Source organism: Argiope bruennichi, chromosome 4 (assembly GCF_947563725.1).
Source record: "Argiope bruennichi chromosome 4, qqArgBrue1.1, whole genome shotgun sequence".
In the NCBI taxonomy this organism is placed as follows: domain Eukaryota; kingdom Metazoa; phylum Arthropoda; class Arachnida; order Araneae; family Araneidae; genus Argiope; species Argiope bruennichi.
The window spans coordinates 123,446,412-123,501,101 of record NC_079154.1 but is presented as its reverse complement, the minus strand read 5'-3'; the positions used below and the strand labels follow the sequence as shown (position 1 = coordinate 123,501,101).

At 30.0% G+C, this 54,690-nt stretch overlaps 1 protein-coding gene across 1 annotated transcript; it reads left to right on the top strand.

The window, feature by feature from the left end:
* The first annotated feature begins 18,558 nt into the window (after positions 1-18,558).
* On the top strand, positions 18,559-54,250 carry LOC129967139 (protein ABHD11-like). The gene is made up of 6 exons (XM_056081827.1): positions 18,559-18,716; positions 30,617-30,767; positions 34,676-34,849; positions 39,655-39,846; positions 47,940-48,136; positions 53,984-54,250. Exons 1-6 carry the CDS (start codon positions 18,709-18,711, stop codon positions 54,117-54,119), a joined length of 858 nt encoding a protein of 285 aa, XP_055937802.1. The 5' UTR covers positions 18,559-18,708; the 3' UTR covers positions 54,120-54,250.
* The last annotated feature ends 440 nt before the right edge of the window (positions 54,251-54,690 follow it).

The following is a 54,690-nucleotide window of genomic DNA, read 5'->3' as shown; positions in this document are numbered from 1 at the left end:
TAATGTAGTACAAAAGTGAATTTGAAACTTTATATTATTCTAAATATTTTTCCTTCCCATTTTTTTTTCCTTCTAAAACTGGAAAATTTGATAGCTCTAAGCTCTAAAATTTGTACTGTAGAATGCCAACGTACAGACACACATTCGTTTTCATTAGCAGTAGGGATTACAGTTTTTAAGTATAAATTCTAATGTAGTACAAAAATGAATTTGAAACTTTATATTATTCTAAATATTTTTCCTTCCCATTTTTTTCCCTTCTAAAACTGGAAAATTTGATAGCTCTAAGCTCTAAAATTTGTACTGTAGAATGCCAACGTACAGACACACATTCGTTTTCATTAGCAGTAGGGATTACAGTTTTTAAGTATAAATTCTAATGTAGTACAAAAATGAATTTGAAACTTTATATTATTCTAAATATTAATTCTTTTATAATAAATATTTATATTCCAAATACTGATATTTTTACAAATATTTCCACCATTCTCGATTTGGTCATTTACCTTAAGGATTGTTATACGTTCATGAACCAAATGACACCAAGATACTCCCTGATGATTCGAATAATGGACGGTACCTCCTGACGATATCCTCTTTTAAAACAATCGTACCCGAAGGAATAAATTAGAAAGATCCATAATCAACTCTTATATCACCAGCAGTCTTTGCAGAGTACTTCTTCACTCTCTTACTGTCTGTGTTCCATCAGAAATTATTCGATGGAATTATATATATAATTTCAACTATTTACGGTTTTTACATCGGAATTAACTAGTTAATTTTATATTTATTCAAATCCTTGGATAAGGAAATAGCAATAAGAATACATAATTTTATAAATCAAATAATAATAAATCTATAACTCTTAACTTCTGTGATCTTTCAGATAACAGAAAAACAAATTTTATCTCTTATTCATCTGATATCTTAAAGAACGAAAGCTTTTCTTCCTTAGAATAAATCTACATAAAAGGATTATTTTCTGTTTGGAAACTCTGTGCATTAAATCTACCAAGTAAACAATAAATAATGCAAGTCTTACCAGCGGACTGGTAGTCAATGATAATATGAATTATAGAATCGCTACTATATCAACATTCTAATTTAATTACGTTAGTATGTTTTCAATATTTTATTTTATTCGCGCTTTTCTGCACGCGCAATGAAATAAATACTTCACATTTTCAATGTATTACTCCATTTTCCATTTGTTTCTCTTTAGTGTGAAAGACGTTGACAGATTGTTACAACAAAAGGAAAACAATGAAAGTGCATTGCAAGGTGCTAGATGTTTCAGCAAAATGAATATTAAAAAGTCTAATTTACACGCACTTTAGTAGAGCAATGATTATTTTTTGCTAAACTGCAGACATTAAAATTTTATGTTATACTATCATCCTATGTTTTATAATTTTCTATAGATATAAGACTATCTTTTCGATAATTTAATTGAGTTGAAAATATTTTATGTTACAATTTTGTTTTTATTATTAATAACCAAATAGACTTTTGAAGAAAAAATTAAATCCCTGAAATTTCAGTCTAACATGAAGTATATTTTTTTTCAATACTCTCGACATAAATTATTAAAATTCAATATATAATTTCGGAATTATGTGCTTTTCGTAATTTACATAATATTTGAATAGGTTATTCATATATATATAACAACAATAAATGAGCCATAAACGAATCTGCGATTTTTTTATTTGGTTCTGACTGAAAAAGAATTTCCTTTTTTCTAAAATATTGAAATTAAAGAACTAAAATTTAAGAAGTTTCTTATAAGACTTTAATCAAACTTGTTTGCAGCTGAAAATATTTAGTTTTATGCATGGTTTAATATTAAGATATTATTGACGAAATAAAAATTAATTTAATGAAAAATGCTTTGAAAATCACAAAGCAGATATTTTTACTTTAATTATTTTGTTTAAAAGTAGGTATTTTTTAATTATTTATATTTTTAGTCTTTGCTTTACTACTATCTTTTCTTTTAACTTCTTGATCATTTATATTTATATGATTTATTACGGAAAAGTATAAATTAATCTTGAAATCAATTTTCTCTGACAATTTTTTACTACTTGGGATCAGAGACATTTTTTACTTACATGGAATCGACATTTAATTAAATTAATACATTAATTGTTAATTAAGTTCCAAAAATAGTGAAATACAAAGTACTGTCCTCTAGTACACGCACACATGCAAAATTTCAGAATTTTAATAAATCAGGAAGTGAATAACTCTGTGATATATTATGAGGAAAATATGAAATGTGTAATGTAATTATAGATATTTTATTTAATTTCTTAGATTCTAATAGAAAATTTAAAATTATCTCTCTGAGATGTACATTTCTATCCATTAAAGTGTAAATTTGGGGCGAATTTAATAACTATGTGTCCAATAAATGTCCTGTTCAGTGTCAAAACACCCAAATACATACACATATTCAAACATGCAGGCACACGAACATATTCGGCTTCAGTATTAGAATTAGTAATACGATGTTTCCGAAAAAAAAACAATTAACCTTTTCAATTTAATGCGAAAACAATAATCAAATATTTTAATGCGAAAAGAAGAAGAATTTGCAAATTCTTGAAATGTTCTGGAAATGTAAATATGTTATTCACCAATATAATATTGGCACGGATTTAAAAACTCTAACAAAATAAAGTTTTAAAAAATCTAATAAGGACTTCCTTTTTAACAATGAAAAATAATAAATCTTTTTAAAAATGTATTTCTAGAATATTATCTATTTGATGAATGTTCACGAATGAATGCTCCAAAGATAGCATTTCCTAAAAGAAAGAGGCATTTAGAAATTCGTTTTCCTTTCCTGGAATAAATAAAAATAAGAACTTCACACAGCAAAAAGTTCCTCCCTTGACAGGTTTCAAGAACATAATAGAATATTTTTCTTTTCTACGAATTCTATTTCCTTTATATTTTTGAGACATAATTACAATAACTGTTACAATATTCTTCGCAAGACAAATGATAGAACTGAACAATGATTTCATTATTAAATCAGCAGTGTTCCCTATTATCACTTATGCTACTGATACCACCATAAAGTGCAATTGAAAATTTCTTATATTTTTGATAATCCAGGATAAATAATAAAAGAAATAATAAAAGAAGAAGAAATGATCGAATTTGAACAACGGTTATGATCAAGCAAGTATTTTAACCTCAATTCTATTTAATATTTGCGCCGTAAAATAAACAACTAACAATGGAACTTTATGGAAACATTTTCTTAGAGAAAGCGTTATGTGGCTAGAGTTAGAAGATAAGGATTTAGATATAACCAATAAAATATTTACTAATAAAAGACTATCATTCTTTATGTTTTATTAGATTAAGTAGCACTATTTTTTTTTTTTTTGGAAAATTGTTATTATTTTTTATAAACATTTCGTATACAAGAAGTTAAAATGTCTATGATATCAAACCTTTCAGCTCATAATCTATTTAAAACTTCTAATCTGCCTTTAGCGAACTCCTAGTTTTGTCCGACTAATAATGATTCATAAATAGTTAAAGATTCATAATGGAAATTCTAATAATAATAAAATTAATAATGAATCATAATAAAATTTCAACTTAAACTTCAGACAGTAGGTAAATTAAATCCAATGTTGTCAGTATTGTAAATAAATGCAGTTTTTCGCTATCAGTTCTTTGATACGAATTGCAATATTTTGTCATTTTATTAAAATAATTTGAAATGCATTTCAAGTAAATATAGCATAACAATAAAAACGATATCATTTAAAATAATTGATGCAATAATTCCGATAAATCGTACCAATAAAACATAGTATTTAAGGAATAATTGTGTGTATTTAGAAAGTATTTATCAGGACAAAAGTCCATTTTAATGACCGTTTGGATTTAAAGTTCCGTTATCTGCTACTATGACTTTCTAATTGATTTTATTGAAAGACTGAAGAAATGTTAAATAATTTGAATCGGTATTTTAAAAATTCATAAAATTTTACATATATACATTAAGTTTTGTACTAATGAAAGAATCTCTATATTTCAAAATGCACCAAAAGTGTTTTACGCATAAATTGTAGTTAAAATAAATGAAAGTATTTGAAAAAAATGTAAGTCGACATTTTGCTCAAAAAAATTCATTTGAAATTGTAAAAAAATGTTGGAAAAAAGAAATCGTTTTGCCGAATTGAACCGCAAAATTTCCCCATTTCGAATCTTCCAACCGTCATTCTACGACCTGTTTTTTTTTTTTTTTTTTTTTTGCGTTTTGCCTTTTGCCCGCAAGGAATGCAAAGTCCGTGTCTTGGAACATTGACTTTGACCGTAAATCACGATAATTAAAGAATTTGTAGAATGGAACCTAAATATCATATAATAAATATTTAAACTAATATCTTCTTATATAAGAAGTTATCTTATAGTTTATCTAAGCTATAATTTCATCTTTTTAAGTGCGGAGATGAAAAAAATGCTTTCCTTAAGTAAACAAAATTTTATCTCTAAACTTTAAATAGTACATAATCGTAGACGGATAGAAACCCTCGAAAAGAACATTTATATAATTGTTTCTAGCTTTATAAATGGACTATGAAATATGCATACAATAAAAACTTGCCAATGTAGTTAGCTATTTGAAGTAAATAAGAGAAAAAAAGAAGCAATCTAAAATATTAAAGAAAATTCGAGACTCCAGTCTGAAATATCATAGCACAATAAAGTTGTAGGCTTTATTCATTGTCTTTATATTAATTTGTGAAATTTATTTTTAATTATATACCAAATGATAATGTGTATACAAAAAATGTAATATCGTTGCAACGCACACACACACACACATATATATATATGTATAAATGCAGGAACTAAAACTATAAAAATTATTGTTGTCAAATATACTTAATTTTTGCGAATTTATTTAAAAGTAAATAACAAAAACTGCACGGAAATAAAACTAATGTTAGTAAAAAGGTAATTTATTACATTTTAAAGTGGTTTAAGAATGATTTTGGGCCATTAATATGTTCTGAAAATATTAAATGAAGAACTTTATAATTTCCACAAATTTTAATTAATTAAAATATAATTACAATTTTGAGTTTCTTTTCACCAAGAACATATAGTATATCAGAAATAATTAATTACTGTTAAAATTGTTAGCTCTAGGTCCAATGATTTGAATTATGAAAGTTTTGTATAATTTCTGTATTAAATACAACATATTGCAAATTAAGCAATTCGCAGATACCGGATTATAAAATTATCATAATAAAATTTTAAAATTAATTAAAACGAATGTTTTTAACGAACATGGAAATCTGGTTGGAGAAAACATTCTGATAACATTTCTTCTTCCTTGAATGCAATCATTTTATGATTGCACCTGCTCTTTTTTTATAGAGTAATGTTAAGGAAACTTATATGAGATAAAAATTGATTGCTTTTTTTTATTTGTGGGTTATACAAACATAATTACGATTTAAATAATAAAATTTTATTTTTAATTCTATGGAATCATCGAAATATCACCAAGGAAATGCCGACAAATGTTATGAGAAATGAAGAAATAATTTTTTTCGAAACCTTTCCAAAAAATGAATCAGATATGTCAATGGATAAATTCTTGAGGATATAACACAAAATTAAATAATGAACTGAGCGCTTTTATGTCTTTATTATATAATTGATCCAAAAGAATAACCTTAATTTGTGTTCTAAAATAAACTCTGTAGCATCTCTTTTTTCCCCTTGAGCAGAGAGTGCCCCCTTGTGGCGTTTTGCAGAAGACAAGCAGTTGGATGGCAGACCTGCATCCTGAGGTCGACTTTTTTCCCTATGCGCAACCCTTGCGCTAACGCCGAATGCTTTCGGCTGGAAACTGTGGAATCCCTCCACCATACTGTTTTCTTTAACCTGATTTTCTATGTGTGTGTAGTAGATAAGTGTTTGTGAATTTTATAGTGTAGTTGTGTTTGTGAAGATTAAAAATATTGTATTTAAAACCGGGCAGTTCAACCACTATATCTCCTATTTTTTATTTTGACGTCGGAGTCAATACACTGGATATTATAATTATATGAAATAGCTTTTTGTTATCTTATACTACATTTTGATACAATATTCCTTGTGCAAGATACAGGATTTAATTCATGTGCAAAAATATACAATAAATTGAAAACTAAATTGGAGTAACCTAATTTGTGCGAAATGACCAAAAATTGATTCCCCTTTATTTTTCCGTAAATTTTAATTTTAATTGTATTGATTTATAGATTGGAATTATTTGATTCTATATACATACTCTACTGAGGTCAGCCAAATAGATTGCTTGTGCCTTTTTATAATGTAAATAACGACTTAAATACTTTTACATATCTATCAATATTAATTATATTAATTAAATGTTCATTCCATTTCAACACCTAAAGGATTTAGCTTAAATGAAATCTAAAGAAAAAAGAATATATTGGAAATAAATTAAAAATGCGTATAGAATTGTGTCTCTATCAATATGACATTGGTGAGACAACAAGTAATGAGATTGACGTCAGCATCAAAAAAGAATTCGTTTCCTTTTCGATTGTCATTTTTAAAACAATTCTAGATGGAAACCTCAATAATCAGTCATAAAAAAAGAAGGTGATGACGTTGAATTAATTCAAGTTTAACTAGTTATGCCTAAAAGGTACCACATTGTAGTTGAAGAATAATATTCTCAAATTTAAACTATGTTTCATATTTACACTACTGGTCAAAAATATTGCAAGTTTGATTCAACCAATAACATTCTCATTCGAAATTTAATTTAGAAGTAGACATTAAAAAAAAACTGTAGCACATGAAAATCTTGAGAACTTTTATGATTCTTCGAGAAAATTTAATATAATTCATTCACCTTTCATTACCAAATTAGGCTTTGATTACTTAATCTATCAGTCCAAATTATCTATAAATACTTATATATTTATTAGGAAACGTTAATGAGAAAAAAAATGATGTCGAAAAAAAACTGATTTGCAGCATAAAAATAGTTACACTTCACAAAACTATCTAATCATCCAATAACACATAATAATAAGATTATTCGTTTTAAACTCGTAAATAATTGAGCTTAAAAACATTTAAATTATCCAGATCCTCCATATATTTGTTAAAAAGATTTTAAAATTTGTTTACAGAAATATTATGAGTGCAATTAATTTTGACCAAAGGAATCTTGAAATAGTCTTCTAGTTCTCAAAATTATGGACGCTGCAGCAAAATGAATGCATACATAGCAATATCAATTAGTTGCTACAATTAAAGCAGGAGCTCATTTACTCAAAAAAAAAATATTTTATTAAAACTGCGCTCACAGATGAAGAAAAAGAAAAACATATTGCATTAGTATTAAATGAACTCGAAAGTACTCTGTACCGGAATAGAACAGATTCTCCTGTAACCATTAACTGATTTCTCCGATCCGACCATAGGCTCACGGATAAAACTGAATGAACGAACCACCAAGACAATATGACTGGCGGAAACTATTGTTGAGTCCTAAGTACCATCATCGGTCAAGACACGACCCTTCCCTCGGGAAGTCCGTTCCGTCATCGATGACAGGTAGCTAAACCCCACTTCTTTCTGTATTCACCAGGGCTGCGAAAACCAAAAACCATCCAGGAGCTTCACACCCTCATTTTCGAGATACCCCTCTGTGGAAGCAGATTCTACTGTAAAAGAAAAATGCAAGCAATTGTTACTGATATATACACTGTTATAGTATCTTTCTTTGTACAATTCATATGACACCACAGACGCCAACGAAGAAGCTCGTGGAGTTCATCACATGGCCAATATGTGATCAATGATTTACAACTATAGGGAAATTGACATGTAATGCAAGCATTCAGATTCACTTTATACACATCAAATTCATCACGCTGAATACATTTTGCAATCCATTATACATCTTACAGAAAAAAGGAGAAAATAAACTGATTGACCAGGCTAGATAGCTAGGCAATATACCATGTAACAAAGATGTCATATAAATGAATTTCATTGATAAATGGCAAATTTTTGACATTTTTAATTTCAAAGTAAAGACAAAATACCAATGTTTCACTAATATTTTGTAAAACTTATTATGAATATCTATACAATAAATCAAAAGACCAAGTATGGGAAAGAGGAAGATTTAAAAAAGTATTTCAACATTGAAACAGGTTGTCTTGACAAATGAGCCGCGTATGACTCTTAGCAGTTAAGAAGTCAATCCATATTCGCATGAAACCTGTGGAAGGTTCTGTAACAACAGAATTTTAAAATCCGTTGCCATCTTCCAGAATGAAAACATTTTGTATTTTCATTGAGGAAATGACTGCACATCTGATTCGTGATACCACATAAATAGATCCCGTTGCAATAATAAATAGATCCCGTTGCAATAATAAATAGATCCCGTTGTCTGCTTTTTTTCTTTTCTTTTGCCCTTTAAGATGCGCAATAGATTCGAAAAAGAAAGGATGCTGTACACTTTGCTTTTTGCCATATGGGAATATATTTACTTCATTAAGATAATTTAATATAAATTTATATTGTGCAATTAGCTATTAAGTTTTGACCAAAAGAATGGCTTTAGTGAAAATCAGCTTATAAATATAAAAATAAGGCTGAACTGTACAGTTCAGCCTTATCAATACGTACGTATATCAATACTTGTACAGTTCAGCCATGGCAATATCTTACAATTACGTAATTGTACAATATCTTACAATTACGTAATTGTAAGATATTGCCATGATGATGCTAGGAATTGTTGAGTACAATAAATAGAAACATAGTTCGAAAACATCAACTCTTAATACGAGGATAGAACTTCCACACAAGTTGTGGAACTCAGGATTTATACATTTAAGAAATGCTGAAAAATACTCACTCAAAAATGTAAAGGGATATTTAGAATGCCTTAAAATTAAAATACCAGCTCTTAGATTAATGTACCATGGCTGGAATTTGAAGAGAAAAGAATAAAATTAACTGTAATGTTCTATTGGTTGAGTAACAATGATTGTTTGAGATCTTGCATTTTTACTGAATCTATCATGGGAATATGTATTTTGGATGTCTTTTCTTTTAAACCAACTGAAAACCAAAATGTGACATGGAGGTATTTTTTTTATCACAAGATCAAATATCGAATTTTATTAATTTATATCATTTCGTTTACGACTTATTGATACTGATTGAAAGACGGTAAATTGAATAAATATACCTGGTCAATAATTTGACAGATTTAGTTCAAAATTTGATATGAAGCTACATTTTAAACCTATATACCAAATTTTACCAATCTAGCTTTTCACGCTTTCCAATTATCGAGTTCACTTGTATTTGAGCAACCCTTCAGACTTTCATGGAAAATAAAATGGAGTAGAGACCATATACCCAATTTCATCTTTCTAGCTCAACAATTTTAATTTTGATGCTGACAGATAAACATAATATTTAAAACGTGTTTTTCGAAAACAAAGAGGTCTGACACGTGGAAATTCTCAAAAATCTCGAGTTCAAATTTTTGAGAATGCAGTATTTTCTCAATATTTCGTATTCAGGAAAGTAAAAAGTAAAAACAGCAGATAAGTGAAGACCTGTTAGTAATCAGCTTAAATAAATTATTGCGCCATTGACATGTTTACGGTCTAATTTCCCACGAATCTGAGCTATATCAAAACTTTAATCGATTGAAAAAGGTCAATCAAAAATTCCATTTTATGAACTTTAAATCCTTCAATATCTAATGAATTTAGATAAGAAATTGTTTTTAAGAAAAACAGATTAGATGATTAAAAATAAAATTTAGAAAAAGAAGTTGCAATTACCTGATTAACTTCGAAATAACTACCCATGATTCAAAACGAGATCCAAATCAAGTAAATGAAATTGAAATCATTCTTTATTTATCTCAATCGATGCATTTGTACGGAATAAATGACTTTAGATTAAAATAAATTACTTGACTCGGACGTTAAATCAATTAAAATAGTAGTATAAAATTACTATATCTTTTTCTGGAATCGTTGAGTCTTTTTCAATTGTTTATATGCTAAATCGAATTTTGTTCTCATTAAAATTTCATCAGCTGATTAAAAATATTCTTTTGTTTTTATTTCTTTGGATCAAAAATATATTGGTGAAATTAAAGAAAATAAATCTAGGAAAAGCAAAAGATTTTAAGTCAATATTAATTTAATATTAAATTATTATAAAAATAATTTTTAACTTATGCATATATGAATTCAAAAAAATTATTCTGCGTTTAGAAATTATTAATTAATTCTTTGTGTCAATTGATGCACGCTTAATATACGTCAAATGTGTCATGCCAATTTAATCTTGCCATTCACTGCTCATCTTGCAAAAGGACGAAAAAAATTACGTCATAAAGCAGCATAAAATAACAAGGAGTTGGCTGTCAGATGACGTATGCAATGACGTTTCTCTTATGACTGTGACGTCATGCGAACAGATTCTATAATGGGTCATTGTTGAAATAACTCAAAAAAATCTATATATTTATTTTTTTTAAAAAAATCAAAATTTTTTGTATGATACGATCTGTATCTCACGGATAAAATCCTTTATTCATTGGTTATTTCAATAATTTGTAAACAATGTAAATGCTGGTTGCATTATAACTATTAAGGAAAACAAAATATATATATATATATATATATAACTCCTATCGGCAAAACCATTTATAACAAATCATTTATCAAATCATTTTACAAAATATGATAGTAACAAAATTAAAATCATATTGCTTCGATGTTTAAATAACATGTTTTAAAATTGTTGGTAACTTTGTTACTAGAAATTCTTGTTCGGTAATAAAGGTATAGTTGTCACCAACAATAAATTAATTTTTTTTTTCTATTCTTTAAAAACATTCAAGATGCATTTATTTTTTACTTTCCGAAACACCAAATATGCAAAAGGAAAGCATTGTAAAAAAAAAAAAAAAAAAAAAAAAAATCCAAATCGAGATATTGACGAATCTCCACATTTCAGTCCTTTATTATTCAGAAACATGTCTGTCAGTCTGTAACTAAGATAAATCAAAATCTCTTTGAGCTAGATGAATGAAATTCGGTTATCTTTTGGTTCTAATTTAGTGATCCTTACACTAAATATGTAGATACCTATAAAAATTTGAACGATATCCATTCAGCCTGTCCGCCTGATTGTTCAAAAAAAAAAAAAGTTACAACTATGATTACCAAAGAATAAAAGGCTAAATATATTTAAAGAGCAGATCAGAGATAAATTTTGAGTTAATTAGTCAATATGTTAAAGTCTGTCGGTTTAGACTTTTGCCTGCACATAAGAGCGATTGCTCAAAAGCACAGTGACTTTAATATATGAATTGATTATGTGTCTTGTGACTACAATTCTAATTAATTATGCATCTTGTGACTACAATTCTAATTAGTTATGTGTCTTGTGACTACAATTCTAATTAATTATGCATCTTGTGACTACAATTCTAATTAGTTATGTGTCTTGTGACTACAATTCTAATTAATTATGCATCTTGTGACTACAATTCTAATTAAGTACGTGTCTTGTGACTACAATTCTAATTAATTATGTGTCTTGTGACTACAATTCTAATTAAGTACGTGTCTTGTGACTACAATTCTAATTAATTATGTGTCTTGTGACTAACTACAATTCTAATTAATTACTTGTATTGTGACTACAATTCTAATTAATTATGTGTCTTGTGACTACAATTCTAATTAATTACTTGTATTGTGACTACAATTCTAATTAATTATGTGTCTTGTGACTACAATTCTAATTAATTATGTGTCTTGTGACTAACTACAATTCTAATTAATTACTTGTATTGTGACTACAATTCTAAATATCTGTCACATTTTGGTATCAATCGATCGGAAAGAAAGGGATTTAAAATACAGATTCGGTTTTCTGATACTTGTGCATTATTCACACCTCAGCGATTAATTGCCGGAGATTGCAACGCTAATAGGCTCTTTCGTAACTATTGATCGCCAATGACATGTAGTTAATGATACACAAGCGCACTGATTGAAGAGTATGCGAGAAAGTTTCGGGGATACCACTTCCGCTAGTTCATGCATTTTCTCAAAAAATTTCACTAACTAACTACCTCGAATTAGATGACACAATCTAATCGATTTTTTACTTCAGATTTGTATTAAGTGTCCCGAATTCTCCGAGTATTTAGATATTAATAAATAGCTCATTGTAAAGTAAATATCAGATATATTTGGTATATAATTAAAATGTAGTTTCTCAGCAATCTATCGATCCAACTTTATTATACAAAAATTTTACTAATCCTAATAAATATAATGTGGGTATATAAGCTTGAAACTCAGAAAACCTGGTCACTCAATTAAAATGTCCAATATTATCAGCCAATTACGTTCTTCTCATTAAAATATTAATATTTAGATAATCAAAATCTAAGCAATTCTGCAATTTAAATTTAAGATGGCATCTCTCAGGCATTTAACCCTTTCGAGACCGATTTTATAAAATTCTCGTTGGTTTAAATGTTCTTAAATGTCCCGTCGGTTTTGAAAGGGTTAACATCTTGATATTTTTAGAGGGATACAGTATGTTGCATGATATGGTAAGTGACACATGTAAAGCAAAAAAACGATCATGCATTCTAAAGGATAGGCTCTTGGACGCAGGAGCGGATTCCCAACTAGGCGGACCTGACAGCTTGTTAATATGAGAGAGTGCAACAGCAGGATGATTATTTTTCAAATTGCCAAATAAATAAATATGTAAAAAGGCAAATTCTATGAATGATAAAATATTAATATTTATTTAAGCATAATTGGGTAGTTCTTGTGTTTCACTTAGTAATTAGAATAATTATAAACACCAAATTTCTGTTGCAAGAATAAGGTGTTAAAACATAGATGCAGGTTAGATTGGAATCATAGTATAAAAAGACAAATATATTTTCATAAAGTTAATGAAGTGAAAAAAGATTAATTTAAAATAAATTATTAGCATATTAAATATCTGCGGAAATATAAAATTAAATTGATTATCTTGTTAAAACAGAGGCCTGATAATGTATAGTGCCTAGGACTGATAAATACCTAAAAATGCCACTGGTTGGACAACCAAAAATTACCAAATTTGGTGCACAGTTACTTCAACAAAAATAGGTCCACACTAAAAAAAGCTTAAAATTTTTTTGATTAGAGTCTTAACCAAAAATTAATTGAGATCGTAACGTTTTCTTCAATAATTTTGGATTACTTTATTGTAGTACAAAAACCATTTTTACGTCCCTTTAAAATTCAAAAAAATACTTTTTCAATTATATGAATTTTATTTCGATATAGATTTTTTTCTCTAAATTAAAAAAAAATTAAAATCATATTTTAATACATTTTTTATTAAAATGCTTTTCATTTCTTTAACTATTACTTTCATTATACACGTGCATAGTCTTTTTTATATGCGCTTTATTGATACTGAAATTAAAGAGTAAATTTTTAAAAAGTGTTATGAAGACAGACAAATAAAAACTAAAACAGTATAATGCTAAGATGTTCCGGATTAGAGTTTCGAATTTCTTCCCCTCCTCCTCTCTCCTTTTCTCTAATTTGTTTTCTTTTGTTGCCTTTTTTAGTGTTTGCATTTACCTTGTTAGCTATTTTCTCTGACTTTTTTTGTATTTATGCATTTACCCTGATAGCTATATATTTTTTTAAATTCATTTCTGTCGGGAACAAAGCATGGCTTCAATCTGAAATTCCATTCTTCCCAAGCCAAAAGAATCGTGAACCGGGATGGAAATTATGCGGATTCATGCTACTGTCGTCAGGCCTGACAGAGTATCAACAAAATGAAGTAGATAAAATTGACGTTGCGTGTCAGATAGTAAAATCCGCTTCACAAAGAAAGTGGAGCACTTCGAGCACGAATAGTGACATCATCGAGAGGATGAATTGACAAGAAATATTAAAGGTATCGCACAGCTCTGCAGTTTGTAGTTACACGTTCTGTTTAAAAAATTCGCCTACGATAAGCAGAGCCAGCCTTTAAAACAGCAGATACCAATTATACATAAAAAATAATTAACAATAATTTATTATTATTTTTAAGAATTTAAAGACTTGAAATTAAGGTGGGAAAAACAATGAGATTGTTCTTCCATTGATTTTTTTTTTGGCATACTTGCACTGCAAGCAGCACGTGTGTGCATCTAATGCACTTACATGTTGTATGCTTAGATAATATAGTGAAAACAACTGTGTAAGCAGTTTTCTTCCATTGGGAGACGAAAATGTATGCAAAGCTAGAACAGGTGAAACGAACACATTACAAATATTTTTGAATTTCAGTTTTTATGTTCTTACGAATAGACGGATTTGGGTTCAAAATTTTATAAACAAATGATGATAAAACCCATATATTGTTTGCCAACGGATTCTATAATCATCCGCGCTTTTGCGCATGCGTTAAGATGAGTTTAATTTGACAAAATAGGGGTGAGAGGAAAGTTGAAAGGAGGAGATGTTTATATTTAGCAATAAAGTTAATTCCAGAAATGCACTCATTCTTCCACGTTTCATCCCTTAATGTGATAGAATCGTTGAAAAGTGGTCGTCTCAAGATATTGAAACGAACAGTATTAGATTTAATTTTTCTAATTATTTTATTTTTGAGTTAATATGCTCGAACATAATTGGAGGGACAGATTGGTTTCCTGTACATGGATTTCATTTAAAATTTCATAGTTATCTGCAGTTTTGGTGCTACGATCATAAACCAAATGTATTTAGCCATCATACGTCATACGTAAACCAATTTACGTATTTGTTCATATTTTAATATTTACATTCTATCAATGTGCATGATATTTTTTACCACAACATTTGTTAGTTAATCTGTGACAATCAAATTTCAAATACTGAATCAAAATCAAGTCTGTCTAAACGGACACTTCTAGTCACATAATAAACAAAATTGTGAATGTCATTTAATTATGCCATTAACCATTAAAAAAACTTCATGTCTTCAGTATTATTATCAGTGTGTTTATTTTCCGTGCATTTTTTGAATACATACAAAAAATACATTTTTACTCGCATTTCACCTGCTATGGTATGAAAAAGAAAGACGATTGTTGCAAAGAAAGTTTTTTTTATATATATTTTTACTTAACAATCCTATTTATCATGTATTGTGAAATATGGAATATAAATATTTTTTTATCGTGTTATATATTCTACTCATGCAGCAAATGTTTTTTCAATACACTTAACGTACATATAGAATAATTGATTTGTAAAAAAAAGAAAAATAATTTCATGAATGACTTAAGAAAGATTAATTAACTCAATTACAAGCTCAAATAATGTCGAAACAGTCTAAATTGGATTCACTCTGATAATGCTAACGAATGTTAATGATTTTGCTATTAATCAAAACCCGAATCTCGATATATAAAATGAAAAATAAATGATTTGGAACAGCGAAAGAATTATTGTTCCTTTACTTTAAGAGCCACAATTGTGTAGCGTACAAAATTTGAACTTTGGCCCGTCTGATCACGTGATCTAATCACGTGTCCGATCACGTGAATCGAATTGATTCTAATTTATTAAATTATTAAGTAAACGATCAAAAATTCCTTTTCACCACTTTTTATCTTTAATAAAAGGGCTAGAAAATAAACAAACATACTAAAGTTTTGTTTCATTATAGGTTACATTTTTTGACAAATTTTTTACACGCCTCTTTTTTTATTTTCGCCTGTTTTATATTTATAAACAAAGAATTTTGTAATCCAGTTTTGTTTTACTTTCTCAAGCGCTAGTATTCTGAAATTGTTAGACAGAATATTTGAATAATTTTAGAGATCTTAATTAATTTAGTTAAAAATTAATTTGACAGGTGCATCGTAATATAGAAATGAATTTGAGAAATATTAATTTCAGATTCCAGAATATTTGTAACCATGAATTAAGAAATACATTCAAAACTAAAAAGTATAAAATAAAAAAAAACCATAATTTTTAAATACTATTTTCTTATTTCGGTAAAAATGCTGTAAAGTGAAATTTTTGCTGAAATGCTGTAGAAAGAAATTTTTTGAATATTCACTGACAGCTAAAATCAACTAAATAATTTCAAAATAATTTCGGAGCAAATTATTCCAACAGAAATGCTTTTATATCATCTTAAAACTCGAGATTCTATTTTTCAATGATATCAATTCCCATTCGTGCAATTTTTCCTCCTATTTAATGAATTCAGAATTTAACAAATAATTGATTAGATGCAGACGATTTATAAGCAAGCAACGTTTCAGGTTTTTCTCGCGATATTATGGAATCCTACAAAAAACAATTTTTATACCATATCCAGAATCAGCTTATTAGAAAAGCTTTTTAGTGAAGCAAATTCCATTTCCCTAAAATTTATTTCCTCATTTTAATAAATTTTTTATTGTTTAAGAACACGAATGCATAGCTAAAAACTGTTGCCAGAACAAAATTCTAGAAGATCGTAAAAAGAATAGTATCATTAAAAGTAGACGATTAGATTAGATTTATATCAGGAATAGCTATCGATTTGATTTATTTTCATTTTTTTATTAATGAAAAATTAATCATTTAATTAATTGTCCCAAATTCTAGAGTTCAAAATAAAAATCTTTAAAGTGTGAGGCTATAAATCTACAATGAATACAAAGAAAAAAACAAAGAATTCAAGCGCCTATTGTATTAAAATTATATACCATATAAACGCGATTACAATTTAAACTTATCTAAAGCCTTTCTATCTACGTTTCCCTCTTTTACAATTTTTTATTCGATTCATATTTTTGATTTTAAAAAGTGTTTCTTTTTTATTGTAATGATAAAAGTATTTTAAAAAACTTTTTTTATTTAATGTTTGATTTTATAGATTGATGTAACAATCAAAACTGAATTGTCTGGTGTGAACATGTTATTAGAAAATGTTAAATTGATCATCAAAATTGATTTAAAAAAAATTGCTATTGAAAATTTTGAAACTAAGCATTGTTTTTTTTTTAAAGTAAGTTATTGTTCTTTTGTTTAATATCCAAACAGTTTTTTTTTTTTTAATTTTACATGCATGCTTTTGCTACGGCAAACAATTTGATTCCAAACAATATATTTTTTTTTGTCACGGAATAATGAAGTAAGTTAATAAAAAACCTTTTCTTATAGTACTACTGAAAAGCGCTCTTTCGTCACACCCACATTTTTGTTTAGTTTTTGATGCTTCAAAATTAATCGTTAGCCATCACTTAATTCGGATTCCTTTTTCAGAAAAGTGACATCATTTTTTGCTCCTTTCAACTTGGTCCAAAATATTAGTTGGCGAATGAATGGCAGGTACGGGACTGCTTTACGCATGCTCTGTTCTTATTGTTGGGTGAAGACATAATGACGAAATACACGTTTCGTTTTCAAGGACAAGTAAGCGAATGTTCATGAAGTGCTATTGTAGAAATGATAATAATCTGCTGAAATATTATCTTCCGTGTGTCTTATTTTTGTATAGGAGTGCTTCTATTTTAAAATTTAAAGTTTAGATGAATTGTTTTTCTTACTTAGTGCTAAATATAGAGAATAAACACATGCTTAAGAAAGTCATTGTTTTCGTTTTAAATTCTTCTCCATTATATTTTGTGGTATTTTAATATTTAAAAAAATGTTTACAAAATTTTTAATTTTAGCAAAATATTTTTGAAATTTTCAACATTAAAATAATCTGTATGTGTACTGTTAAATCACCTGTATTTATTAAACTAATAAATCAGATAATTTTTTTCATTCAAAAGAATCCTTTAAAAAAAATCTTTGGGGAATATTTTGAAATTAACAAAAAGTTTTTTTATAAAAGTAATTTAATAAAAGAAAATGAAGAAAAAAATTATTGGAGAATGAAATTGAATTTTTTCCCCCTGTTTTGAAGCGCAAATAAACTTCCATTCAAACCTTTATAACCATTAAACATTCCCCAAATAATAAATAACAGAGTCTCAAATAATGATTATAATACTATAAACTACTCTTTAAAAAAATGATCAATATTTTTGTCATCAACAGTTGTGAATGAAATACGCATACTTGATTTAATGGAATAAAAAGAAAGAAAAAAAGGATTCATCTGGATTTTTCGAAAAATTCTATAAATAGATTTATTTCGATTAGAAACATATGGCTTTGAAATATCGATTTGCTATTTTTTTACTCCTCATTCAATTATTTCATAATCCTAACGTTCTTAGAGTGGGTATTACACAACACACAATTTTGGCGCTAAGTAACAACAACGCAAAGATAGAACAGAACTGCTACACATACTAGCAGTGAATGAGCCGTTGATTAAACGACTGCCTGACAACCCTAGCAGACTCCTTTTTCCTCTTTCTAGTTCTGTCTCGAGTGTTTATTCCTCTTTTTTCTATTTTCTTTTCTCCACACCCCCTTCCCCCCCCTTTTCTCCCCACGTTCTTTTTCTCTCGCAGTTGATAATGGAGCCACACCAGCCGGCAGTTTTCTAACTGTGACTGTAACTCTCAGTTACAGTGTTGTCTCATGCGGAGCATACGAGGAGCGTGTTTATAAAGGGTTGAAAATAATGGCAAGGTAAGTCCAATTTTGTTGTTTTAAACGATTAGTTTTGCTAAGAAAGTACTTGCTTATACTTTTTTTGATATTTTGTAAGCTTATTTTGACACAAAAAAATGTTACTTCGTTAAAAAAATCTAACAACTTAAGAGTAATGACATTTCATAGATTTTTCTGGAAACTTGATTGTCCATATTGAAATTCGATGATGAATTTTTTTTTAAATATATTAAATTTTTGTTTTGCTGAGCAGAAACATTTCGCCAGTAATATTTGATACAAAATGGATTACTCGGTCAGAAAGGAATAAGTTCTTAAAACTTGAGCGATATTTATTCGATTACATAAAATGTTTTCCGTCGCTTAAATTTCGCGCTTGTATTTCACGTGGCAAATTTTGAATTTTCTGTTAAAGACAACTTATTAAAACGGCATCTCATTTGTTTTTTGCTTGTTTCGTTGCTTTAAAATTCCAGCCTTTTATTTTTTAGTGTCTTTTTTTTTTATTTGTACTATTGTTTGTTTTAACCGTTATTGATTTTTCTTTATTTATTGTATTACAGTTGTATTACTTTTACGGTTGTATTATTCATGATTCTTTTTAACTATTTGTTAGAGATGATAGGAATTTATGCTCTGTCATATATATATATATATATATATATATATATATATTAAGAAAATCGATTTTGTTATAGGTTAATTTTGGATGTTATGCATATTTTAGATATTAGAAAGTGGGAAATAAATTTGTGTAGTTCTTTTTTTTTAATTGAATCAGTTATTTACTGTGTGTTTGAACCAGGATTTAATTACCATATTAAAATAAAGCACAAAATTGGGTAGCGATTGAATTCTTTCTTAAGTGTTAAATTTTACCTAAGATTTTTATTGTTTGCATATATAAGGAGGATTCATAATTGTTCAGTTTCTCGAACGCGGAATTTATTCTATCAACCCTTGAAAACTGGTATTGATGTGTTAAATTGAAATTCTGAAATTCAGTGTCTTATAAGAATGCTTTTAGTTAGAATGTTCAGAACATTTTGTTGCAGATACAGTCATAATTATAAAAACATTCTTAATAAAGTGTTTTTAAAGTGATTCTTATTAGTGATTATGAGCGATTCTTAACTTTTCGTTCTACACCAACTTTAATTTCTTCAATTCTAAATACAATAGAACAAAGAAGTTTTTTTAAAAAAATTAAAATCTAAATGGTCAAGGAGCCATTTTTTAAAAAAAATAATTTTAGAGGATTACATAAATTAAAAAAAAATAATCTAGAAACTACTTAATCTACTATTTGGTGAATTAAAGCTGACGAATGAAATTCATAATGATAATTTACACGCTGCATATGATTGTTGCATCTTTTAAGCTGTAATATTTTTATGCCCGATGATGTAATGGCTATATGTTCCAGAACTCGATTAATGAAGGATAGTGTATTTAAATCACATTAGTACATTCAAATGGATGAATATTTTAACATTATGTTCATTTATAGTAATCGTTCTGGAAAGAATTCCGTTAATTATGATCTCTATTTAATTAAATTATTAACTTTCATCACGAGCTCTTAGTTCTATTGCGAAATCTGGTACTTGAATAAATGGCAGCTTAATTCTCTGATAACTCGTGACGTCATTTTCTTTTCGTTTTAGTATTATACATTCTTGAGGTGATCGGATGTTTCCAAAGTAACCGAAAGTATTACATTTTTTTTTTTTTTTTTGTAAACAGAAATATTTATTTTTCAATTCTGTTTTTTTATTAAAACTTTAATTTTTTTTTTTTTTTTTTTTAGTCTCCATATGTTTTGGAACAATTACAGATCTTAGTAGCTTCTCCAACTTTGATTTAAACATCTCAATCGCCTTGTTTTGAATTTAAGAGAAAGTTAATTAGATTTAACAATACCAAACTACCATTTATATTGGTTTATAAAAGCACTGTTTAAAGAATTTTGGAAAACATTTCGACATTCTTTCGCACAAAAATTTCTTTCTATAATATTTGTGATGCATAGGCTATCTTTATTAATGTCAGTTTGAAATGGACAGATATTCCGTGTTAACAAAAAGTATTACTAATTTAAATTCTACGCCTCGACTTGACCCCATCACTTTCTTGATATCTGAAGCTTCTTGGGCTGAAGTGAAGAATATTTCATCATTTAATGCATTTTTAACATCACAATTACAGTTACCGTTAATTTAACAGCCTGGACAACTTATAAGTTTTATTAAAAATTCAGTGTTTACAATTTTTATTTAATACAATTTTTTAGTTCCTTGGCCATAGAACTTCTATATCGATCGAACATTCATCATTTTTTTTTTTTAAAAAAGTTCTGTAGATCGTTTGGGATCGGGGAAAAGATATTTCTTCTCCTTAATCTTCATTACTTCATCCATCATTCTTAAGAAAATCGATGACGCGTTTCATAATTCCGTGAAGGAACGGATTCGAATTTCATCTAGTTTTCAACCTTAATATTACTCAAATATATTTACTGATATTCTAAAGATTACTGGAATATATTTAGTGTTTATCATGCATTAATGCTATTCGAATGCTTCTTTTTTTCAATTCCTACTATTAGTTCACACTCTCCCTACATATATTTATATATCTTGTTCAAATTTTCAATCTTTAATAAAATACTTTTTATTCATCCACTCAACTTCAAATACATTTTTTTAAACTTGTAGTGGATGACACTTGATGTTATTACAGTTTTTTTTTTCCAAATATTAATTAATTAACTAAATTCGTCCAGTAATTTCTGTGTGGTCGCCAAATCCGTCGCCATGTCGCCAAGCTCTATTTTGCTTGTTAAATAATTACAATTAATATAAATATATATATATTTATATTAATTGTAATTATTTAACAAAAAGTAACTAAAATAAAAAAAATTTGTTGTCCTATGTAGGAATTGACTTAAATTTTTTATATATATTTCTTGTTTATTTATCATATAGGAAAGGCGCTATAGAAATTATTGTAATTATTGCTAAATTTGTACTGTATTTTAGATTCTTGTTCATAAAAGAACACCTTTCGAATTATATTTCTTTTGTGTAGGGTTAGCGTGTTATATTCGTTACTGGCTTTACTTAATCTGTCATTTTAAAGTTTTTTTATAAAGATATTAAAAGAAATGTTTAATTTAAAAGATGAAGAATAGGTACATCCCCCCTATTACAATCGGAATAATAATATTCTCGTTACACCAAGCGTTTAGTGTTTGTTTCTAACAGATTGTGGGGGTAAAAAAATCTGCTGTAGTAAACGACGATGATAACAATAAATTTTTACTTTTACGATGCATATCTCCTAGGCTTAAAACTTTTTCAGTATCAAAAATTAAATAATCCGTTTATAACTCTTATCGTTCAATGTAATCCTTACGTCATATGAATGATACAGCAGGATAGAGAAAAAATAAAGGTCACTTGAACAGGAAAGGAAGCTTATCTCTAGCGGTCATCATATCAAATCGTCTCTTTTATTTGACGAAACTGACTTGAAGTTTTAATTAAGCTTTTACAATTAAACTCCCGATTTTTCACTTTCGCGGATTATTGGGGAGGAGACTATTCCACCTACCAGGTGGAATAGTCTCCTCCAAACTTACTCGCATACTCTCTAATAAAAATAGAATTTTTGCTTTAAAAACTTTTTTTCTCTAACCGATTGAAATCAAACTTTGATATAGAACTACAATTGCTGTAAAAAAATCACATACCAAATTTGATATATTTAATTCATTGCGTTTTTGAGATCGTCTTTACATGCTTCTGAAAGTACAGACATACAGACGTTCAATGCCTTATTAGGTTTGCTTAAAAATTAACTTGGTGTCTGTAAAATAGATGTTAGATCTGTTAACTGAATGTTATCTATTTTGCCCTCTTTTCTTTTTTTAGCTAGTTTATTAACTTGTATTCGAACAGTTGGACAGACTAAGTTCCTCTGAATAGATTTTCTCAAAATTTGATAAAAATCTGCAAATTTGGTGTAAAGACCATATATCGAATTCCAGCCGTCTAGCTGAAAGCGTTTTTGAGTTATCTCAGTCGCAGACGGACGGACGGACTGGGACATTTTTCAAAAATGTATTTGCGAACTCATAGAGGTCTAAAATGTGGAGATTCCACAAACTATCGAGTTCGAATCTTTTGACGAATGCAATGCTTTATTCTTCGTATACGAGAAAATAAAGATGTTAAAATTTCAATCATAAATGAAAAATGATATTTTAACATCATAAAGCAAAAAGAATTTTTTTTAAAAATAGGTAAAAAAATAAAACAGTATACTGCTTATTGAGTCGTATGTGCATAGGTAAGCACAAACAAACAAAAATCTGTGTCCATTTTTTAAAATTTGTATTTATTTTTGACAGTTTTGTAGTTTGCTATGTTCTCTAATTTATTGGACAATCAGAAATCCCTATTTCCTAAAACAAAATTTAATTTATTTCCTAAATTTATCCCTATTTCCTAAAACAATAGGGATAAATTGGGAGGTATAATTATGGATAAATAGGGAGGTAACCATATTGGGAAAATCCTTACTTCAGTCTTTAGTTAAAGAATTTTCATAAACAGTTCTTGGTCTTTTTAAATTGAATCTACTCATGCTGACGTCACATGTGGTAAGTGCCCTACTTTAACAGATAATGACAGATTTCCGACAAAGCAGCTGTATAAGGCCACTGAGCTTAACGGGACAGGGGCGCATGCGCGGCGACTAAAAGGCATATAACTCAATTTCCTGAAACTTCAAATTTTATAAATTACAAGATACTAGGATAACGTTCTTTCAAGTATAACTAGGAACATTTCTATAATATTTAATAACATCGATCGCCTCTTTAAATAATACTGTATACAAACATGGATGCCGTGAAATCAGGAGTCATAATAAATACTTAAAAACATGTAGTGAATGCCTATCATAAATCGTATATATTTATCATAAATCGGATATAACTATCATAAATTATATATAACTATCATAAATCATATACATCTATCATAAATCATATAAATCCTATCAGATACCTGTAAACTGCAGGCTCTGTCGAGGTTGTGTGTAACGTAATTGCCGCGCCGCTCTTCTGGTATGCTTCTAAAAAAAGCAATTCTCTCATTTTTCTCTTCGGAACGCTCTCGTACACTGCCTCGGTGAAGCACGTAGTAAAAATCAAATGTTTAATTTCTCTAGTTAAAATGTAAATAAAATTATTTTTCTGAAACGTCCCATTAATTGGAGTCAATAATCAAATACACGCAACTCTAATTACGACACACATGCATCTTCATAAATCTACTAAAAACTAACCTAAAATAAATCATCCTAAAAATAAACAGCAACCGAAAATAAATAATCAAAAAGAAATAACTCATCCTAAATTAAACAATAACCTAAAATAAATAATCCATATCTCGTTTAAATTAGAAATGAGCTGAAATGTAAAATTAAATTGACTAGTTCATTAAATGCTAGACGCCTTTGGCGACTAGTTGGTTCTTCAGAGATATATTTCAGTTAAATCGATTAAATATAATTTCATGTCCATGATACCTTCAAGTTGTCAGAGCAACAAACATTGTTATTTTAATTGTTTTACTTGTGTTCTATTTATTATGTATTATTTTTTTTATTATGAACTATTTATAACTTTTATTATAACCATTACCTTTTCTTATGAAGATCAGTCCCATGATGTCATAGCGATATTAAAAATGTAAGTGCGGTTCATCTATTTGCTGAATTTCGTGGAATTGTAATTTCAATTTTTTTATTTGTATTATAAACTATGCTGATGTTATAAAGAATCCTTCTTCTTTAGCTTTCAACTGAGGAAGAAAATAACGCGATAAAATATTTGATGAAATAATAAAAACAATGTGAATTTCTGGACAGCAATGTTATCTATTGTTTGAAATTATTCGTAATATATATATATATATATATATATATATATATATATATATATATATATATTATTATAATTCAAGAAATATGTGCATGGTGGTTAAATTACCATAAAAAATCATTCCGAGATGCACATTCCCATTCTCCAGATATATTTGTGCCAACCTACAACTGTGGAACCAACCTAGATTGTCAAGTTAGCCATCATTATTCAAAAATATGTAAATTGATGTGATTAAGAAATTTGTGCTTGCTTATGTAGAGCTTGCTGCGGAAGATTTTCCTTTAATCGAAACACAAATGTTGGTCTAAAGGTCTTCTAGGAATGCAATCAACAGCTGTGAAGCGCTGAATGCCTTCTAAAATATCCAATTTAAATATAATGCACCTGACTAAAATATTTCACTAAAGTATCCAACTTTTACCCCAGATGTTAGTTACCTAAGTGTTCCAAAGCCACTTTGAATAGCAAAAGATGCTGTGGTGAATTGCATATAAGCCAGTAACAGCGCTTCTATCCGAACAGCTGTTTTGGCAAAATCGGATTGTTACTGGACTGCTAACCAAAAGGTCCCAGGTTCTATCCTCCCGCGTCTCGTACCGCTAAATTGGTGACCTCGGACGCTGAACCTTCAACCTTCGTACAGCTGTTGTGGTGCCATCTACCCGCAACTAAAGTCGCCAGACTCACTTGGCGCACCAAAGTCGTCAGACTCACGTGACGCAGCACCCCAAAAAACGCTCGCCATAACCCTTGCCGCTATTCAAACTGGGTACAGGCCCATTAAGACAACAGCTACTACTAACTCAATACATCACCACCCAACGCCATATCGTTCGTCTCCCCCTTCGACTCACTGGAGGGAGAGTACTGTGGTGAATTGCATATAAGCCAGTAACATCGCTTCTACCCGAACAGCTGTTTTGGTAAAATCGGATTGTTCCTGGACTGCTAACCAAAAGGTCCCAGGTTCTATCCTCCCGCGTCTCGTACCGCTAAAATGCCTTATCACGCCTGCATCATAAATTCTCATCGACTTAGTTATCGATGCTAGTTTAGTGGATTTGAACCTATCTACCACCAACAGACGCAATGAATTGAAGAATGAAATTGCTTGGATATTTTTTTATATGTATCACGTGAACATAAATTGAGTCTACTATGTCACAGTAAAATCGCAAAAAGTATTTAGTTATTTTTGATGTCTCATGAAAAAACTCATGCTATAAAACTCAAGATAAATAATTCTAACATTACTAAAAAATGATTTTTCTTCATTTCTGTCGCAAAATATTCCTTACTGTGATGCGAAGAAGTTCTTTCTTTGTCATCTTTATTCCACTTGGCAGGCAAACTGGAATGAGCAAGTTGACAACAAATTGCATACCATTAAATCTTTCATTGGATTATGGCCTGTACTCCCTGTACGGGGATTGGATGTTAAATTGACCCGCCTCCGTATAGGACATACACGTCTAACTCGTAAACATCTCATTTGTGGAGAGAGGAAACCCATGTGTCCTACATGCAGTACAGATTTTACTATGAAACACATTCTTATTGAATGTCCTGATTTTAAATCACATCGTGAGTTCTTTTTCCAGTCATCGTCTCTAACTATGTAGGATATGGTGGGTGAAAAACACCACCCAAATATTTTTAACTTTTTAAAAGCTATTCGCTTTTTTACATGTATCTAATAAATCGTCATCTTAGATAAACTTTATTCTTTTTTAATTGCACTTCCTTTTGTAATTTTTATCAGCTTCTTTTTTTCCTGTATTTGGGTATTTTCTTATATTCATAGTTCCATTGAACTTGTGTTTTGATTTTTAAATCTTATTGCTGAATAAGATTAGTTTTTAACCATATGTTTGGCGCAGTTTAGCCAAGATAGACTCTTGTGCCACTAAACTTCATAAACCTAACCTAACCTAACTAAAAAATGATTTATATCTAATATTGCACAGTTAGTTCAAAATCATTATACAATTCAAGTGAAAGCTAAATTTCTTCCTCCTTTAATATTTAAGCTGCAATTTGGTTTTGAAGTTCTGAATAACAAAAGTTGCACTAAAATGTCAAATTTTGATTTCAATTAGTCGGATAAAAGGCGTTCAAAATACATATCCATTTTTCCTGGTGCTTGTGTATTAACTGCGTCTCAATGATTAACTGCAAAGATCGCAGGATAATTGGCTTTTTCCTAATTATTGTCCGTCAATGGCATGCGGTTAATAATACACAAGTTCATTTATTTTAGTGTGTATGAGAAAGTTTTGGGGAAACCACTTGTGTCAGTATTGTTTTGTCAGTTCTGGAAAATTCTATAGAAGGAGACTGCAAAGAAGTCTCGAATGTAATATATAGCCCAATGGAGATTTTAAAGTTGCCGATCACATAAAATAAATTATGACTAAGAAGAAGAAGAAGAAGAGGACTAGCGTATCCAGTGTTTAAGTCCTTTTTGATACGTAAAAGAGGTTATGGATAAGTGCGAAGGACATATGTCATATCCTTCCTGGACCTTGATTCCCTGAAGTTATAAACAAAGGAGTTACTTCCCATTGATAGAAATTTTATTATCGCATGATGCATAACATATTCATTCAATTCTGTTAAAACGCCGCTTATTCGTTTCGTTTATATCTATAAAAAAAATGCCTTTTTCTTTCTTCGAATTTCTATGCGGTTATTTTTAGCCGTGTTATTGAGAAGTTGTTGATAATCGTGTTGAAAAAAGGATTGATAATATTTGTTTATTTATTGAAAGAAAATACCCGCTTTAGGAAATTCATTTTTAATTTTTCATGATAAAAGTTATGAAAGCTTTATCATAAAAACATTAAAAGATTTTTAAAGTTGTAAATACTGAACGTTAAAAATCTTGAATATAAAAGTTTATAAGAAAAACACTAAGAGATATATTAAAACTATCAAAACCTTTTTTTTTTTTATCAAAGATACCAATTTTTATTAAATTTTTATAAAAACTTATTATTAATGTCATTAAATTTAGCAAATACATGTTCAAGTAAGATAATGGGTGGTTTAAGCTGCATCTTCTGATAGTCTAGATTTCATTCATTCGTTAACCCTTTAAAGGGCCATTTTTTTTTAGTCATATTATGTTAAAATATTTTTAGGCTTGAAATTAGAATAAGAAAAGGGATTCATTTAGCTTATTAGATAAATTTAATGTAATTAATTAATTTGTTTAATTAGTAATTAAGTAACAAATCAAGACGCATCATTTTGTCTGAGATAAAGAACTGAAGCATCTAAGTTTCTGACTTACTAAAAAAATGTGTCAAAACTTATGCCAACCTACATAATTTCATACAAAGATTGATAAATTTGGTGGGAAGCATACTTCCCACGGCCCTAGAAAGGGTTAAACTTAACTTTCAATTAATCTTGTTCCATTCAAAAGTAGGGAGATTTCTCTTCCCCAAACCTTCTCTAATATTCTTGAATAAAGTTGTTATCCCAGAGAAGGCCTTGCATGGCAATGGCGTACAATAGTTACGAAGTATTAACTTTTGGCGAGAACTGACTCTATCGTATAATCCTTGGCGAAATATTTGGCGATTGATCCTTGGCATGCGGTATTCAAAAATTGAATTTGTGCTTTAGATGCGTTGTTTTCCGACCGCTGAAAACCTCGACACAATACTGCACTTGTAGTCACCTAATCCCATGCCAAATTTGATAATATTTAAGTCACTGCGTTTTTGAAATATCGCGTTTACATATTTCTGAATATACAGACAGTAAGGCGTTCAACAAGTAGTTGGATTTGACTCAAGATGTAGCATATGTCTCCAATATAGATTCTGAATCTGTAAAACAGAATTTTATCTTTCTAGCTTTCTTCGTTTTGTAACTATCGTGTTAATTTATATTCAAACAGCCGGAAAGACGGACTTTCTCTGAACAGATTTTACTCAATACATTTGACATCTACAAATTCGATGTAATGACGGTATACCAAATTTCAACCATCTTGCTCAAAATGTTTTTGACAGACGGGCATTTTCCAAAAATGTGTTTTTCGAACTCGAGGGAGTCTAAAACGGGGAGATTCGTGAAACCTTGAGTTCGAATCTTTTGACGATTACTATACTTCATCTGTTCTATGTATACAAGAAAGTAAAAACTGAATGAACTACGATTTTCTTTTTCTCGCTTAGTACTTTTGAAAATACACCTGGTGGAGTTTTGAAATTTTATGAAATACAGATCCCAGCAAATTGCGCTTTTCCGCTTCGGAAGGAAGCACCTAAGATTTTAAAATTTAACGTAAAGGGAAAAGAATTTTGTGACGCACCCCGAAAGCTGTTTCAGGTCTTTAACAGTTACTAGATTCTCCACCGAGATGCTGTGTTTAGATACTTTGGTATTCTTGGACTTTGTTAACAGAGTTTATGTTTAAATGTTTTAGTGTTACGTGAATACTTCTTATTCAAAAGTTGAAAAATATTCACCTGATGAAGCGGTTTAACTTAAAATTCTTTAGCTTAGTTTAGCTAGCTTTAAAATAAGAGCTTAGAATTTATTTTTTTAAAAAAAATTAGTGCTTAATTTCAATTTTTACTGCATAAAGTTGACTGTCATGACAGTTATTGATGTATCAATTTCAAAACATTAAAATTTTGCTGAATTATACCTTTTTTTTTTTTTGTCTATTGCTGATTTTTTTGGGGCGGCATCTGGGTGTGGGCAGAGATTGAAATAAAGAATGTGAGCTGAGTGCTTTCTGGTGTGGGGGGAGGGGATCGCCTTATGTAAGAGGATGGTGTGCGTAATGATGAATGATATCTATCGTGTTTAAACATCTTCCTATTATTTTGTATGGACGTGTTCTTATGGTTCGCAGCCCAGTAACATGACCACGATACAAAAGCAATTGCACGGGTAGCGTAGTTGTTAACTGGCGTATAAGCTATTCACTACAGACTCTCCCTCCAGTGAGTCGGAGGTGAGACAAACGATATGGCTGTTGAGTGATGATGTATTAGCTGTTGATTTTAATGCGCCTGTACCCATTTGAGTAGCGCCATGCGTTATGGCGAGCGTGTGTAGGTGAGTGGTTGCTGACGCTGTTGCTGCGTCAAGTGAGTCTGACGAATTTGGGTTGTTGCGGCCTTTTTGTGTTGATGCGTCAAGTGAATCTGACGACTTTGTATTGCTTTGCTGCGTCAAGTGAGTCTGGTGACTTTGGTTGCGGGTAGATGGCGCCACAACAGATATACGAAGGTTGAAGGTATCACGTCCGGGTCACCAATGTGGCGAATTGGGGATGAGCGAGGATAGAACCTGGGGCCTTATGGTTCGCAGCCCAGTAACATAACCATGATACAAAAGCAATTGCTCGGGTAGCGTAGTTGTTAACTGGCTTATAAGCTATTCACTGCAGACGTTAGAGTGGAGATTACTATTCAGTTGTCGTTTGTATCAATTTATTCCGGCTCAGAATTTGAGGCTAGCCCACTATCCCATCCCCCTTCTCGCTGGGGTCGGGAATTGCCATTCCCGAATTATTTTTCGTAATCAGGAATTGATTCCAAAGAAGGAATCAGTTCAAGGCATTGGCTACCGAGCTGTTCCATTCATTCTTTCAGTTATATACCGCTCCATCTGAAGTATCAACAAAACTGATAATATTTTACTATCTACATTCTTTCTGTATCTTCCGAAATACAACATTAGGAATATAAACGTTTCAAGCTAGCAATTTTATATCAGCTGTAATTATGTGGTTACCATTATTTAATTACAAATCCTTGAAATTATTGTTCATTTTTGTAACAGAATTGGAGAAAAATTCTTAATTTAGAAGAATTAATTTGAATCTACATCCCGTAATTTATAAGTTTAGTATATAATATTCGAACATTGTGAGAAATAAAAAGAATCATTTCAATTCTGTTTTAAATAACTACATTTTTTTTTTCTCCAGGTACGAACCAGTTCAGTTAGCATTCAATTCTGTGGACCCCGAGGGCTGCTCGAAAGACAAAGCCCCCATTATATTTGTTCATGGATTGACTGCATCCAAAGAACTTTGGAATGACCTACCCGAAATAACAGCTAAGGCCACAAATAGGAAAGTAAGTAATACAACTATGTGCTGTTGTAAAATAAAAGAAACTTTGCTCAATTCAGTAACAACTCAGATGTTTTAATTTAATTTCAGCATTTCATTGATTATCATGCAATATCACCTAGGGCCGCGGTGGCCTGGTGGTAAGGTATAGGCTTCGGAACCGGAGGGTTTCAGGTTCGTGACCCGATTCCACCGATGAACCGTCGTGTAAGGGGGTCTGTTGCACGTAAAATCGGTCATGACCAAACATCCTCCCGCTGGTGTGGTGTGGAGAGGGGGGTGCCAGCTCAGGTGTCGTCCTCGTCATCTGACCGCGGTTCAAAATGACGAGGTCTGTCCTAAAATAGCCCTAATGTTGCTTCAAACGGGACGTTAATATAACCAAACCAAACCAAATCATGCAATATCACCTCTCAATTTTTCAAATTTTAAAACAAGTAAAAGCAGTCGAACTTTTAACAGTTAATATCGAAACAATCAAATAAAAATTTGGTTTTTTCGAAATTAATTGTAAAGAATTCCGGTGTTTTGATGTTTCTAAAAATCCTGTTATTCTTTCATATCTGGTACGAATATGCATTCTCATGTTCACATTAGATGTGAAAAAAATCTGAAATATTCGTCATTGATAAGTAAAAATCCGTTTCATTGCAATTTACACCGTATCAACAAAAACTTTTTTTCCATTTGAAATCTTTGTTTATAAGCTCAAGGAATGGTTTATTTTTCAAATAAGTTATGATAAAATGCTTTTTGTGGTTGAATTATCATTCTTTTGAGCTTTCGTAAGCTTCGATTTAACCAAAGTGAGGTTCGAACTATAAGTCGAAAAGGTGACTATAAAATTGAAAATCCGTTAAATAATAAATAAAGTGGACTTTCGCACAATGCGGTACGGGATAGGTTCTGCGTAATAGAAAATCGTATTATATGACACATGCACTATCGGAGAAATTTATGCAAGTTGAAGCATATTTTTAAATTATAACTAAACATATTATTAGCTCCATTTTATATTTTTAAATTGCCATCTTTGTTGTTTATATATAAACAACAAGTAAATGTATACATTTGTTTATCTAAATAAAAAGAATTTTAAAATTATGTTTAGATAAATTATTCTAAACATATAATATTATGCTATATAAGAAATAATCATAATTATACCATCATTTTATAGGAGTATTTGTTGTAGGAAAGTTCACTAAACTGCTATAAACTGTAACGAATTGTTATGAGCAGGGATAGAACCTGGGACCTTGTGGTTCGCAGCCCAGTAACATGACCACGATACAAAAACAATTGTTCGAGTAGCGTCACTGTTAACTGGCTTATAAGCTTTCACCACAAAACAATACTTTATAAAAGATGTTGCCCATTGAAACTATACTATATGATTTAAATGCGAAATGTTTAATAAATGACAATGCCATGCATATTTAGAAACTTAGTATTGCCTTCATTTTTCCCGTAAAAGTGCTACTTTCGTGATTTCAAATGCGCGTTCATTTTGCTGACACTTTGACAAACAGTTGAAATTATTTTTAGATCTCTGACTATTGCATTGGCTGCATATTAAATGTTGAAATTATCTAAAAAAATTGAATATCCAGGGACGTGGGAATAACGTTCTGTCATCCTTTTTCCTAATGCTAGAAACGCAGAACCAATTGAAATTTATAGAGCAATCTGTGAAATTTAAGGGCAAAAAGCAGTCAGTAATTCTGTGATAAAGGCTGGAAGTTTCAATGGGGGTGAAAATGTTCATGATGAAGAAAGAAAATGGAGACTTCTGATTAATAATGATCATATTATAGAAATTGAAAAAAATATTAAGAATAACCAAAGGTTTACGTTTAGGACTCTGTTAATACATTTTCTTTAAATTTTCCATCCCCATCATCATAGGCGGCATCTTGGCGAAAACGTACATAACCAGCACTCTGCTAAGATATATACTTAAAACACTGCAGATGTATTGAAAAATCACCTAAGCGTTATATTTCATTATACTCTAAAAGTGTTTTGCTAATAATCATTGTTTTTTTATTCAGTTTTTAACGGAGCTTAGTTTCTTAATATCTCTTAATAATAATAAAGTTACCACTACTTTTTAGACGAGCAAAGAATTGGGGGTGAATGATTGTGTCAAATTTTGCTAATTAAACTGAGAATTTAATGCAAATATTTCGAACTACTGAGGAACTCTCATCTTTTAAACGTGTGTTTAAACAAGTATATCCTGTCCCATCAATCTCTCTAGCATCCTAAACTTATTTTAATCATTAGAATTAATGACTTCCTGCGTCTGTCTGAAGGATCTGCGATTTGTCAGTATGATTTTAGACGATCCTCTAAAATAAACAAACGAAGGTGTATTTACATAATTTGATGCTGCATATTATTAAAATAAAAAAAAAAAACAATAAACTGTGAGAATTTTAATATTTAGTTGCACGTATTAAAAAGATGCGTAAATTTTTCCACATATTAATTCTAGACATAATAATGTTAATATTTGTTTTCTATACAAGTAAGTATTAGAGATTCATGACACAATCAAAAGCGTTTTTAAACATTCATTTAAAGTAAAATTTGTTAACTGATCATCAGAGAAGAAATTAATAAAATATTCTAGAGCTAGATGGAATATTTTTCTACTCTTATAAAATATTACTTATTTCATGTTTATAAGGATTGGATTTTCCAATCGATTTTTCACTTATTTCTGTGCCAGAGTTTCAAACATTATTACGCTTTCAGTTATAATACTTTATTATAATATTTTCAGAACTTAATCTGTTAATCGATTCTATTAATCTGTTTATCTATTAATATAATTGAATTGTGGTTAATTACTTGTGGCGTAATCTTTTAATGAATCTGAGAGTAAAAAAAGATTGATTACAGCATTTTATAATATATAAAATGTATTAAAAATAACTAAAAAAATAGAAAATAAAATATTTTTTATCTGTATGTTAATAAAAGTATGTATGTTTTTAAAAATTGTATTTCACAAATTAATTTGAAGCAAATGAAGAAATTGTTGTATCAAATTTACAATAGCCAATACATAACATTAAAAAAATTCATTTACGATATTTTATCACAAATAATTTGTAGAATTTTTATTATTTGTATCTCTTTCCTTTATAAACAAAATTTATTATTAATAATGAAGATTTTTTTAAATATTCTTTTAAACTATAGAAAAGAATGCATTTGTAAAATGTTATATTTGCCTTCTCAGTATGTAATACTAATGTTGTATCTCTGGTGTTTCTTTCTTTCTCTCTCTCTCTCTCTACACGGGCATCCTAAACGCTTGGATATCTGTGAAATTTCTCCCCCTTTCATTCTGTATGATTGATAAAATACCCGAGGGATGTGCTTTGTTCGTTACAGACGTTCGCCCAAATAGGTTTACGAAAGAGGAAAGCTTTCTGGAAACACACAAAGGATACGTTTGTTTAATAGCTCTCAGCTAAGCAGGGTCTTTTTTAATGTCAGCCTCTAAAGAACATGATCTGTTATTGAGGTTTTTGAGGGAGGTGGCGAATTTTTCTCACGTTTGAAAAAGAAACTCGAACGATTCAGTATTCAAAGGATCTCGAACTCGAATCATCTTAGGAATGAGAAGATTAAATAATGCCTTATTTATGTGAAGAATAAAAGACATTAATTAAATTAGTTTTTCATTTATTATTTATTTATATGGCAACTTCCCAGCATGCAATTTCCATGTACATTCATAAAATTTCCAGTGTACAGCAATGCAATTTTGGTGGAGGTTTTCTTCTAATGGCCATATGTGTGATGTGTTGCTTGAAAAAAAATTCCATTAACGTCTGCATTTTAATTTATCTGTTAAGTGTCATTTCGTCGTTCACAATGTTATTTCCATTTCAGGTGTATGCGGTGGACTCGAGGAACCACGGAGACAGCCCGTGGTGCGATGTGTTCAACTTCGACTGCAACGTAGACGACCTTTTGCACTTCATGGACAGCATCAACGCGCCCAAAGCCATCATCATCGGGCACAGCATGGGGGGAATCACCGGTATGAAATTGGCCTTGAGAGCGGTAAGCGTTTCTTTTCGACACTGATATCATTAGGAAAGAATTAACTGCTGGAAGTCCATATTGAAATTCCATGTCTACCCAAGCGTGAATTCCTTACTTATTGACTCTTTCTTATTTAATTTTACACTTATATTATTGTTTGTGGCAGTTGATTTAGACTTCTAAATCATCCTCAATTTAAAAAATATTTATATATAAGTATAAGAATTATAGGATTCGTTTTAAGTTTTCTTAAATATACTGGATGTTCAGTACACCTTTTCACTGGTAAAATGCTTCTATGTCATTTGTTGCAAATTTTGCGGAAAACGTTTTACCATAAAGCATTCTAATAAATAATTTCCATAATTCACTCAGAAAAATTGTAGGAGCTCTCTAGAACGAGCATTCTGACATCCTTTGTAAATTGTGATATCACGAGAATATATTAACCTTATAGAAGAGTGAAATGGACATATATATTCAATTACTTTGTCATAGATTTGGATGGCAAGTTCTGACAACTTACCTTCAAATTTCTGCTTCATAATTCCCGGTAGAAAGTTTTACTTTCTAAACATTTAACACATACTAGAGCCATGAACATGAAGCATGTTAAAAGCAACCGGTATCGTGCCCATAATCTTCTAGTCTAGAAATTAAAAGGCCTGTCCAAGTCTCTATGGTTCCAGAATGATTTGAAATTGGGTTTGTTTGTGTGTTTACCATTTTGGCCCTTTAAATCATTTTAAAAGGGAATGTAAAGATGTATATCAGCATCTTAACCCGCGAAGACGCGCGTTTCTGTTGTGACTCGAAGACGCGCATCGGGCTTCGCAGGCCCGGAAACGTTTTTCGTGAGAAAAACGCAAATAAAATTACATTTACGTAACCTAAAATCTAAGTTTCCGAAAAGTATACTGCTGAAAATATAAAAAAATGTTTTTCAGATAAATGCCACTTTCAAATTACACAATTACAACTAGTTTGAGTACAAAATATTTAAAATAGTTTAAAGGTTCTTTTCTCTTTAAAACTGAAAATTACAAAACATACATGAGACATAAATTATTACTAGTATTTATTAATAAAAAATATTTCTACATTAGTAAATTAAAATAAAACTTACATTTTAGAGACATTTGTAGCAAACAACGCTGCTATGTTCCCCGCATACATTTTTTTTACTCGCGGAACAACACATTTGGGATTTTATGTCCTTTGTACTGGGACATACATGGCATCTTTTTCTAGAAATTTTTTGCCTTTTTTGCGGGGGAGTATCGCAATTTTCACTGCGGTTACAATTCATTTGGTCACGCAATTGACGGGGAAGAGTAGCCTGCATACTTCTTTCTTGAAGGTGGTCCTTCAATAATTCTAAAGAAAGATCTTTTATGAATAAACTTCTTTTCTTATACTGAACGGGTGGCGTATTTGATGACAGTATTATGATACGAGAATTTACAGTAACAATATTCAGCATACTGAAAAATATGACTATAGGCCATCTTTTACTTATCCTGGCAGTAGAATATGTAGCTGACATTTCATCCACTACATCAACTGCGCCCTTTGTAAGGTTATAAAATGTTATAATCTCTGGTTTCTTTACTTCTCCTGTAGAAGCGTCAATTGCACCACCATTATGCATTGAGGATACAAGAACAACACATTTTTTTTTTTTCGGTACGTAAGAAACCAGTGTCAAATCTTTTTGGAATCCAAATAATGTTGAATATTGTTCTCGTTTTTTTCCAGAAATGAATTCCTTTAGAAGCTCTCTTTTATTTTTTCGGACTGTTCCCACAAGTGTAATTTTTTCTTCAAGAGGTCTTTTGCTAAATCATAACTTGTGTACCAATTGTCAACAGTTAGGTTGCGTCCTGAATTGAAAATAGGTTCTAGCAATCTCTTTACAATTTTGTCTGGGCCATTTTCAACGTTATATGGTCCTGCTGGTTGAGTTCCTGCATAAATCTGTAGGTTCCATGTATAAAATGTTCTCGCATCTACCATGGCAAAAAATTTTATTCCATACTTGGCTGGTTTATTTGGCATGTACTGTTGAAATGAACACCTTCCTCTGAACGGTTCTAATTTGTCGTCGATTGTCCCATATTCTCCAAGAGTTTGAACTTTTTGACAATTTGCGACGAACATTTCAAAAATATTTCTGATGGGAACAAGTTTATCCACTTCTCTTCTAGAAGAACGATCTCTTATATCATCAAATCTGGCACACCTCATCAGAAATAAAAAACGTTTATATGACATAGTACGGTGGAATATGTCAATTCCTGTTCCATCAGTAGCCCAGAGGTCCTTTACATTTACATGGGAAGATTTGTGCAGTCCACCAAAATAGAGAAGTCCTATAAATGCCTTTATTTCAGAAATTTTTGTAGGATGAGCGTTTCTTTCTCTTCCAAATTTACATGCAATTGATCGAATATAAATATTCGTGCACTTGACAATAATTGATGTCATACTTTCATCAATCAAAAATGTCCAAGAATTTATTGGCGAGGATACATTTTTTGTTTTGCCAATATTTCCTGGCAGTTCCTTTTTATGCCATATCGTTTTACCGTCTTTCCCAACGTAATCATCGGTGGATTCACAAACGTACACTTCACTGTCTGAATCTAGCTCCTCTTCTGAATTCGATTGATGATCACTAATTAATTCTTCATCAACAATTTCTTCATCTTCCTCATTAAGAGATTCTTCATCTGTTGAAACTTCCCCTAGTAATTTTTGCAATCTTTCGCATTCCTCTTTATAACTCAAGTATCGAGACATTATTGCGACCGTCTCCACTGCTTACAAAAATAGCTATGCGAACGCGCGCATCGGGCTTTCCAGGCCCGCGCAGCTGTTTCTGACAGCAGGTGTTCCATTTTCCAAGAAACGAGAGGGGTGAAATTCCTAGAATGGTTGGGGTCAGGTGGCAAATAACCTTGGACGCAGCTACTGGGGAACTTGAGTTTCTACGCTGAAAAACAGATTTTCTGTAGAATTTTTTTCAAGCGCTCGGGGGTTAAGTCAGATGTAGCATATCTTTATTTCACATTAACATTAACCTAATTTTTCTAGAAATTATATTCAGCTGAAACGTGCTTAAGATGAATTATATTTAATTCTTTAAGCTAATTCTAATTAATCCCCCAATCTTTAATAGTGAATATAGATAAAAAGTAGGTATTTATTAATAGGCCTTTGTAAATACCTTTACCTTTTAGTCTTAATAATACCTTTTTTATCTTCTATAGTTCTTTTGCATACAACACCAATCACCTAACTAAGTAAAAAAAAAAAAAAAATCTTTTATTCAATAAACATTTCTTTGAAACTACTCTCTACAGTGGGCATATTAGTAATTATTGATTTAAGACACAAACTTTATTGCGAACATCGCCAATGAATTTTCTTTGAATTGTTAAAATATGTAGGTATTGAATTTCAGTTGCAGTACCAAGTTTGGTTTCATTTAGGTATCTTCCATGCATTGTGATTTGTATCCCAGTTTTACAAAATATTTTGAACATATTTACACAATATAAAAAAAATACTAGCATTTATTAATATTTCTTTCAGTAAGAGAGGAAAAAATATCTTTCTTTGCCTAATACCTCTTAAGAGTAATGAATACTCATGTTACTTCAATTCATGTTGTTTCACAGTCTTACACGCAACTGCCTTTGACATGTAACTGCATCCTGTTTTAAGTTTTTTTTGTGAAATTACGTCCTTCCTGTCTGCTACAAGGTGTGACGTGCTCTAAAAAATCAAATTGAAGCTGTATATATGACATAAATCACGGGGTACGAATTCATTCTATTTAGGCTGGGCAGCGGAAGTGATGGATGAAAACGAACGGCGTTTCCATTTTCGTCTCTTTAAGCAGTATACAGTAAAATGGAAAAATTATAGTCTGGGGCAATAAAAATTTAAAAGATGAATCACACATGGGTGGTTTTATGGTTCTTTAATAGAGGGTATGACCAAAGAAGATGCAGTTCTATATACGCCCACAGAAATAAAATAAATAACTGAGAAGAAAACTCAGATTTTTATTACAGATTTCGGTTCATAGCACATCTCTATCTGCATTTTAAATAATTAATTGTAACATAACTGAATTTTAGCAAAATTAATTACATAAACTAAATCCACAGCACAGAAAAAATATTCACTTTTTACTCCAGCTAGTAATTATTACTAAATGTGGAGCAAGGATTCTTCGGCTTTTTTTTCACGTGTCTATTTTGTTTCCAAATTTACTGAGTAGTTCATTCCATGCTCATAAAATTATGATTAGAAGTCCAGGGCAATTTGGAACTCTAACAAACTTATTGGAACGATCGTATATGTTGACACATGCAGTTTTTGTAATTATAACTTAGCAAACTCAAAGAATGAAAGCTACTAAGCTCCTATTAGCACAATATTTTTTCTGTTAGTTCCACGATGTTCTTCGATATTCTAATTGCCACACAATATTGTGAGAATATCGTAACAATGTTGTTGGATATATCAAGTGAATAGAGGGGGCTCTTTACCAGTAAAATAATCAAATGGCATTTATTGTTCAGTAAAATTTGATTACATTACTTTATTAATTACTTCTTGGATAGTAATAAAGATTAGTAATATTTCATTTTTTATACAAAACCTTTTTTTTTTTTTTGGATTTTAAAGTTGTGAATTTTGCATCATGAAATATTAAACCATGCACTTATTCATTTAAGTCACTGTATATTGGAAAGGTGAAATTTAATTCATTGAATAAAAACGAAACCTTTTTTTTTTTTTTTTTCCAGCCAGAAAGAGTAGAAAAACTCGTTGTTGAGGACATGAGTTGTCGGAAACTGTCTCAGCCGATGCTGGACATGGTGTTTCTCTACATTTCCTTAGGACGAGCCGCTTTAGAACAAGTACCATCTGACGTGGACGAAGACACGGCGAGAAAGATCATCTTCGATACTGTTATGCAGAGTTTACCACAGGAGCTTGTAAGTTTCAGAAAATCACAATCTATATATTACAAGATTTGTATTCATTAAATTCACATTATAACTAAGTTCTTAGATTGCAAATTCGTTTGTATATTAATCAGTTGGGATGCAATAAATAATTGGTCCAAGTGGATTGCTGATTTTTAGGAGCAAATCATCCGACCACAAAGCATTTTTGGCGGCATATTGAGCGTATGCAAGCTGTAGGAAATCAGCATGATTAACAAGTCAGATAGAAAATGTATTTTTGTGAAAAAAATGATTTCCAGTAGCTTGGACCAATAAATAATTGGTCCAAGTGGATTGCTGATTTTTAGAAGCAAATCATCCGACCACAAATCATTTTTGGCGGCATATTGAGCGTATGCAAGCTGTAGGAAATCAGCATGATTAACAAGTCAGATAGAAAATGTATTCTTGTGCAAAAATGATTTCCAGTAGCTTAAAGAAGATCCAAATTGGTTTTTATTAGTCCTTTATAAATGCATATAATATTAAATGTTAGTAGGGAGTAGAAATTTCGGTGGAAGTACATTTTATTATTATTAGTAGTAGCTAGGCCAAATTTTGATTTTTTAGAAATGATTTTGAAATTATATTTAGCAACTATAACGAGAAACTGAAGAAGTAAGTATGTTCCAAGAGAAGAGGTTAAAGACCGAAACGAAATATTGCATGCGAACTTCACCTTGGAAAATTTAGAACATAAAGGAACAGTTATCAACTCGTTCAAAAACTGTTACACACTTCTAAATGAAAGAATTTGTTTCTCAACAGTTTCAAGATAGTTAAAATTGCGCTATTTAATTTTAAGAAGCATTGAAAAAGCCAAAATTCTAAACACAGAAGTAAAAAAAAAGTTATTTTCTTATCTTTAAATTTAAATGATGAGAAAATTATAAAATTCGCTTATAAATTTAATTTATTATATTTATATCTTTTGGAAGACAGTATTTTTTTTTTCATAGGAAGATCATGATTTAGTTATCTATACATTACATTTCTAAAATTTTCGCTACGTTTAATCCATTTGATGTGCATAAAATAGAGTGATATAAGAAATCGCTTGCAATATTGTTATAACCTTTTATTCAGACAGAGACTCATTAGTTCTGAAGCAGAATCAAAAGATGACAAGATATCGAAAAAGGAAAGGAATCTCCCAAACGTCCTCCCGCTGGTGTGGTGTGGAAGGTGCGCCAGCTCAGGTGTCGTCCTCGTCATCTGACCGCGGTTCAAAATGACGAGGTCCGTCCCAAAATAGCCCTAGTGTTGCTTTAAAACGAGACGTTAATATAACTAAAGCAAACCAAGTAATGATAAACAAATTACACTCTGCTTTCGCTTGTGATAACTTGATAGAATAGAAATTTAAACAATAATATACCCAATATATCTGTTTCGAACCAGATTAAGATGATTAAAAATGTGGTTACAGTTTTGTTCATCATATTGGTGTTAAAAGAATCTTTTAAATGTTGCTGTTTGAGACCTAAAGACTCCTTAATCCTTCTTATAACATTTTACGAATAATCAAAGGAAAAATAAACACAATGAGATGTAAAATATGTCAAGGATGAACTCAGTCTACTCTATAAATGATGCATTGAATTCATTGTGACTAGTTAAGTGCGTCTGTAATTTGTCCTAATTTTGACAGTTTTTATTACTGTTAAAGGCATGGAGCTGCCCATCACAGATATCATGACATTTTCTCTTTTAAACAAATTAATAAAAACTTTTGAATTAATAAAACAAATTAAATAATGGATCAGCAACAGTAAAGAAGAAAATGTTTATTTTTTCAATTGAGCGAACCATAACCAATTGTTAAAGGTTTAATAACAATATTATAGTTATTAAACCTATAGCAAGTTGTATCAGTACAGCATCATGGAAAAGAAAAGAATCATCAGGAGTAAAAGGTTATTGTGAGAAAATTTTAGCAATATTCTGAGAAGCTTAATAAGGAAAGGAGTGTTAGTAACTTATTTTCCAATCACATGTAAACTGGTGAAAAGTTGTGATTTTTTACTGTGGATCATTATCCAAGATATTTAGTATTCCAAGACTGACAGAACCGTCTTCCAAATAATTATAATACTTCATTAGTTATCTGAGCGTTGAAAGTCAAACTGTCTAGAATAACCATCAATTAATAAACGAAAGCCATTTCCAGCAAATTCAAATACTCACCGTCCAGGAAAAAGTGGAATTAGCTTTATCTACAATGGTTTCATATTTAAAGAACTGAAAGTTTGTTGGTATTTTGAACATTATTTGAAATAATCTGTAATGTCTTAGCTGTGACCTGCCAAAACCTGTGTCTCGAACTCGGTGTAAGAGAGATTAGTTCCGGAATTTCTTATTTAACCCTTTCTAGGGCCGTGGGAAGTATGCTTCCTACCAAATTTATCAATCTTTGTATGAAATTATGTAGGTTGGCATAAGTTGTGACACATTTTTTTAGTAAGTCAGAAACTTAGATGCTTCAGTTCTTTATCTCAGACAAAATGATGTCTTGATTTGTTACTTAATTATTAATTAACCGAATTAATGAATTAATCAAATTAAATTTATCTACTAAGCTAAATGAATCCCTTTTCTTATTCTAATTTCAAACCTAAAAATATTTTTAAATAATATGACTAGAAAAAAATGGCCCTTTAAAGGGTTAACAAGCTCTTTATAGAATTTTAGAAACTATTAAAAGCTTTGCTTTGAAAAAAAAGTGTTATTTGCAGTGGTATTTTTTCTCTATAGTTTTTATATTTTCGAAGTCTTGATTCAATATTGCCAGTCATTCAAAATTAATAATTTAATTGTTGCATTTCAGTATCTACATTGATTGCAGGCAAAAGCTGGTTTTCATTGGAAATGGGCCATCTAAAACCATTTCAAAAGTTCCTGACTCTTCATTCGACATTTTATAACCAATTATATTGATTCGCCATTTTCTCCATCCTTTTTTATCTGCCTTTAAAAAGGTTTTTCTTTCATTTTGAGTTTCGATTCATGGACCTGGTTAGCGATGCTAGACTAAAGAGTGTTGGATTTAAACTTGATGAGACCCTAAACTGAGATACAGTGCCCTTTATAAGTCAGTTTAAATAGTATATATGGTATTTGGATCCGACCCAAGTGTCGAATAATAAGTTATAATCGGATAATTTTTTTCCAAGCTGTAGCTTGTTTTACTTATTTATAAATCTGAACCTGAGATCAAGTGGGATTAGTTTTACCAACCGATTTTCGATGGTTTAATATTTCTCTTCCTTCGGTTGAATGTGCTTCATTGGGCCGGACATTTGAGTCGCTCATTATATACACGTTTCTTAAAAAAATCAAATAGAGGAATTTCTTAAAACATGATTCTTTGATTATAAAAAATTTCGTCAAATATTGAAAAATATTTAGCTTGTTAGACAGATAAAAAAAACCAAGAATGAAATTGAATAATAATTCGTAAAAATTTGTAAAGCATATAAAGTTTTTATATTTTGCATGCACTAAAATAGCGCAACTTCTTATTTATTAATAAGGGAATTTCTTTTTCAGGGACTTATTATAATTATAATATGTTAATAGGAGTTTTTAAATGTAAAAGAAACACACATTATTTTTGCATATGCGTTAATTTAGAAATTATCTGTTCCTATTGCTACTTATGGATAAACAACATATTTACAGTTCATAATTATAATGAACATTAACATAATAATTATAGCTGTTCGGGTAGTGGGACAGATGCGTACAACCATTTGCGTACGAATCATAAAACTGTCAATCAGTTGTCTCGTTTACAATGCGGTTGTGTTACTGAGAAGGTTCAGTTCTAGAAGAGGTTATAACATCTTAAACGTTATCTAAAAGTGTCATATTTGGCGAGAGTTAGCCTGATGTTTGACACAATTTCGAATACTTAACGATACGTTCATTAATATAATTTCATGCGTTTTAATACTATAGGAGTAATTTCTACTAGCTTTTTATGAAAGATGGATTGCTTTTCAATGTATATATTTAAAAATGTAAGATAAAAACATTGGGGAAAGATATTTCTGCTCATATAAATAGTGTACCCACTTCGAAATAATAATCATTTTTTCTAGATTTCAGATATAAATGCATTACTTTACATAAATATAAAGTTTTGCATTAAACGAAAGAGTTTGCGTTTCATTAATTTTTGATTTATTTCTTCTTGATTCGTTTATTTAATTCAATAAGTTCGTTATTTAAATATAGGCAATTAAAAATTATTTCTTAAATTTAAAGTACAATTAAATGAGGTTAGTGGAATTGGAAGGATTTGTAAGGAGGATTTGTATTTGTTTTTAAAAAATCAGTTTTCAGAGTAGAACGCCATTCAAATTTAAACTTTTCTGTTTATCATCGTAGATTTAATTTAAATGTTGTTACATTTTTTTCAAAAATCTGTACTCTGATAAAGATAAATTATTTGTTCATTATACGACTTTGCACTTTATGTATGAAATATTTTAAGTATAAGGTGCGTAAAATAAGCAGCTTACTAAATCAGAAGTATATTAATATTTTGCTAACTGATCATTTGTACCTGCGAAAATTTGTAGGAAATATTAGCTGAATTCAAATTTAATTTTCTTCTAGTTGCACTATTCACTAAACTGTAATCGAAATCTACTGTTAAATATAAAACAAAATTAAGAAAAAGGATTTTTACATTAATATATGTATTATATGTTCTTCAGAAACTTTAATTTCATTAAAGATCGTTCTTATATGTACAAAAAGTCATTAAAAATAGTGTTGAATGAAGTTCTGGTAAAATACTCTTCAACAGTATACATCTGCCCCTTTATTGAAATGTTTACTGATTAGCTATGCGTTTTTTTCCATATTTTAAACAATGTAATTATTTCTAATTTCAAAAGAATTCATGGCCGTTTTAAACCTTCCTGGGGTCCTGAGATAATGCAAATCTCAAAGCCCCTTTTTCCCTCCAAATTTTTTATTGATTTTAATTTAATTTTTATTCACCAATTTTAAGTAGAAAATTTTGAAAACTGAAGTCGCAAGTCCCTTTCTAGAAAGTTCATTTCAATATTGTACAAATAAAAAAAGTGCACTGTCAAGACGTAAAATTAATTTTAAGCAAAATATCGAAAACAAAAGAAAACTTTCTACAACACTCTAAACAATATTGTAAAAGGAGGGAATATATTTCTTTAAACTGTAAAGCTTCAAATTTTTTAGAATTATAAAATAGCATAACGAGTAAATGGTAATTAGAAATATTACTAGAGTAAAGTCTCAAAATTAATTTATAATTTTGATTATAACTTGAATAAATTTGACTGCACGGCCCACTGTCATTAAATGAAAGCATAAAACTATTTACCTTTCTACAACTATTAAAAATTATCAAGAGCTGAGGGGTTCCCTGACAGTTGCCAATTTTACCTACTTAAAAATCTTGTCCCCTCCCCCCCCAGATTAGAATTATTTAAATAATTTTTTTGGACTGTTGACATAACAGCTCCTGTATAGTAGATTCAAATCTCTTGGGAATTTAATTATATTTAATAGAAATGGCTTCAAGGGCATCTTTCGATTTTACCATTGATTCGGACGTTCTTAAGCGATTTTTTTCGTGAAAACAATGCACAATTTGCAGATATTTTGCTATGGAAAAAGTCTGGTTATCTCACAATGAGCCCATAGTTTTCAGAAGTCCAGTCGAGATCCATATAAGATTTTAAGAGCAAATGAATTTAGAACATTAGTTTCTTTATTTAAAAAAATAAAGTCAGACTTCTTTTACTGCATTGCAGAAGAAACTCTTGCTGTAACATTAAAGAAGTTTTTAAAGAGATGTTTTATTTCTTCATAACTATATAAGTGAACATTCACTTCTATTTCTGTAATTTACTTTCATTCATAATACATGAAACTTTGATTAAATCTTCAGTATTCCATTATAGTATTTCCATTATAGAAATTTGCAATCTTGTAATTAAAATAAAATGAATAATTTCCTATTAGTATATTACTAAAAAAAAAATGCATTATAATACTTATGTAACAGTTATAATTTTTTTTCTCAATATAGGCTAAAAGTTTGGTGAGTTTGTATTGGATTTGAAGGAATATTTCACAGAGCATTAATTCTTTAATGCTACTATGTACAAAAAAATAATTTAAATGATTTCTTAGATCATAGTATTCAATACACTGCAATATTATAAAAATCCAATAAATAGTAAATGCGGGATAAGTTTAAAAATTGTGAAAAATGCTTTCTTACGTATTATTATTCCATTTCCATTTGTAATGTTCCATTAAAATATCCTGAGTTTTATTTTTAATTCATAAAATAAAATAAGGACTGTTTTAGGAACTTAAATAAAAAATTACCTAATAACATACGCACACACACACAAAGGATGGGGGGGGGGTGGAAAAAATTGGCTTTTAACACGGAAGCATATATTTTAAATTTCACAGATATCTCCAAAATTTTCGTTTAAAATTATTCAAAAATTAAAGTGTGGAATATTCAGACTTTAATCTAAAAGTTTTAATTAACAAAATAAGATTTTCTTCCAAGAATGAAAGTGAATGTATATATATGCGTCTATCATTCTATTTAAAATATCGACCATTGGACGTAGAGATACTAAATTTAACACACGTATATTTGGAAGAAAAAAATATGCAATTCAGTGCATTTAAAAATATTAATACAAAAAATATTATGTCTTACGTAAATTATCTTAAAATTTAAAAAAAAATCATTAATTTTATTTGTTTATCAGTCTTTGCTTAATTTTATTCTGTAAAAAGAATACAGATCTTAGATAGCATGTATGTTTTATAGTAAAGATCTTCCGTTTATATTTACGTACGAAAAGATAAAGTTTTCACATAAAAGAGAATACTAGATTTTTAAATATAAGATAAGATGTATTTTTATTATATCAGGCTTCTTAAATTATTTATTTCATGTGTATTTGAATTATTTATTTGAGTTCCAGAAATTCAAAAGCTTTGAACAGATTTAATTTCAAATAGTAGTAAATTTATCACTGTTAAATTCTCTTATTGATTTATGTGCTATTAATTAACTGAAATGCACATTTAAATGATCCACTTATTTTAAAACAATGGGAATCGTTTGTGATAGTAATAGTTAAGTTCAGATGTATTATTTTTTTTTTTAGAATGGAATTTCTATTTCGGATTTTTTTAAAGTTTATTGATTTTCATTTCATGAGAACTATATTTAGCATACTTTGATTCTGAATGAATAATGCAGAGAATTTATATGATTTGGAAGTAAAAACTATTTTTTACTGTAAATTTTTAGAAAGTTATCAAATAATTCTCTTATTTTTTGATAAATTAAAATTCTAATTAAAAATTCAAAAAATCACTTTCCTACCCTCCAAAATATATATTTGCCAAATTTGATAGGCAGACGGCAAGGTGTCTACAGAGCCAGCATATACACATAGAGACAAAAGTTTTTTCCCTGTGTTTAAGCATCAAAATTTAGTTAAAATACCAATACATTTTCTCGCCAAATACTCTCGCCAACAGATAACATATGTTTTAGCAAACCTAGACTAATTACTCCCTACCCCCTTTTTTCAAAGAGCTACGCGTGATTTATTGGCTTTTTTATGAGCTGTACGCAAATGGTTGTACGCATCTGTCATACAACCGTTCGGAATCACTTCATTCTATTTGAAGTTGTTATTTTCTTTATTAAACTGACCAGTGTGTCAGTGTTACATTTGTAATTCTAAAACAAATTTGTAAATGGTAAAACAAAATAACTCAGCTTGGTGATTTGCTTTCAGTAATCATATTGCAAAGCTTAAATTTTAAAAGCATATACAGTCATTTGAACCGTCTTTGTTGTATTTTTTTTATCTTATTAAAATTTACGTAATGACATTTTCAATTTCTTTATTAAACTTTCCTAAGTTTATTATTATTATTATTAAAGTTCAGATAATTTACCGTCATCTTATGTTGACAAATATTAATATATAAATCGGTTTTTAGTCTACTGTGATAAAACGTGTCATTTATCTTTCTAGAAAATGTTAGCGAGGCCAGATAATACCAACTTCCGCATCCAGCTGAAGCGAACCCCTGAGGGTCGGTGGGCCTTTAAATCTAACGTCGACTTATTGATGAAGGCTCTCAAGAACTCCAATGAGCTCATGTCAGAACCGACTGGAGTCTATGAAGGTCCCTCATGCTTCATTTATGGAAAGCTTTCACCGTTCCTCGTGTAAGTATCCATGTTTTTATATGGATGAGAATTTACAATTTTTAACGAAAACGCATTTGCAACATAATATCAACTGCTGAAACATGTAGACATATTTTAGCAGTTACGTGACCGAATAGAAAAAAAAAACTTTTGAAATTTAAAAACATCGATTTATTTCACCACGGGACGCAGCATAATTTACGTTCAAAGAATAAGTGGTGCGAAATATTGCAGTCTACATCGCGACACAGGAGCAAAAGAGACCGTAATTTTCCATTCAGTGGTTTTTACTATAAGTTTCTGGTAGGTATTTCTTTGACATGTGTAGTCTTAGAGAAATTTAGGATCTTTAAAAGAATTTTGTAAACATTAAGGATATTTATCCCTTCACGCCGAGCGTCAGAACCTGCTGAATTCATCAGTTTTCCAGAGTGCGTACATGATTAATTAAAGAAGTGGGAATTGGATCCGGAAATAAGAAAACATTTTAGAATGAAGTTAATATGAGCTTAATTAAGATAAAAATTTGGTAATTAATTAAGATTCAAATTCGATGATTATATATATATGTATATAAACTAAAAATCGCTAAAATAAACCAGAATATAAATAATATCTTTGGTATCTAAGTACTTTAGACCAATAATTAGAAATTAATAATGTCAAATTAATGTTGCTTTCTCAAAAAAAAAAAAAAAAAACGCATAAAATGTAGAAAAGTGAAACAATAGATTCGTTTCCCTAGCATTTTAATGGAACTGTCTAACATCTAAAAGAATGTCTAACATGTCATAAAAGTGGGGAACTGATTAAAATTACAATAAATTTTTTTACTTTCTTGATTTATAAAATAATAATTTTTGAAAAGTTGACTCAACTAATTATGATTGAATATAGATGTTAAAGTAAGAAAGTAAAACCATGAAGGAATTAAACTAAAATAATAAATCAATTAATAGTTATATTCTGTTGTTAGATTAATATAATGTCATTGTTAAAAATGAAATAAAATATAAAGTTATTGCGATCAGTTTTCTTATTTACGCTTTTCTCTAATAAAACAACTAAATAGGATACTGCGTTCAAAATATTAATATTTTTTTTTAATTTCATATTAATATTTAATCATTTTGTCAGACTATTTGACATTTTTTAAGAATCTAAAAATGTATAAAAGCGATATAATTAATTCCTAAATCTGGTTTTATACACACTGAGAAAAATTCGTTTATTTCATTTAGCTGTAACTAAGGTTCTATTTCTGCACAAAGAAATAAAAATATAAGTCTAATATTTTTTAGTTATTTTTTACAGAGCGCATCTTTTCAAAAAAAGCTTAAGATGCAGTTTATGTAAATATGCAAGAACCAGTTGTTAAGGAAAAAAATTATTACAATGATCAGATTTCTATGTGCATATGGTGTCAATCCTTTAATCTTTTTTTATATATATTGTTACAAACTTGTAATTTGCTTCCCATCACGGCTAGTATCACCGTAAGAAAGACCCTTTGTAAGATCTGTCCTGTGCGTCAATGACCTGTGAGCTTGGCGACCATTTGGCAACTTGGCGACGAATTTGGCGAGTTTTGCGACTAAATGGATACTACTGGAAAGTTCGGTAACTTTCACGATCCATCCACTAAGACCCGAGATACAGCCAGGTACGCCCTGATTGGTCTGAAGACTCTAGCCCCGCCTCCCGGAACTATAAAAGACTGGCACTCAGAAGCTACGAGGAAGTCGTGTCGTGTGTATCGGGAGAAGTCGTGTGGATCGTAAAAAGAGGCGGTGTGTGGTGAGAGTTGGAGTCGCCGACACGTAGAGGTCTTGGAGGATTAGACAGCAAGCAAGTTGCTAAACTTACAATTAAATGCGCTGAGTAATTACAATTGAGTGGCGGTATTTGTTGGGGAAGAAAAAAATTTTGTAACTATTCTCTATTGTTTTGACATAAAAACATCGTATAAAATTTTATATTCTGCAAGTTTTTATCATATGAGATTGCTTGAAGTAGGAAAAAAAAATTGGCTGCATATTAGAAAAATGGCAGAGATTCAGAAATGACTGCGAAGATGAAGTCTCTAAGAAAACTGCGGTTTCCATGTATTTAAAAGGGACACATTCTGTTTGATTTTAGAATTTGTAAAATGCAAGCAATAAGAAGTGGTGTGTTTGATGATTCTTCGTTTTTGTTTTGTTTTGTTTATAAACTGTTTTTTCAGAGTGAGAAATTTGATAAGATTACTGTCTTCCTAAGTTGTTTAATTTAAATATTAAGAAATCTTTAATTTTTTTTTCTCCCAAATTTACTAAAAAACCACGCCACTTACCATGCGTAACAAATTAAAATTAATTGCTTAACTGATTATTAATCTCCAAAATTTTCAAAATAATCAATTCGTGAACATATAAATTTACTAAATATTGATTCCAAACTTTTTAAGCATGAAACATGTTATTATCATCTCATTTTTATGTGCACCGAAAAGTGTGTAAAGAAAATAATAAATTAAATATATGATATTTAAAAAATTGTGATTGTGTATTTTAATGCAATGATGAATTCATAAAATGTATATAACGTGACATGTATTTAAATATACTTTAAGTTGTATTTAAATAAATTGTAAATACACTATAAATTTTTTACTATGCTTTCAAGTTCCATTTAAATCTAATTATGAAGAAACATATTGGTGTATATTTTACAAGATTCCTTTGTATTAAATTTTCTGTGAATAATTCTTACTAGCTATCTTAGGCGACTAATTGGTTCGACAGGAATATAAGCTATATTAATCTTCAGATAAATCGTTTGGATATAACTTCATATCTATAAACTATTTAACACTAAAACAGTGTCATTTTAGTTGTTTCATTTGAATTATCTTATTGAATTTGTGCATTGGACTTATGAAACTTTCTAATGGAGAAAATCCCATAACATCATAGTGCTGTTTATAAAAGTATATATCCAGCATTTCAGTCTTCGAGTTTATAACCATTTTTTTTTTATTTGTCTTGTAAACTGTACAGATATTAAACAGAATTCGCCTTGCTTATCTTTCAACAATGGTGGAGAGTAAAATATTTTATGAAACAATAAAAACGATTTGAATCAGAGTAACAAATAATCTATTGTTGAAAAAAAATATTTAAAAAAATTGCCAAAATTCAACATAAGATCGCACTACTATTAAATTGATATCATTAAAAAGAATTTTTTTTTTAATTTTAACACTACGTAAAATTTATTTTCGTGCAGTGATATTTTCGGAAGTTGCCATGCAAAAACAGCAAAATTCAGCTTACTTTTTATTTTATTATAATTCTAATTAAAATTTTAAAGAAATCGTTTGTAGATGCACATTCCTATCTTCCACTATATATATGTACTAAATTTGGTGGATATAGATCAAAAGGTTTGGTCTGTAGAGCGCTAAAACACGCACACATTCATTTTTATTATTAGTATAGATTAACGTGTTGTTGTACGATTTCCTTCAAAAAGTAACGACTTAACAAAACTAAAGATTTTTTTTTTTCAATTCGTTTCCATTACATTAAAATTTGCCGTCAGCAGAATTAAAAGCAGGAAGTGTGACGGAAGGAAGGCAGGATGCGCGAAACAAAAATTACATCGATGAGAAATAAGAGAGAAATTAGCTGAAGCTGATTAGCAGTTCTTGGCAGATGAGTACGCTTTAAATAGATGCGGTGGGGAAAGGTACATTCGAAGAATTCGCGAGAAGTTCATTGCTTCGTGAGGTAGGGGAAAAAAATGTCGAGAAAACAATTGTTCTTCTTTTCTGCTATTGTAATTATGATCTAAAAAAGAGCTTGCATTTTTTTTCCCTGCCTCGTAAGTCTCTTAAATTAAAAAAGAGGAGTGGAGGCATCCTTATTCTATTTTTGTTCCTTTTTTTAGAGTATTAATGTGAACTTATAACAGTACAAAATAAAACAATTGTATACATTTCAGTTGAATATATTGACAGTATTTAAGAATCGGAGAAAAGTCCATATTGCCTCCGTACCAAAATTAACCAAGCAATAAAGTGTAAGATCGGAACCTATATTCAAATACGATCGCTAGAAGAAAATCGTCACCAAAATTGATGCTCACTAGAATCCTGGAAAATTTTTCATTAACAATTAATGATGCTAGCAAAAATAATTCGCTGCAACGAAATGAAATATACCCTTTTCTTTATGCATAAATATAATGTTTTTTTTTTCTTCTTAAATCCTGGTTCCAATGAATTTATGGTAAGGTCCCGGCCTCGGAACCGGAGGGTTTCGGATTCGAGACCCGATTCCACCGAAGAACCGTCGTATAAGGGGGTCTGTTGCACGTTAAATCCGTCATGACCAAACGTCCTCCCGCTGGTGTGGTGTGGAAAGGGGGTGCAAGCTCAGGTGTCCTCCTCGTCATCTGACCGCGGTTCAAAATGACGAGGTCCGTCCCAAAATAGCCCTAGTGTTGTTTCAAAACGGGACGTTAATATAACTAAACCAAACCAACCAATGAATTTATTTAATCTCTTAATGAAATGTCATATCCTATTAAAATGTTGTATTGTTAAATCAATCCTAATGAAAACATAAAGGAATATTTCCTTAGTTCAGCGTGTGATAGGGAATTATTTTTTCCTTTGAAATGAATCGTTATTCTGAAAGGTTAAAATATCTGAATTTCTGTTATTTGATCATTCCTTTTAATATGAAAAAGAATCCCTGCTGAAGAAGCAACTAAAAAAAATGAAGTACAAATTTGTCCTGTGTGTATCTATCCTATTATCGTCACATTTCAAACACTTATCCCTCCCCCATAATTTCCCCCCTTTTTATTTTTCAGACGTTTTAGGTATTAAAATTAGCAGTTGCAACTGAAAATCGTTCATAGTTTAGATACTGAGTTACCCTCATACAAAAGAGATCTAATTAATAGGAATTTACATTTTTTTAATATAAAATTGTGACACTTCAGGAAATAATTTTGTTTCATTCTTCTGAACTGGCCTATTATTTTCAGAGAGTGATAATAATTTTCCGTTTAAGCCGAATGTAATTTCAGAATGCCTTCTATTAATAAAACAAAGGGGAGAGGTCATTCAAAACTTTTTCGAATACTTTTTATTAAAGATTTTAATCCACTCCTTCTATGCACGCTAATAGACTTTTTCGTAATTATTGTTCGTCTGTCGTGCGTGATTAATAATACGTAATTACGTTCCTTTTTACAATATTAGGAAGCACAAAACTCTCATATTCAGGGTTCACAATTGAGGAAAGAGTGTGAAGGGGGCGTACCACATTTTTTGACAGAATATGCAAGAACATTTCAGAAAGATAACTTCTGTTGGTTGAGTTCTATAGTATTCTAGGTAAACTTTGTAGAATAAAAAATAATCAATGTGTCCATCTATTTTGATTTTTAAAAAATGTAAATTTCCATTTATTAGAAACAATGCTTTGTCTTATATATTGTCGCGTAGATAGGTCGTGTGTTAACTAAAGTAAAAGATAATTCGCTAATCTCAAATACAGATTTTATACAAGGAACTAAACCGTACATCTGTTTTTATCCACAAAACGAAATGACTCGAATCTTCCAGATTTAGAAAGGTACAGAAATTATAAGAACATTCTAGAACAAACGAGAAAGTAAATCAATAACGATGCAATTTTCAGGCAATTTGAGGCAATACGAAATTGAGAACTGTCGCTTTCAGTTCATAGTCCGCGCCAAGTTGGAATAAGTTCCGTTGCAATATTTTAAAATTGTATAAAATTTGAGTCATGAAAATTTCTGAAATTTTGTTTTTTATTAATTTCTCTCCTTTTTTTGTGTGTTTTTCAGGGGATTGGATGAACCAAACATTCGAAAGCATTTCCCGAATGCAAAAATGGTTGGAATCGACAATGCGACGCATTCCGTCCACACCGAATGCCCCCGTGAATTCAACGACGCACTTCTCAACTTTCTACAAGAATAAGAGCTCTATTTTATGTGTCAAAAAAATCTAGTAAATGCGCCTGTTTGCTTGCAGCCGACTTTTTTTTTATGTTTTTGAAAGTATATCATTTACATAATTGTATATTTTACAATGAAATATGAAGTTTTGCACTTTTGGTTCTCGTGTGTTTATTTAATATTCTCTCTAAAATCTTGTAATTATTTAATTAAAATTGAAAATACAGTACACTCCCAAGTATTTAGCCTGATGTGGTGAAAAGACTGGCCGAATAACAAAAAAGCCAGACAGGCTAGAGTTCAGTGAATTCATTTCTTTACCCACGAATACCAGAAAACATTTTTATATCAAAACTCACTGTTATAATACTGTTACAAAAAATTTTCTACAACAAAATACCGTCGATCAATCATAATAACGTAACGCATTTAATCGCTGTAGTTCAGCAGCTTGCTTGCTGTCTGTCTAATCCTCCAGTTTCTTTACTTGTCGGCTACTCCGACTCCTCTCACACACAACTTCACTGCAGCTTCAGAGTGCCCGTCTTTTATAGTTCCGGGATCCGGGGCTAGAATCTTCAGACCAATCAGGG

Excerpts from the sequence above, each read along its gene's own strand:
- LOC129967139 (XM_056081827.1), top strand. Across the intron at positions 39,847-47,939 it reads AGAGTTTACCACAGGAGCTT|AAAATGTTAGCGAGGCCAGA; the intron begins GTAAGTTTCAGA and ends TTATCTTTCTAG. Across the intron at positions 48,137-53,983 it reads AAGCTTTCACCGTTCCTCGT|GGGATTGGATGAACCAAACA; the intron begins GTAAGTATCCAT and ends TGTGTTTTTCAG.